Source organism: Anolis sagrei, chromosome 1 (assembly GCF_037176765.1).
Source record: "Anolis sagrei isolate rAnoSag1 chromosome 1, rAnoSag1.mat, whole genome shotgun sequence".
NCBI lineage: Eukaryota > Metazoa > Chordata > Lepidosauria > Squamata > Dactyloidae > Anolis > Anolis sagrei.
This window is the reverse complement of record NC_090021.1, coordinates 140,167,557-140,231,440: the sequence shown is the minus strand read 5'-3', so window position 1 is coordinate 140,231,440 and position 63,884 is coordinate 140,167,557. Positions and strand designations below refer to the sequence as shown.

The window sequence follows — 63,884 nt, the reverse complement described above, 5'->3', positions numbered from 1 at the left end:
GGTTCCAAAGCCAGGATTTTACTTGTTTTCTAAATGCCAGGAGGGAAGAGGCTGACTTCACATCACTAGGAAGGGGGTTCCACCATTGAGAAGGCCCAGTCTCTTGTCCCCACCAGCCACACCTGTGAAGCAGGCAGGACCAAGAGCAGGGCCTCCTCAGAAGATCTTAATGTCCATCCAGGTTTGTAGGGGGAGATGCGTTCGGACAGGTGAGCTGGTCTGGAACCCCACTCCACATGAAGTGGAAGCTGCATTCAGGGCACTTCGGAGAAATAAATTACCAGGAAAATATGGCATACTAATAGAGGTACTTCAAGCTACGGAGACAGAATTTACTCTAGCTCTAATTAAAACCTGTCAACAAATACAGAAAATAAAACAATAGCCAAAATATTATAACTGCTCAGTGTACATTCCAATCCCCAAGAAAGGGGGTACCAGGGATTGCAGTAACATAAGACTGTTGCATTAATTTCCCATGCAAGCGAAGTGATGCCCAGACTTCCACAACAAAGACTTTTGCTACACATGGAATGAGGCAAAGACAAACTCCCTTCGAATAAACTTTGCCAAGAAAACCCTATGATAGGTTTGCCTTAGTCAGAAATCTGTTGGAGGCATACAATAAGCTAGAAGGCAGTAGGAAAAGGGAAGACTGCATTCCAGTTGAACAAACCCAACACGGGAAGTCATGCCCCTGAATTTGCAAGGGCTGTTGATGACTGAGTTGGGTAGCTTCACGTTCATGAGATTGCCATAAATTGAAGCAATCCAATGTTGTTAAAGTTGACAGCATTTAATAACAAAAACATACGGTATCACAAATTCAGGGATTGCTATCCCAATTCAACTTTCATTTATTCCTTGTCATTGTACCCCACAATTTCCGCTACCTTGGCAGCCACCTCTCCACCAGAGTCAACATCGACACCGAAATACAACACCGCCTGAGCTCTGCGAGTGCAGCATTTTTCAGAATGAAGCAGAGAGTGTTTGAGGACAGGGACATCCGTAGAGAGACCAAGGTGCTTGTTTATAAAGCTATTGTCCTCCCAACCCTGCTATATGCCTGCAAGACGTGGACAGTCTACAGACATCACATGCAACTCCTGGAACGATTCCATCAGCGCTGCTGCCAGAAAATCTTGCAAATCTCATGGGAAGGCAAGCGGACAAATATCAGCATGCTGGAAGAAGCAAAGACCATCAGCATTGAAGCAATGGTCCTCTGCCATCAACTCCACTGGACCAGGCACGTTTTCCGGATGCCCGACCACTGTCTCTTAAAGCAGTTGCTCTACTCTGAACTCAAGAACGGAAAACGGAATGTTGGTGGACAGGAAAAGAGATTTAAAGATGGGCTCACAGCCAACCTTAAAAACTCTGGAATAGATACTGAGAACTGGGAAGCCCTGGCCCTTGAGCGCTCCAGCTGGAGGTCAGCTGTGACCAGCAGTACTGCAGAATTTGAAGAGGCACGAATGGAGGGTGAAAGAGAGAAACGTGTCAAGAGAAAGGCGCGTCAAATTAATCCACCTGGAAACCAATGCCCTCACTGCGGAAGAAGATGCAGATCAAGAATAGGGCTCCACAGTCACCTACGGACCCACCACCAGGACACCGAACTCGGAGGACCATCATCCTCGGACTATGAGGGATCGCCTAAGTAAGTAAAAGTAAAGTGTACCCCACATTAAATAAGTTATTGTTACAGCTGAAAAAACAAACCTGAAGTTCTCTACCCAAGATTTAAAATTACAATAGTTATTAATTAATAAGCACTATTTTTTCTTGTTTATGACATCTCAAAATCTGCAGCGTGGGAGGGCACTGAGGTGTGGTTCAGAGGGAGGAAAAAGGCACTGCTGCTCCAAATAAGAATTCTGCCCCACTCCCCATAAATTTTTCTGGACTGTTCCTAGTTTCTAGCGTTTTACCAATCAATATTGTCCAACTGTTTTGTTTTTTCCCTTGAAGAGATCTTTTTATGGAAAGAAGTGTGTTAGAAGAGTTACAATTGAAAAAAGATGTGAGAACTGCCTGTAAAAATTCCATTAATGAGACAAGTTGGCTGCATAATAAAAAGCCTTTTTTGATCGAGCTCTGTCTGTGGGTTTCCCCCAGCCCTTCAGCCTTTTTCTTTCTTTTAACACGTCAAGAGAGTTTTCATTGTTATTTTTTTGCAAACCACACTCCAATACGAACTGCAGAATCTAATCTCATAATTTATATCACGTTTCTAGATGCCATCATGGTTGCAGGGGGTACAAATGATATAAAAAGGAAGGCATTTTGCCCAGTGTGTTGTTTGCTTCCACAGCAGAGCTCTTTAGCCTGGCGAAAGCATTGTTTTTCTGCAATTAGATGTTGAACCGGTTGCCAAAGAGGGTCTGCCAGGATCATTAAAACTGATGAGACTGATGACAGTTCTGTACACAGCAGAGTTTCCCAAGAAAGCCTTTGAGCCTTCGTGTGAAAGTAACATTGTTGGCGGCCGAGCAGGCAATTGCACCAATTATGTTAGTTGTTTATGCAAACACTTTCCTGAAGAAGAGTAGATTGCAAACCATGGTATACGGTTGATAAACTGAAAGACGTGTTGGAAAAGCAGTCTGAACACAGGATCACATTTTGGCAGACAAACTGTAGCTGTGTCTGTATGTATTCTGCAGAACAGGCTGTGGAAATAGCATTTCAGTGTGCCTTTTTGGAAGAGAAATGGCTTTCATTTTCCACGGCCACACTGTGATACCTAAAGAGAGAGTCTGCAAAAACTGCCATGCTCAGCACCTATTAGCATTCTTATATCAGGAAGCTTTGAACTGCCAGATACACCAATGATGCAATTTCTGATATATATGCGCACTAACCGGCAACGCCTCATGAATCCATCTAACAGGACAAAGCAACCTATCCTGATTCATGGCTCCGGATCTGTGCCGCACAGTGACTTGTAGTGGGAGATACTGTAACAACAGTGGGGGAAATGTACACACAACCAGCTTTATGGACATAGGACAACAATGATCATGATGATGAACGATTTGTGTTAAGCCACTGAACTGTGAACAAGGAGGAGATATGGGTCAACCCTAGTCACAGTCAAGCATCAGATTCATAAGCTATGGCCAGTAATGCTTGCTATTTTTTGCTTAAGATGAGAAATTAATGTGGTGTGGCATATATTTTTTTAAAGCACCACTGGAAAATAACTGTTTGAGCCTAATGTACATATTTTACTCCTTTATACATACCTGACAGTTATATCTGCAGATATTTACTGCAGAATGGACAGAGATTACAAAATTGCGAAATGGTTTTGGATTGTTAGAGTGTAATTTCAACTCTACCTCAGGCAGAGAAAAAAGGTCTGGAAAATCTCCGCAGAGGCAGGTTGAAAAGTGAGGTTATTATACCCGACTCTTGGTCTCTTTTTGATCATTCCTATTGAACTCAACCAGTGAAATCTAACTCACAATATTCAGACATTAATGGGTCACATAACTCAACACTGCTAAACTACACACTTTGATCAAATCATACAATGAAATTAATGTAAAACGGTTTGGATGCAGCCCATCCAATTTGCAGCACAAAACTGAAGATCATCATCACACAATAAAATGGGTCACACAACCATCATCCCACAAGATTCCAGTCTGCAGGCATATAAAACATTTGACTGGTGAAGTATTAAAGAAGTTTAAACATAGCACAAATAAGAGGTGCTACCACTTTGTGGAGATTGTTCTGATCTTCCTAGATCTTTTAGCCATACGGCAGAACTGGAGAATATAAATTCAGAACCAATTCCAGTTCTTCCTGGAGCACTCAAAAGATTGGGCACTGCAGTTGTGGCACAAAAACGCACTCAGGGCACATACAGCCCCTCAGCTCCAATCAAGCCATATATCTTTATTGGGCTAAGCGAAAGTGACTGTGACAAATGCAGACTTCACAAGCCTTGCCCCTCTTTGCTTAACATCTCGTCTGATTAAGAGTTCTGTAGCAATGAAAGAAAAATTAGCTGAAAGGCCAATTCATTTCTCTACAAAGAAGGAGAAGGAAGCAAAGTGTCTTCAGCCAGCCCTGATAGCTGCCTTGCATTTTTGCCACATTTTTAAAATTCATTTCAGGAACGACTTGAGAAACTGCAAGTTGTTTCTGGTGTGATTTGGCCGCCTGCAAGGACATTGCCCAGGGGGCGCCTGGATATTTTGATGTTTTATGCTTGTGGGAGGCTTCTCTCATGTCCCCACAATGGGGAGCTGGAGCTGATAGAGGAAGCTCATCCGCGCTTTCACCGGATTCAAATCTGCAACTTGTCAGTCTTCAGTCCTGCCGGTGCAAGAGTTTAACCCATTACACCACCGGGGGCTCCACAAAAATGATACATTCTTGCTATTAGTAGAGAAGTGGTTATTTATGGACCCCCAGATACTTATTGGATTACCCAGCACAACCAATAGCGAGGGATGTTAGGAGTTCTAGTTAAAGGATATTATACATGCATTCTATTCAGGTGCATGTGTAATGGTGAATACCAAAATAGAGAAGGGTATGGTCACTCATCAATAGGATATTGCACAAGTATAGAACTTGGAGGCTTTGAACTGGAAAAAAACATAGAATCTTATTTATTTATTTACAGTATTTATATTCTGTCCTTCTCACCCAGAAGGGGACTTATGGCGGATCACAGTGCACACATACATGTCAAACATTCAATGCCCTTTTTTAGACATACAAGACAGACAGACGGATAGAGGTATTTTGGCATTTTCCAACTTCGGCGCCTAGAGGTTATGCCCGATTGTGGCCACAGAGGGTGCTGTTGCTTCATCCACTATGACACCGAGCTATTTCTTCCTTGTTCTTTGATCACTGGCATTTTTATGGTGTCGTAAAATACCTTCCTACTTTAAGCAGTGCCTAATTTCTCTACTCACAGCTCAACTGTTTTCAAATTGTTTAGGTGGATAGTAAGCTAGGCTTAACAGTCAAGTGCTTAATCCAACGAAGACTTCAAACTTGCCACCTTCCGGTCAGCAGTGATCTATTGCTGCTGGCGATTAACCAGCTGTGCTACAGCTCTTCATAGAGTTAGAAGAAACCACAAGGGCCATTCAGTCCAACCCCCGATGGACCTTTTAACTCCACGATTCTGTGATTCAATGTCCTGACAAGCTTTGATACTTCATTTTGATACATAATTGAATTTACACCATTTGGGTCTTGTTTTCTTTGGGTCTGCACTGTGTATGTTTCCCCTATCAACTCTAAATGCATCCTGGGTCCACACTCTCTCTCTGAATCCCATGACAGTTGGCTCTTCCTCAATAAGAGCAATATCGGCGAACATCACTACAACACACAGGTAAGGAGGCATGCTTTTCAGAATGGAGCTGATTGCTTTGCTCCAGGAATGTCTAATCCTAGTCTGAAATGACTCCCAAATCCCCATTTTGTTGCAACTATAATACTTCACGTTTCTGCTTTCTATTCAGAATGCAAATTGCATGTACCTTGGCACAGACCTAAGGAACGATCCAAGCACCCTGTGCTTAAATTTAATTTATTAATGATGACTAGATTATCAGACCCTTACAAAAAGGTTGTGATGAGATTAGAAAACATAGGGGAAATTACTTATAATTATAGGGGGATTCTCCTTGACAATGCTAGGGCGTCTGCTCCAAGTAGAAACACGGTACATGCCCTGTCTGGAAATTTTAGTGTAGTAATTTGCAGTCAAGGAATTTATCAGGAATTTTGGAGTTTAAATTATGTCTCATTTGGTAGCTTTAGACCAGTCTACAATCCAACCCATCCTTTGCAAAAATGGGAATAGTAATACTGATTTGCTTAACAGAGTGGCAGCAAATATTATGAAATAAAGCATTACAAGGCTTTGTTTCCAAGGAAAGATTAGTCTAGTTTGGGTTTTTGAACTATAAAGTCCATGTCTATTTACTATGACCTATGCGAGCTGCAACCTCTGGGAATAAAAGTCCAAAACATATACAGGCAGTCCCGGAGTGACAAACATCATGCCTCATAGTTAAGAAAGGGGGCGAGACAGCAGGAAGTGAGAGAAATGTACTCCTAGGAAGGAAAATTCACTGTTGAAAGACTTTCATGGGGAAAAAGTCTCTCCATTGAAGGTTTCTCCCCAATCCTTGTTTCCACAACAAGTTATTTTTTTCAAAATCCAATTCTCATAGGGATGGAAAGTGAGGTGAAATCTTCTGAACAGGGACACAGGCAGCAAAACCCTTCCCGATACTATCCAAAACTCACTCACTCTCTCTCTATACCTTATATACTCGAGTATAAACTGACCCAAATATAAGCCGAGGCACCAAATTTTACCACAAAAAATGGGGAAACTTATTGATTCAAATATAAGCTGAGGGTGGGAAATGCAGCAACTACTGGTAAATTAAAAAAAAATAGATACCAATAAAATCACATTAATTGAGGCACCAGTAGGTTAAATGTTTTTGAATATTTACATAAAAACTGTAATTTAAGATAAGACTATCAAACTCTGATTTAAAAAATTAATGTAACTTTCTTCAATGTAAATGTGCTTACGTATCGTTCCAATAATCACCATAGTGTATTTTTACTATACATTTTGGGGGAAATGCTTCGTGTATATGAATAAGGAAAAGTGGGAAAGACTGGCATGGGAAGGAGGTGGGAAAGGCCAGGGCTGATGTTCCTATTAATTTTGGGTCTGCACCCCATAAGCTATCCGTAAGTTTCCACAGGATGTTATTGTGTGCAGCTTTTTGCTTGGTGTTTGCACTGTGTTTCCTAAATGTTAGTATTCGATCTAAGGTGATGCTGAGATATTTAGGCTGAGGGCAATGTTCAAGCTCTAGGCCTTCCTAGGTAACTTTGACTATAAGTGATCGGAAAGGAAACAAGAGCAGATGGTAGAAGCATTCGCCAAGTATCAAGAAATGAAACGGGGACACCACTGACTGAATTTTGCATGGCTGCTTGTGCTTCACAACCACATTCTTCAAGCATCCCAAAGACAGTTAATATAGAGGCCAGACTGGGTATGATATCGAGCTGCTTTTAGCGGGGTCTCCTTGAGAGAGAGAAACCCAAGGACCACGCCTAAAGGGCTCTGGGTCCCTTGGTGAGGCCAGCGAGAGCCAATCCAAAGAGTAAAAATATTATAAATAATAATGCCTCATCCAAGTGGAAGAAGGTTTTCAGAAACCAAGGTTTATTGTGATTCAGCTGTAATCAGATGCATTGCAGGGATCATTCCACCACAAGCATAATTTTACAGAATTTCCAAGCATTTTTATAGTACACAGACAAAGGAAAACAGTTTCAAAAATCCCGCCCGCCCTCTGCCGGCCGGCTTCGCTCTGATTGGCTGGCCGCGGAACAGCTGGGAGGAGGCTTGACGGCACGCCCCGCCTCCTGACCAATCAGCGGGCTCCGCTGCCTCTAGGGGGCCAATCAGCGCCTTCCTAGCGCCTTGGAAGATGGACCAATCGGCAGCCAGGAGGCGGGACGAAGCCTGACAAAGACTGAGGAAAGACTGGGGCATCTGTGTGGCTTTGTTTTTTACACGGCGGGGTGTTAGATAGGAGAACAATGAGTTTCCTGGTCTGATTGGATTTGGGAGGAAGTATGAAAAGGAACTTTTGATGGTATTTGGACCTCAGAGCCTCGTTAAAAAGGGGGATCAACAAATACCAAAAAAAATGATTCAATCAGTCTTTTCTTCCTGAGTTTCAGTTGACCCTTCCCGCCCTTACTGTCTGCTCTGAAAGTTAGTTTGAAGAAGGGATCAACCACACAGCCCATGCAAATGTAAATATGAACCGTTTCGGGAGGACAAAGGATTTCCTCCCTGCCACAGTAATCCTCAGGTCACATTCCTTTTGGGGCAAGGGTCACAGAGGAGAAGCGGGGAGGGGGACCAGAGTACATTTCATACAATATTCCATTACATATATTCCATATATTTTTACATTTCATGAGGCAATCCCACCCCCATCCCCAGCAAAAGTTTATTACAATATTGGATCTTTATTATAACGCAAACTGGAGATCTCATAGTCCTTTGGCAAAGGTGCGTGGAAACTGAGGCTGCTTGCATTTCAAGGCAAGCACCAGAAGGAAGTTCGTGGCCAGGGATGTGGCAAACAGTTCAGTTCATGAAGCAGAGAGTCAATAAGAAAAGGCAGAAGCCCAGTGATGGGCGCTGGGTTGGGTAGTAGCAGAGTCCATAGTCCAGTGCATAAATCAGAGAATTCACAAAGAGGAAACAGGAACCCAGTTATGTGCACTGGGTCAGGAAGCAGCAGAATCCATTGTCCGGCCCTTGGCGAACTAGATCTTCCGCGCTGGGGCCGGGGGCCGGCCTGGCCGCTTCTCCGGGTCCTCCTGTGGGTGCCCACAGCAAGCCCCTGATGGCAGGGCACGAGCAGGAACGAGCGGTAGCAAGGGAATAACAGGCTGCTTTCACCGAGCCAGTAGAGTTTTGGCAATCAGCTGTTTGCTGTCTAATAATAATACTTTAAACAAAACGATTATTCCCCGAGCGCAGGAGTCCAAAATGAGGAAAACGAGACAGCAGTTAGTCTTAGAATTAATAGCAGAAAAATACAAAATTAGAACGGCGCCGATCCGCCATATTACTGTTTTAGTGGTTACTGGGGTCCAAAATGGCAGTTTCAGTATCCGCGAATTGGGCGAACACAGATCCTTGGTCCGGGGGGGGGGGTGCCTGGAGGCACCTCCCCGCAGGCTCACGGCTCTCCGGAGCCTGGAAAAGGGATTTTAATGTTGAATTAGTCTGAGGCAGGAAAGATACAAAAGAAAGATTAAATGTTGCAAGTTTCAAGTGCCTTATTAGGGGAATGATACAATGTAAGGAGAAGGGGAAAGCAAAAGAAAGGCTGCAGGCATTCTTATTATTGAGCTGCCTGCTGGGGCACATTTCATCAGTTTCTTCCGATTGTGACAACCAGGAACTGCGGAACTCTCTGCTGCAGTGCAGGCCAATCGATGGTGCCCCCCCCCCCCCGCCATCAGGTACATCATTGGAAGCAGACAGGAGCCTTCGGTGGCGCAGTGGGTTAAACCCCTGTGCCGACAGGACTGAAGACCGACAGGTCGCAGATTCAAATCCGGGGAGAGGCGGATAAGCTCCCTCTATCAACTCCAGCTCTTCATGTGGGGACATGAGAGAAGCCTCCCACATCAAATCATCCAGGCGTCCCCTGGGCAACGTCCTTGCAGACGGCCAATTCTCTCACACCAGAAGCGACTTGCTCCTGACCCGACCCAAAAAAAAAAAATTGGAAGCAGACAATGGAGAAACTCAATCGAAGTCAACTTGACAGCTCACCCTCATTTAATCCTTGTACCATTTTATACTGTTTTATTATGTTATTGTCGCTATTTTATTGTTTTACCATGTTTTTGTTTAGCATTTTCACTTGATGTTATTGTCTGTTTTTCTATGTATTTTATTTTGTTTTGCCTTATTGTAATTGCTTGGGCTTGGCCCCATGTTAGCCGCCCTGAGTCCCTTCGGGGACATGGTGGCAGGGTACAAATTAAGTTACTATTATTATTATTATTATTATTATTATTATTATTATTATTTGAAACACAACAAGATGAGTCCACAGCAAACAAGATCACTCTGCTGGCTGTTGTATTGGATCACATGTCGGACACTTCCCAAGTGTCTAGGACTGTGTGATGTATCAGCGAATAATGTGTGCAGATCCCAGTAAGGTGGCCTTCTGCAGCTGGCAGAAGGTGATCTTATCAGCCCCGATTGCAGGCCAAGGTCTTTAGGCACTGCACCCAGTGTGCTAATCACCCCTGGGACCACCTTGACTGGCTTGTGCCAGAGTCTTTGCAGTTCGATCTTTAAATCCTCATATCGTATCAGCATTTCCAGTTGTTTCTCTTCAATCCTACTGTCGCCTGGGACTGCAACATTGACGATCCACACTGTTTTTTAACACGATCATGAGGTCAGGAGTATTGTGCTCCAAAACTCTGTCTGAATTCAGAAGTCCCAGAGTAGCTTGACGTGTTCATTTTCTGTAACTTTTTCCGGCTTGTGATCCCACCAGTTCTTTGTCGCAGGCAGATGGTATTTGTGGCACAAGTTCAATTAATCATTTGAGCAACGGTGTTATGCCTCTGCTTGTAGTCTGTCTGCATGATCTTCTTGCAGCAGCTGAGGATGTGATCTACTGTTTCATCTGCTTCCTTGCAGAGTCTACATTTGGGATCTGTGGTTGACTTTTCAATTCTGGCTCTGATGGCATTTGTTCTAATGCAGTAGTTCTCAACTTTCCTAAGGGTGTGACCCCTTAATACAGTTCCTCCTGTTGTGGTGAACCCCAATCATAACATTATTTTCCTTGTTACTTCTTAACTGTAAATTTGCTGCTGTTATGAATCGTAATGTAAATATCTGATATGCAGGATGTATTTTTATTCACTGGACCAAATTTGGCACAAATACCCCATATGCTCAAATTTGAATACTGATGGGGTTGGGGAGAATTGATTTTGTCATTTGGGAGTTGTAGTTGCTGGGATTTATAGTTTACCTACCATCAAAGTGCATTCTGAACTCCACCAACAATGGAATTGAACCAAACTTGGAACACAGAACTTCCATGACCAACAGAAAATATTGGAAGGGTTTGGTGGGCATTGACCTTGAGTTTTGGAGTTGTAGTTCGCCACATCCAGAGAGCATTGTGGGCTCAAACAATGATGGATCTAAACCAAACTTGGCACGAATACTCAATATGCCCAAATGTGAACACTGGTGGAGTTTGAGGAAAATAGACTCAACATTGGAAGTTGTAGTTGCTTGGATTTATAGTTCATTTACAATCACAGAGCATTCTGAACCCCACCAACAACAGAATTGGGCCAAACTTCCCACAGAACTCCCATGACCAACAGAAGATACTGTGTTTTCTGATGATCTTTGGACGCCCCCTTGTGACCCCCACAGGGGTCCCGACCCCCAGGTTGAGAAACACTGTTCTAATGGCTTATTATTATTATTATTATTATTATTATTATTATTATTATTCTTTGGGGAACAGCTGTACCCCAAGGACAGAGAAAAAGAGGCTGCTAAGTAACCCTCTTTAGGCTGTTCTCCTCAAACTGTGGCCCTCTGGCTCTTTGGGCCTGCAACTCCCAGAACTCCTAACCATTGAACAAGCTGGCTAGGGCTTCTAGGAGTGGGAGGCCCAAAGAGTTGGAGGCCTGCCCTGGGTGTGCTGGCTAGTGCTGAAGGGAAACGCAGGCCAGGGAGAGAGACTCTGAGATGCTTCCCACCAACTAGTGGCTTCTGCTGGATGACGTCATGCGAAGCCGGGCCCGGTAGGAACAGAAAGTGGGCGGAACCATTTTTGTTGGGTCAAGGAGGTCCGGTGCGCCGCTGCTCCAAGTCCGCCCGGCTGATTGCTTCTCTCGCGCCACAAAAGAGGAAAGGGGGGGGGGGGGCAGAAAGATGGCAGCAGTTGAAGAGCTCCAGCGCCCACTGCCACCCTTAATGGCGGGTTCCCCTGCGGCGCCCCCATCCAGCGCCTCCTCCTCCTCGCAAGGCCTGAGCGGAGGAGCGGGCCCCGGGCCCAACCCTCTCTCCCGGAAGCTCCGCAAAGTGCTGGAGACGCGCCTGGAGGCCGACAAGGTGAGCAGAAAGGAAGACCCGAAGGCTCCCCTCCTCACAGAAGCCCCCTGGGAGTGTTTCCCTTCTGACATGAAGGCCTCTGGCGTCGCTCTGCAAAGCGGCCAAAGAGAGATGTAACCTGCACTATTATACAGACCTTCTCCAACTGGGGCTCGCCAGCTCTTTGGGCCTCCAACTCCCAAAAGCCCTTGCCAGCTTGTTCAGTAGACAGGAATTCTGGTAGTTGGAGGCCCGAACAGCTGAAAGGTCACTGTCTAAAGAAGTCTGCCTTGTCTGAAATGCTTGGGACACCAAGTGCTACACTATAGGCCCTCCCACACAGCCATCTAACCCAGAATATCCAGGCAGAACACCCACAATATCTGCTTTGAACTGGGTTATCCGAGGGCCCTTCCACACAGCCACAATCCCGGTTTTCTGAGGGCCCATCCACACAGCCATCTAACCCAGAATTTCTGGTCAGATAATCCACAGTATCTGCTTTGAACCGGGTTATCTGAGGGCCCTTCCACATAGCCATATAACCCAGAATATCCGGTCAGATAATCCACAGTATCTGCTTTGAACTAGGCTATCTGAGGGCCCTTCCACACAGCCATCTAACCCAGAATATCCAGGCAGAACATCCACAATATCTGCTTGGAACTGGGTTATTCGAGGGCCCTTCCACATAGCCATCTAACCCAGAATATCCAGTCAGATAATCCACAGTATCTGCTTTGAACTAGGCTATCTGAGGGCTCTTCCACACAGCCATCTAACCCAGAATATCCAGGCAGAACATCCACAATATCTGCTTGGAACTGGGTTATTCGAGGGCCCTTCCACATAGCCATCTAACCCAGAATATCCGGTCAGATAATCCACAGTATCTGCTTTGAACTAGGCTATCTGAGGGCCCTTCCACACAGCCATCTAACACAGAATATCCAGGCAGAACATCCACAATATCTACTTTGAACTGGGTTATCCGAGGGTCCTTCCACACAGCCATATAACCCAGAATATCCGGTCAGATAATCCACGGTATCTGCTTTGAACTGGGTTATCCGAGGGCTCTTCCACACAGCCATCTAACCCAGAATATCCAGGCAGAACACCCACAATATCTGCTTTGAACTGGGTTATCTGAGTCCACACTGCCATATAACTCAGTTCAAAGTAGATAATGTGGGATTTTATACAGCTGTGTGGAAGGGGCACCAGTAACTCAGTTTTTTCTACTGGGTTATGAATGTCATTTACTAATTGGTTCTGTCATAAAAACATGGGGAAAGTCTAGTAAGCTGCCAAAACTTTATTTTTGCGGGAGGGACATCCTGCAGCACATTTTCGCTATAGTTTTTCAATGAATATCTCACAAAATATCAACCAATTCAACATAGTTTGTGGCACAAAAATGAAGTTTCTGAGTATAACGACTACTTTCAAAGTAAGTGCCACACAATTATACAGGAATTAGCTCTTTTAAAGCAGGAACATATTTTTTTCAAATTTTGTTACATAGTGGTATTATTATTATTATTACTACTACTACTACTATGTTTATTTAGACCCCCTTTTTTCTCTCCACAAGAAGACTCAAAGCAGCTTACATTAAAGGCATTACAATACAATTTACAATCTACAAGCATACAAACATTAAAACAGAACTAAAGATGATTTTTGTTCCTGGGTTATAGGTGTAATTTCCTAATTGGTCCTGTCATAAAAATGGGAAAAGTGTATTAAACTGCCAAAACCTTTTTGCAGGACATCCTGCAGTACATTTTCACTATAGTTTTTCAGTGAATTTCTCACAGAGTGTCAACCACTTCAACATAATTTGTGGCACAAAAACAAAGTTTCTGGAGTATAATGATTACTTTCAAAGTAAGTGCTGCACAATTATACAGGAAATAACACTTTAAAACCAGGAACAGATCCCCCCCCCCAAAAAAATTTCATTACATAGTGTTACTGTTATTTATTTGTATCTCATTTTTTCTCTCAAAAGAAACTCAAAGCAGTAAACAGTGCCAAAGCAATACATCATAGTATTTCAAACCTGCCACCTATAAGCACCAAAATAGAATTAAAATGGAGCCATTAAAATAAATAGTTGAGCACCTATTAAAATATATAAAATGCTACACAATACACACACAGCTCAGTCTTTAAAAACTTTCTTAAGACGCCTGCTTAAATAGAATGCATTCTATATTTTGGATTTCGGGAATCCCAGTGTATACATAATGAGATATACAGGCAGTCCTCAAGTTAAAAACATCCTACTTACAAATTTAAGAATGGGAATAAGACAATAAGAAGTGAGATAAATCTACCCCTAGGAAGGGAAATTCACTCTTGAAAGAGTGATCATGGGGGAAAAGGTATCTCCATCAAATTCTTGTTTCCACAACAAGCCAAAATGTTAAAAATCCAATTATCACAGGGACAGAAACTGAGGTAAAATCTTCTGAACGGGGTAGAGACAGCTAAACAAACTTCACAGAGGTGTTAACCCTTCCCTGTGCTATGTAAAGTGTGTGCGTGTGTGTATGACTGGAGTTACACTGAAAAATATACCCATTTCGATTTGCAAATTCAGCTTAAGGACAAACCTACAGAACATACCTTGTTCGTAACAGGGACCTCCAGTATTGGAAATTGGAACCAAGTCCAGACGCAGAATTGGTTCATGCTTCATATACACCTTATACATATAACCTGGAAATAATTTTATAAACCATATTTTAAATAATTATATGCACAAAACAAAGTTTGTTCACATTAAACCATCAGAAATCACAGGTGTTACTATCTCAGCCACTAATGTAGACAGTTTTGGATTTTGGAGTGTTTTGAGTTTCCAGATAAGAGATGGCCAACCAGTATGAGACTATGCTCTCAGTTGATAACTTCACTAGTCCCAGGAACCCCTTCCTGAAAGTCATTGGCTTCTAAATCTGGATGACTGCATTGAAAAGATGGCAATAGGAACCTAGTACTTCTTTTTTACTCAGGAAATAGCTTTTATTGAGGTGGAGGGAGCCAGAGGATTTGTTTAGTCCTTCTTGGCTGCGGCTTTCCTCATGGCAGCCAGGACGTTTCTGAGCTCTTCAAGCTTCCTCTTGGCCCGGATGTGGGTCCCCAACATTTTCTTGATGAATTGTAGGGCCCGCTTGTCCTTGGAGACTTTGAGCAGCTCCATGGCCCGCCTCTCGTAAGGAGCGCAGCCGCACACTTCCCGGATCATGTCCTGGATGAACTTGGTGTTCTTGGTCAGGCGCCTGCGGCAGCGGCATTAACAAGGCTTGGAAACATTCTTGGTCACCTTGTGGCCTTTGCTGGGGCCCACGGCCATTGGGTAGCGGATCGCCATAGCTTCTGTCACCGCGCAATGGAGGCCCGCACCGGAGGAACCTAGTACTTCTAAAGGCGTGTGGTGAGGGGAATTTCCAGGTGCTTGCTTGTCTTGAAAGATGGACTAAGGCCCCTTCTACATTGCCATGTAAAATCCAGATTATCTGCTTTGAACTGGGCCTCCTTCTACAGTGCCATATAATCCAGGTTATCAAGTCGGATAATCCACATTATCTGCTTTGAACTGGATTAAATGAGTCTACACTGCCATATAATCCAGTCCAAAGTAGATAATCTGGATTTTATATGGTAGTGTAGAAGGGGCCTAAATAAATAAAATCTGGTACAGGAGCTATACACATAATGTGGTCTAGACCCATATTATGCAGTTCAGTGCAGTTAAACAGAATTGTATGAGTCTACACTGACGATATAATGGCAATGTAGATCCAACCACAGTCAATAACATTTACCCCAAGGTGTGGTGCAGTTTATACAGTATTAATACCAATATAAAGGCTTCTCAAATGTTTGTTTCCACTTTATTGTGTTTTGTGTGCCTTCAAGTTGCTTCCGATTTATGGCGACCCCAAAGGGATCCTATCACAGAGTTTTCTGGGTCTGAGAAAGTGTGGCTTGCCCAAGGTCACCCAGTGAATTTCTTTGGCTAGTAGGGAATCAGGCCTTGGTCCAGTGTTCAAACCATAGCTCTTTTCTCTCTAAATAGGGACATTGATTTCAGAGAACCGAAACCTACATGTTTGCTAAACTAGGAGTGACTGAGTATATGTTTCTTAATCTGCCCTTAAAATCCATGTTGATTGTGCTTTATATTTGATTGCTGTACATCCAGTGGCAGGCATCTGAGTGCATATACAAGGTCCATTTAAAATAATTACACTGGAGTAATGTCCAGCTGTGATGTGATATCCCTCAGGCATACTATTTCTTGATGTTGCAGTCAGCAAATGATAAATATTCATGATTGAAGCATTATAGAGATGGTGTTAAATTTGTTCATTACTGGTTTAGTAATAAATTAGTCTTTTCCTGGCCTGTTATAAAGTAAAAACATGATTACTGAAAGTAATGAATGGCCTGATTAGTTGAATATGAAAGGATATCGAGACTGTTGGCTTTGTAGCTGCGATGTGCAATGGTTAGTTTTAAAAAGACAAGGTGTATGTCTCATATTCCAAACTAGTTTTTGACAATTCCCAGCACCATTTGCAACATTTTATTCCCACTCTTGGTCTTTTTAATTTGAAAGTAATTAGATTTATTTTTTAAAAACCCAACTCTTTTCTCTTTTTAAAGAGTTATAGTGCATCCGTGAAATGACATTGCTGCGCTATAGCATTATAAATTCTTTTTAAAAGAGAATAAACTGTTTTTGTTTTTTCAAACCAAGCCCTGGCTTAATAAACTTCAGAAATGCTCTAGTGTAGATCAAAAAATATGTATTAGTACATATAGCAGCATCACCAAAGAATGCAAGGAAGGGATGCAAAAGCAACAGCATCTGTCAAAACCCAAGGAGCTTTCTTTACAATCTGAGTATCTTTAGGTAAGTTGGAAGAGCCCATGGATGGAAAAGTACTAGCACAAGGGATACATCTTAAGCTTGGGTTTTTTAAAACGCTGCATGGTGCAAAAGAAAGCATAATGAGTTCTGTGAGGAAGTCTCAAGCCTCTTTCCCTGACCTGTAACATTTATGTCCATAGATTTACACTGGGCAAATTAGAGATTCAGCACATTGATGTTGTTATGGTTTAAAAATATAAGTTCAAACCAAAAACATAATTTTTAGAAGCAGACAATAGAAGTCCACAGTTTAATCCTAGCTCAAATCCTGAGCGCACAGTGCACTGTAAAAATTATAGTCAATCTGCAGTATGATAAATTGGTTTTTCATAATGTGTTCAGCAATTCTATTTTGCAGGTTTTCATTACTGGCTGTCTTGAGCAGTGTAGAAGTACTGGAAGGGCAGGATATAAATTGTATGTATAAAGAAATATTGCAGAGCTATTCCACAGAACTATTTGCTTGTCTCCAGGCAAAAGCCATATAGATCCATAACAAACCCTGCCTCAGATTTAGGTGCTTGAGTCAAAATAGTGCAATTAGGTGGCAAAGCCATATTTTATGTGGAGCCTGGGGTGCCCCTTGAAATTGTTGGAAAGTAATTTGGAGGGCTGCAGGTTCTCAAGTCCTATTTAATGCTGCAAGCTGCAGAGAACATATGGCAAAGTTGGGCTTCGTTTGTGCAGATATAAATATTGTGAGCTGCTTAATCTCCTAGACTGCAAATTGTGTATGATAATACCTGAGTGAATTTAGAGATAAAACATGGGGCAAATTATTATATTCTGTGCTTCTTTTTCCCTGAAACTTTTGGAGAAAATCCTTCATTAAACTTGCTGTCTTAGTGATCTCCTTTAGAAAAACATGTGATGAATTTAATTTAAGGATGCTACTCTTCATTGAACCAGATGTAGAAAATACGACATTGAGAAATACACAAAATGTTCATAAAAATTTTAATAACCTATATAAAAGAAACTAAGACATTTTAAATATATTTTATTTACATACATAAATAGAACACAAAACAATAAACATTTTATAAAGACATAAGTCCACCACCAACATCTGAACAAGTATCATTTCCTTTTCCATAAATGTATGCCAGTCAGCCAGTAAACAAATATCATATTAAAAATTCCTGAACAACAAAATTGTATTGTTTTCCTTTTTTACTGTCTAAAGCATATTTAATAAAAAACCAACCAGTATAAATCAAAATCTGAACTATTAGTTTCCCCCTGAACACCCTCATTTCCATTGATAGTTTATCATTTAAGGCTATGTTCCATGACTCCCATACCATGCTTCCAGCATGAGATTGGTTACTATCTTCCAATTCCTTGCATTGCAAGTCTTGCCACTATGAGTAAAATAATCACCAATTCTTTCTTTTCCATTTCTAAATTCAATTTTGTGACGTCCATTAGTAATGCTAACCTGGCATCCGGGGTGATGTTTAGTCCTATAATGTTACATATTTCCATAAATATGTTGTTCCAAAAGCTCTTCAACAGGGGGCATTCCCACCATAAATGAAATATATGTTTCTTTGTGCATGCCATATCTCCAGCAGAGGTTACTTTGCTTCCTGTCCATCTGGTGTAGTTTAACCGGTGTGGTATACCATCTCCATATGACTTTGTACACATTTTCTTTTAATTTTATTGACAGATTCTTAATCACTCTCCATTTTGGAATCCTTTTTCAATCGAGATCTGTCAGAGGCCCTAGGTTTCCTTTTCATACTTTTTCTAACAGCTTCAGCCCTATTTCTTTGCCTATTAATCCATTGTATATTTTCGAAATTAATCCTTTCCCAGATATTTCTTGGTTTTTAAGTTTACTTTGAAACTGACATCTTTAAATATGATTTTGTCTGTAAATCTGAAGGCTTTTAAAAATCAGTTTTCTGTAAACCGTAAGCATGTTCTCTAATACATATTATCATACATATTTTATAGGAAATGTTGGAAGCACTCAAGGCTCTTTCAGCCTTTTTTGTCGAAAATAGTTTGCGTACCAGAAGAAATTTACGTGGGGATATCGAACATCGTAGTTTAGCCATAAATGAAGAATTTGTCTACATTTTCAAGCAAGTGAAAGAGGTATTTCAATTATTCTTAATGAAGGGTGGAAATCATGACATTCCCCAGATGTTGCTGAACTGCAACTTTCAGCAACCCTAATCAGCACAGCCAGGGTGAAGAATGCTGGGAGTTGTATTTCAGTGACATCTGGAGGCCTCAGGATTTCTACTCTTGTTTTAACTCTCTAGTGTGAAGTTTACCATGATACAAATTGTTCTCAAGTGAAATCCATTCTGTTCTGGCTATGATTTGCTTCTATCTTTATTATATCATGTATTTTATTTTCATGGAAGAAGAGCTTGAAACACCTTGATGCGTATTATCACATTAAAAGGTCCATGCAGGCAATTGATTTGGGTCTTAAAAATGTATAGAAAGGAGAAAGCTGTGTTTCCTTTACTATTTTTTGTATCATAAATGGATACAAGGCAATTTGGAATTATTAGTGGAAAAACTGATGTAATATTTATCACATGCAGATAGTATGCCAGATAGCACAAACTTATCCAGATCCAGGCCCCTTTGTACACTTATCCTCTAGAGCAGTGGTCCTCAACCTGTGGGTCCCCAGATGTTTTGACCTTCAACTCCCAGAAATCATAACAGCTGGTAAACTGGCTGGGATTTCTGGGAGTTGTAGGCCAAAACCTTTGCTCTAGTAAGTAAGTAAGATTCTGGGCTGAAATTCAATATTTTATATTAGAATTCTGTTAAATTTTGCATAGAAAATGTGGTTCAGTGCTGCTGATTTCTAGCTGCAAAGGATTTTAGTCCTAAAATTGCATTGATTTCAACAGAAGAAATTTAGGCTGTGCTTACAAAAGTTAAGATCATTTAAGTCTTTAAAAATGGGACTTAAATCATCTCAACTTTTGCTTCCGGGAGCTCAAACTTGTTGCTAAGTAGTTCTTATTCCACAATTTAAAGTAGGCCAGTGCGTATATCCTAATATAGATTGCTGCTGAAGATGGATTGGCAGCTGAGAAATAGTATAGGCTTGCCTGAGGGCATCCAAAGAAAGATCAGAAAAAGTAAGTGTTTGGCTCACAGCTCATTGCTTACAACAAATTCACTCCATTGTTTGTACAAATGAAACACTTCTCAAATGTACCCTTGAGATAAAAACTTGGACCACTGTAATCCTACATTGTCTCAGGAAGCCATTAATCTATCATGTCCTTGCTATTTATAATTTACAACACATGCTTTTCTTAGCTGCTGTTGTAGGGTCTTTTTTAGATCTCCGTGGACCTGCTCATATACTCCTAAGGCAAACATCTTGATGACAACTCCCTTGCTAGGCTCAGCTGCTCTTATCTGAAGCTATTATCCCATGGCTCCCATTACCGTTACTATTAAAAGTAGTGGTTGTGGCTGATGGGAGTCATTGTCCAATGATATCCACCAGTTGCCCATTTCTACTCTGAGATGAGGAAGAAGATTGGGGCATAGCATGGAAAATTACACTGGACTTCGTTGTGGTTAATATGATCATATTCTAAAATTTAAAAAATAGCCATGTTGACAAAAAAAAACTTGCCCAAAGAACAGTTAGCCACCCTCTCAATCTTTGAAAAAAAATCTCATTGGAAGCAGAAACAGAAAATTTAGAAAAGAGAGTGTGAAGTAAATAGGAAGAACTTTTGCCTGACAGTTTGAGGATCTAGGAAGCCTCAAGGAAAGAAGTGTTGTCAGCTGTCATCCTACTTTTAGTCAGAGCCATCTTCCTTACCAGTTCTTTGTTACCAGCTCAACGCCCCCTCATAAAACTCTGTGCAGAGCTGCAGGTCTGTACTTTTCACTCTAGGTTCCTAAAGCATGATGTGTTTCTGCCACTGTATCGGAATAAGTATAAGTTTGTTGTTTTCATTGCACATCTGTATCCACAGAGTGCACGGGTATGTTATACTTCTTTACCCCCAATTTCTCTTGGTTGGGAAAAAGCCAAACATGGGTCTTAATGGAGAAAAATCATTGGATATTTTTGCAACATTTCTGGAGTAGGAAAACCTCCAGAGATAGTAAACATCAAGGGATGGGGGCCAGGAGAAGGAATCTGGTGTATGTGCTGGTTTTTATTGTAACATACATTTTTTTATTTCCAGGAGCTTGAAGGCATAAATGAAGATGTGCAGTTCATGAATAACTGTTGTCAGGAGATGACTAATCACTTAAAGGTACTGTAGAAAGGTGGTGGACCTTTCTTCCGTTGAAATCAATGCAAATTATAATTTCAATAATATATATGTCAATTCCATAAATTAACTTAAAGAAGATGATTTGTGCAGTTCTTTATTTTGGTTACGGGCACAAGAATTCAATTATACTAAATTACTTCCACTGTAAAGAGATCCTCATTAATTTCTGTGTAGGAAACAGATCTAGAATTTTTTGGGGTCCAGGGTCTGCATCAGCTATTGAAATAAGGAGGGCAGTCCATATATACCAGAGTTTGTGGTCAAGACTGCGCATCTGGACTGGAATAGCTACAGATTAGCCAAGTTCACTTTTTAAAACTTTTTATTTCAGTTTGATGGTACGGATTTTTCACTCTTACCTACATCTTAATCTTACAGTAATGTATATTGTTCCCTTCCTCAATTTTATGTTCACACTTACCCTATTAGGTACATGAAGCTAGAAAATTGTAGTTGGCCCAAGATCATGAATAAAATTTATATCCAAGGAATCGATCATGGGTCCAAATGTATCTCCCGCTATGAAACACCTCAGAGATTAAGGTTGTCTGGGGAGGCCTGCTCTCAGTCCCACCTTCCTTGCAAGCACAATTGGTGGGGATGAGAAACAGGGCCTTCTCAGTGGTGGTCCCTTGGTTATGAAACTCCCTCTCCAACAACATTAGATCAGCACCCTCCCCGCTAGCCTTCAAAAGGAAAGTTAAAACCTGGCTCTGGGATCAGGCTTTCAGAGAATAGTACAGTGCAATAACAGATTTAGAATATGTGCAATAACTATGGAATGGCTTGGACTACGATTATGGATGGTGTGATTTTAATATGGAATGGAATGTTTTAAAATGTAAATATGTATTAATTTAAATTCACATTTAATATTATTGGAATTGTATGTGTTTTAAGGCATTGAATAATTGGCTATATGTAAGCCTCTTTGAGTCCCTTTCGGGGTAGAGAAAGGTGGGGTATAAATAGGGAAGAAAATAAAATAATTTTTTACAGTCCTATCCAGGGCTTTAGTCTGTACACAGTGACAGCGAATATGGACCTGGCTCAAATAACAGGAAAACAGTATATAAATATATTAAATAAATAAACTGAAGTTGCTTTTCCTGCTAGAGAGTGGAAAAATTGGATTGTTTAATTCTGTTTATCTTCTTACTTCGTTTAAATAACTTGTAATTGAAAGATGAAAGCAGTAGAAATGTGTTATAAGCCTTCAGTGGTATTTGGTTTTAATGATTATAATTTTAATTCCAGGCAACCAAAGAGCAAACCCAGGATTTAATAGTGAAGACAACTAAACTTCAAGCAGAGAAGTACGTTTTCTTGTTACTTGACATGTTAAATCAGAATGGTTTTAAGGATGCTGTCTCCTTTTCACTGAATAATAAATATCCCCTTAAGGCTATTTGATATACCACTTTTTCTGCTGCCAAATCTCAGATAAAAGTTACCATGGAAATGGTGAGAAGATGTTACATTACTCTGTCCTGAAAAGTGTTGTTTCTGAACCAGGGCACTGAGTTTTAACAAAACATGTCACATGAGAAGCTAACAGAATTTATTGCACAATCCTAAGGTTCTATTCTTTATTAACTACACTTTGTACTGCCCAGTAGCAAGAACTCTGTAAGTATTTCATAAAACAGAGGTGATGCCATAAAATGAGAGAATAAAGTATACTATAAATCAAACACAAAACAGCCACAGAATAAATTTAAAACCAACCACAAAAGGCTTCAGCAATGTAAGTAGCAGTATTGCCGTAAAAACAAACAGACTAATAAGCTTGCAGAATAAAATGTGCCTAACCGAGCACAGAAAACAACAGTGTTTTTAAACCAAGCAGACTAATAACCTTGGGGAACAAAATATTCCTAAATAATGCACAAAAGAGCTCAGTTTGGCCACTTTGTCTGAGAAGGGCCTTCCACCACTGGGCAGACTCAACAAGAAGGTCTTTCATCTTGTAGTTCCCTTCCTCACATAATTTGAGAGGTTTGTCCATAGCAGGATTTCAAGAAATGATCTTTGTGTTAATGAAGATGCATATAAGTGCGTGGATGCATGGGTTGTAATCTTATATGCATATCCACAAATGTATGTTTGATTCAAATCAGTGGAATTAACTTTTTGGGTGAAAGTTTGTAGATTTGCAGCTTGCATGTATTAAAGAAGTACTATTCTAGGATTTCAAAACATAAATGTTTATGATGAGGATTACAACACTGAATTATTTCACAGTACATGCTGTTTTCTCTTCTTTGTATGTCTCTGTAATAAATATACCTGAACTAAAACTTGTGCATGAGATTTAGTTGCTTCATCTTTTGTATACACTTCATTCAACTTCAGTGTAGCAATAATATTATTGCTGTCCAAGGGTCTTATCATATCACTCCTTTATTCTGCATTATTTCGTTTTTAATCAGCCCTGGATAGACTTGTGAGCACTGACACTATCTCACCTTTCCTGCAGTTGCATTTTAAGAGTGTAATTTGCATGGAGTTTTTGTCTACATCAATTGCATCATTATCAATTGTTATACCCTGTGGTTGGTTTGAATATTGTTCTTAAGTTGTGTCCGTAATAGTGCTACAACAGCAAAATGGTATAATTCTAGGATGTAAGTCCCTCATATTTGATGCCTATACCAAGAATTATTTTTCTGGGTTGCTGTGAGTTTTCCGGGCTGTATGGCCATGTTCCAGAAGCAGTCTCTCCTGACGTTTCACCCACATCTATGGCAGGCATCCTCAGAGGTTGTGAGGTATATTGGAAACTAAGCAAGGGAGGTTTATATATCTGTTTCTCCCAGGGTGGGAGAAACAACTCTTGTCTTTTGGAGGCAAGTATGAATGTTGCAATTTATCACCTTGATCATTTATTTATTTATTTATCTCATACATTTATCTCCCATCCTTCTCATCACTTGAGGGGTATTCAGAGCAGCCTCACAATCAGCAACCATTAGATGCCCAAACAAAGACAATTGTAATAACAATTTACATTTGAAACAAATAGTTGAAATATCAAATATAAAAACATCCAATTAAAATTACTCAAGTTCAAGTCATAATCCAGGTCTGTCCTGGATGCGATTAGCTTTGCAAAGCCTTGCAGCTTCAACCCTGGCTGATTCCTGCCTGGGGAAACCCTTTGTTAGCAGGTGTTAGCTGCCCCTGATTGTTTCTTGTCTGGAATTCCCCTGTTTTCAGAGTGTTGTTCTTTATTTATTGTCCTAATTTTAGAGTTTTTTTAAATACTGGTGGCCAGATTTTGTTCATTTTCATGGTTTTCTCCTTTTTGTTGAAATTGTCGACATGGTTATGTATTTCAATTGCTCCTCTGTGTAGTCTGACATGGTGGTTGTTAGAGTGGTCCAGCATTTCTGTGTTCTCAAATAATATGCTGTGTCCAGGTTGGTTCATCAGGTGCTCTGCTATGAATGACTTCTCAGGCTGAGTTAGTTTGCAGTGCCTTTCATCTTCCTTGATTCGTGTTTGGGTGCTGCATTTGGTAGTCCCCATGTAGACTTGTCCACAGCTGCATGGTATACGGGAGACTCCTGCAGAGGTGAGAGGATCCCTCTTCCCCTTTTCTGAACATAGCATTCATTGGATTTTCTTAGTGAGTCTGTAGATAGTTTGTCTTTTTCTGTTCTCAAAACAGGGCCTGAGTGTAAACACAGTTGTACATAGTGTAAGTAAACTATTACAGTATGACATATTGTGCAGTTTGGAACAGAATGCAAATTTTATAAAATGTGTGAAATAAATTAGACTTTACCATAACATTACAAATCAACCTTTTAATTGCAGCCAAAGATTGGAATTAAAAGCACAAATAGCAGATGCTTTCATAACAGAGTTCCAGCTTTCTCCAGAAGAGATGAACATCCTTCGAGGTGCAAGAGATGGGCCTGTTACAGAGGTAACTATACTGTGAAGATATAGTAGTAGCTTTATAGCCTGGCAGCTTAGGAAGAATTTCCCCCCAATTCTCACTTTTCCTTTATTATGATATAATAATGTTTCCTATAACAAGGCTTCACAAAGTGGGTGGACACACAAAGATTTTTCAACACCTTGTCTGTTATATAACAGTTGCCTGGAAGTCCATGAATAAGAGAGACCCCAAAGATCTCGAGGTGTGAAGGAAGCAGGAACTAGTAAGATGTGAGAACAGATTTCAGTCCTGTGTGAAGATAGAAGGGCTTTTCATGGGACCTAAACTTCAAAATGTAGGCTTGATTTCAAAAATAGAAGTAGTATAAACTCTTGCTTTATAGTTGTTTTGCAAAATGTTATTTGAGTGGTGGTTGCTCAATTCCTATGCTGTTTTGTTACATTGTGCTGCTTCTTCCATTCCTTGCTATTTCCCATAACATGTATAGTCATAGGACTTGTTTTGAGCAAACATTCCAATAAAACCAAACATTCTATTCCGCACACATGGCTCGCCCACTGTCACTGTGGTTGTAATTTTATATTGCTAATGTATTTATATGTTTTGTTTTTTTCTTTTATTAATATGTAACTATGATGTTGTTGCTTGTTGTTTGTATTTTTGTTTTTACTTTGTTGTAATTTGTTGTTTGGGCTTGGCCTCCTGTAAGCCACCCTGAGTCCCCGTTGGGGGAGATGGTGGCGGGGTATAAATAATAATAATAATTATTATTATTATTATTATTATTATTATTATTATTCTGAAAGCTCATGAGCACCAATAGAAACCAATATTTATTTATGCTTTTCTACTTTCCAGTTTGAATTGTTAGCCACTCCACCAAACAATATGGCACAAATTGTGGGCTTCATCCAAGCTCATGGTTTGTTTGAACCAGAACATTGTAGTGACCAGATTCCTAGCTTGAGACTGCAAAAAAAGTCATTTTGACTCATTGCTATTATGTCAGTTCAAAGGTCTCAAATGCATGCAAATTTTTGAGATCTAATGATCTCTTCATTGAGGTAGATATTACAAAATTAGTTTTGCTTTAGGAGCAGAATAGGAGTGAGGAGAATGCTAACTATTTAGAAGTAACATGAGGATAGTTAGAATGCAGGAGATAGAACTGACAGTCCTGTCATTTTTAATGAGGACAGGAGTCTTCTTTGTGAATTCTGTATGTGCAAGGTCATGTTTAAGTTGATGGAAGTAAGTCTAAGAATAGTCATCTCTCTGTTAACACTAATCCTATATCTTTTTATTGAAGAATTTTTTTAAAGTATTGGGAAGAGTCAAGCAAATTCACAATGATGTCAAAATCCTTCTCCGCACAAACCAGCAGAGATCAGGGTGAGTCTTCAGAGAACAGATACAGAGCAACCCCTGAGAAGTATTATACTTCATTGATGGAGTTCAACTATATAATGTATGCTATTTGTAATACAATGTTGTTGTGTGCCTTCATATCATTTCTGACTCATGGCAGTCCTAACACAGGACAAGATATGCAGGGGCGGCTCAACCCATTTCACAAAGTAAGCGTTTGCAGTATAGTTGATTTTGCCCAGGGGCGCTCTTGAGGCGCTCTTGGGGGAAAATAGACCTTGACATATGCGAGTTGTAGTTACTGGGATGTATAGTTCACCTACAATCAAAGAGCATTCTGAACTCCACCAATGATGGAATTGAACCAAATATGGCACACAGAACTCCCACAATGAACAGAAAATATATATCAGTGATTGGTTGGGGGAGGGGGAGGCGCCAAAATACTGTTTGCTTACCGTTGAAAATTACCTAGGGCCGCCTCTAAAGATATGTTTAGAGTGGGTTTACCTTTGCCTTCCTCTGAGACTGAGAGAGAGAGAGAGAGATTTTCCCCAAGGACACCCGAAGGATATCTATGGCTAAGCAGGGATTCAAATCCTGGTCTCCAGGGTCGTTGTCTGATGCTCAAACCACTACACCACATTGGGTTTCAGTAATAATATGTAGAAATGTATATCGATAAAAGTTGTGTAGATGAATGACATATTTAAGATGTTTTTGTTTACACAAAAGACATTTTAAAGTCTTTTAATGTTACAATTTGCAGCCTGGAGATTATGGAACAGATGGCTTTACTTCAAGAGACTTCATATGAGCAACTCTACCGATGGGCACAAGGTATCTTTTAGTCTTTTTGAAATTACTCTTTGTTTCTTAAAAAAACTATATGGTCACACGCTGTTACTTACTTAAATGTGTAACTGTAGTCAGTACTCTTGGGTTGAACATCTTGGTTAAATATAACTCTGAAGCCACTGTAGCTGTGAATTTTAACTTTTCAACCTCCAAGTCTTCAGGATGGATCTACACTGCCATGTAATCCAGATTTTCAAAGCAGATAATCCACATTATCTGGTTTGAACTGGATTATATGAGTCTATGCTGCAATATAGTCCAATCCAAAGCAGATAATCTGGATTTTATATAACAGTGTAGAAGGGACCTCAGATTTACCTCTGAGCAGAAATATCAGTAGTGGCATGGAGAGTCATACTAGTGACTTCTTGTGTTTTCTGCAACTGTGCTGTTACGCATGCATTTCCCTTAGCAAACAAGTGATAAAAGGCAGGCGTGTGTCCTTCAGTGTATAGTGGACACCGGCTTGGATGACAGTGCTTTATGAAAACGAAAATAGTAAAATCGCAATGTTTTCCCTTAAATTTTAACAGTGTAAGATAGAGACAGGAGATTTTAAACGTTTAATGATGAAGGAGTGTTATGTTTGGCCTGAATCCAAATACTAACATGAAAATGAGAATGTTTCTTCTTGTTATTTTGTAGGTGAATGCAGGGCTTTAACCCAAGAATCCTGTGATATTTCTCCAGTTCTAGCGCAAGCAATGGAAGCTTTACAAGACAGGCCTGTTCTGTATAAGTATGTTCCATGTTTTCATGACAGCAAGTGATATAGTTTTGGAATTAATATGATAGAACTTGCCCTGACTAGTACCTAAACTAAAACGTTACAGGTTCATGGCGAGATAAAGTGTCTCAAGAGACCTATGACTTACGTCACTCCACATTTCCATTGCTTCTTCCTGCTAACATTTAGAATGACAACCTATAATATCAGTAGGCTTTGCGTACTTGCTTGCAGTTCACACTCATGGCATCATGCAGCTGTTCCCAGGTAGAAGGAAAAGAGACACAGGATGCTATCTCTTATAACATCAGGTTCTACCCATTTTATCTTTATTTTAGTTTAGTTTAGTTTAATAAGTCGGTCTGCAAGTTGCTAGGCCTCTATTGAGAGCATTAGATAGGGGAAGCCCTGGTCCTTGAAAGCAGACTTCACAGCATCTCATGGCCAGTCCAAAGAACTGTATTACTGGTGTTCATGCCCATTTTCTATCCTTGAAAGTCCTTTCTGCGCTCCATGACTTTGCCCCATCATATCCACAACATGTCAGAAAGTTCCTTAAAAATTACATCAAGTTTGGCAAAGGGGGAAGAGACAAAAGAGTAAAATATTAAAGGCATTTATCAAAGATTCTTATTCTAATAATTTGATAGGCAACATCAGCTTGTGAGCCATATATGGGTCCCCCTGCCTGCTCTTGTCTGTCATAACCAATAGGAAAATATGGATTTATTGTATTGTTTTATTGTTTTAATGCTTGTTGATGTATTGTTTTAATTATTATTTATGTTTAATTGTGGTTTTACTATTGTAATTGTTTGTATTGGCATCGTATCGGTGCCCAATGTAAGGCATTGAATTTTGCCATTATTTATGTGTAATCTGCTTTGAGTCCCCCCAGGGGTGAGAAAGGCGGTATATAAATACTGTAAATAAATAAATAAATAAATAAATAATATTGTCGATCCTCTGAAGATGCCAGCAACAGGTGCAGGTGAAACATCAGGAGAAAATGCTACTCGACCATGGCCATACAGCCTGGAAGCCACACAACACCCTATGGGTTTGTTGCTTTTATGCTTCTCAGAAATGAGAGCCCCCACTTGAACAATTGGACTTAAGACCTATTCAGTATGAGAAACTTCCAAGGAGTGCTTGATATTGGCCACAAGGTGGCAGTAATGAAGTACCCTTGTATAGATCGAACCTGCCATACTGAAATACACTGAAAAATTGTACTTTTATTTGTGGTTTCATGACACACTATCCTTTGAGAGCAATATATGTGGAAGCGCTTTTGAATCATTCTCAGATTCAGTTCTCTGTTTCTTTTTCAATCCTTCACACTAGAAAAAAAATGTGAGTGATAGGCCTCTGTTATATTGCTTCCAGACTAGTCCAAAAATTAAATAACTACTCATTGCAATAGCATACATAATATGGATGGTAATATAGGAACAAGGCCATCTCAAAAGCAGTTGCCAACTATTTTGCCAGAGGCAAATGTATTTTTTTATTAGGATTCAGAAGCAACAAGCACTCAAGTGTTTCACAGTTCAAGAAAGAAACCAACTCTTACAGGAGACTTGAGTCTTTTAGGAACATAAAAATGACTGGAGCAACTGTACACACCAGACTTATCTACTTGATATTAAAATAGACTAATGCATTTTTTCCTTATACCAACTTGCTTCCACATCTACTCTGGGAGCAATATTATAGGGACTAATCATGCTCTTCTGCCAAGTGGGAAAATGTGTTGCTGATGCAAAAAATAGCAAAAACTCGGTCCAGTATAGACCTTGAGTAATTTAATACTTGCTCAATTTGAAAATTTTGTGCCATCTTAATTAATTATTTATTTACTTACTTACTTAATTTATATACTGTTTTTCTCATCCTGAGGGGACTCAAAGTGGTTTCCAACATAATCGTGGCAAAATTCAATGCCGAACATGCTTGCAAAAACCAAAACATAATTTGTAGACAATAACATATATTTTAAATTAAGAACTTTAAATTAAGAGGGTCTTTTGCCCAGGAAGTTTTTTGTGCAGCAGGTTTCCATACCCATAAAATGATATTTCTTTCGATTGTAGATACACTCTTGATGAGTTTGCAACTGCCAGAAGAAGTGCTGTGGTCCGTGGTTTCATAGATGCTCTCACCAGAGGTGGTCCCGGAGGCACCCCCCGACCCATCGAAATGCATTCCCATGATCCTTTAAGGTACAACAGTTGTAAAAGTGCTTTTTTGTTGCTAAGATAATCTATGTATTGGCCTTTCGTTCTTTCTTGTATTTTGCTGCTGATCTTATTTATAATGGTTATTTTTATTGAATTCTGTTGTTTTATTCTGCTCATCTTCTTCACTGCCGTACTAGTAGTTTAAATTAATTTTAAATGCATAAAACAATAAAATTAACATGTCATGGTTCTTGGTTTCAGATATGTAGGAGATATGTTGGCATGGCTGCATCAAGCTACAGCTTCTGAAAAAGAGCACCTGGAAGCCCTGTTAAAGTACATAACTACTGAAGGTATTACTCAGTTATAAGAAATGTGGATGTGATTTCGTTACGTAATGTGATGAGAAGCAATTACCAGTTTGTCTTCAATTTTTTTCTGTATCGGTACTCCTGATATTGGAGTAGTACTGATAGTGATATTGATCTTGTCGAACTCAAATGTGAAAGCTCAAGCATGTTAAATATGGGGGCGTTGATCCTTTAAGACTGTAGACAAGGAGGAAGCGGATGTAAAGTAAGAGTATATGATATTTTTATATGTATTATTTAGATAGTAGACTATGACCCCTTAAAGGAAATATATTATCAGATAAAAGATTATGGAACATTAATAGATAGAAAGTATTGCACTGTATGCAACAAACACTTGCAAATGTATGTTTACTTGAATGAATAAATAAATCATAGTTCTCCTGCAATCCATGAAGTGGTTGAGTTGCTTCCATTGTGTTTGCTTTTGTGACCAGCGTTAACATGTATGCTCAGGTGCTTTGAACAATATCCATTGTGTGTTTACTTGCAGGAGTAGAAGAAAACATGCAAGAAGTGGTTGGACATATCACAGAAGGTGTTTGCCGACCTCTCAAGGTAGAGCATAAACTATTACATGTAGAGAACCTGTGAATTATTATTATCATTATCAACAACATGATAATATTATTAATCATGGTAAATGACCACAATGCTTTCTGATGCTGTCATGATGTTGAACTCTTAAGCATCATTTAATGTTCCTAGTCAGTCGAAAGGCAGGTCAGGGAATAGTTCCGTTCAGGTTTTAATTCTTTATCGCCATAGGTCATCACAATGTAAAAACAAAGGGATAAAGCAAATAGCAAATAACAGAGTTAAATTATAATGTGGAAATTCCAATATACTTTTAATATTCTAAACATACCAAAAAAAATTCAAATATACAAAAAAAGCCAGTGAGCAGTGAGACTAGTGCTATTAACGAAGGTGCAGCTCTTTAGCGATACTAGAATCTTTATTAAAAAGTAAAATTTATGTGTTTTGACAGCCAGACCAGTTATTTTTAAATGCCCACAAAGTATTTTTCTCTAATTTCCTGTAACAAAGAACAAATAAACAAATAGTGAGGGAGGTTGTCAGTGTTATCCAGGCCACAGGAACCATAATGTAAATGGCAAGGAGACTTAGGCTAATTGCGGAGAGCATTAGCTGGAACCTAGTTAAACTCCCTGAAACAAAACTTTTCAATTTAAAAGTATCTTCTGAGCCTATAAGGTGTGTAAATAAATTATACTATGAGGAAATTTAAACTGAGGTGGAATAGGAAATTTTTTTCTTGCATGAACATATAGTTTGAATTTTTTTATTTGATGGAAACTTGTCTTTCTGGGAAAAATAAATTTCCAAAAACCAGATGAATAAAGAAGACATGTGATATTTTGACACTAATATATATTTTTATTAGAAGCTAAGAGCCAGTTGTTCCAGAAAATATAATTTTTCTTAGATGGTTTCTGGTATTCCTTATAGACTTTACCAAAAATTAAAGATAGAGATAAACAGACTGATCTTCATGAGCTAGGCTGTGAGCTCATTTCCAGCTGCAAACTCCATAGCTGGTGCAATGTGGCGCTCCCAAGATAGTTCTTAAAATTCTGTTCTGGTTGCCACCTAGGTCTGCAGGAACTTGAAAACCACAAATCTCAGATCCATAGAGGTGCAGTGTTGTTTTGAACTGAACTGTGTTACATATCTTTTAAAATTCTTTTAGCAAGGGTGTGATTTTTTAAAAATACCATTAATGGTTTAATTCAATTTCAATGCTCACTTTTGGTATATTTTAATTGCTTGTTTTGTTTTTGTTTTTTAAAAGTGAGTTGTTTTGAGACCCATTTTTAGGGGGAGATGGAGAACTAGATACATCATCATCACCACCATCACCACCACCATCATAGATTTAGAACATTTTCTCCATAGGTTGCTGGTCATAGTGGAAGAGTCTTAGAATCTAAAATAGCCATATTTTCTTGTAATTGATTTTTAGATAGATGATGAATTAAATTGAACTTTTAAAAAATACCCTACAAATTAAACACGTGTTTCTTTGTTTCTCATTGTATTTCATCAGGTTAGAATTGAACAGGTGATAGTGGCTGAACCAGGAGCAGTTCTTCTATACAAAATTTCTAATCTTCTTAAATTCTATCACCATACCATCAGGTAAGCAAAATGCAAAACTGAAAATAAAATACCCTTTTCCCCTTGGGATTTCAGTGCGAAGACTGTTAGTTTGAAGAGAAAAAATAATGATCATCTCCCAAAGTGCTATTTTTATTAAGAAAAAACACCCATACTTTTTAAAAAACCTTTTCTTCCCGTTGTTGATAGTTGAATTTAAATATATCTAGGCATTATAGCACAAAGTTCATAAGGTATTTCCAGATTAGCATCTTATTTTGAAAAAATTTCTAGGTCCTCACTTGGGCCCTTACCCAATTTATGAATATGATGCTGATAGGGATCAAAACATGAGTGGAGAATGTGTGGTCCCTCTGATGTTCTTAGACTGCAGCTCCCACTATCTGTCACCAGTGGCTGTGGTGGATTTGCAGTCCAACAACATCTGGAGAAAACGCATTTCCCCTCTCCATTTTTAGGACCTAACTTCAAAACTGTATATTTGATAACAGGAAAAAATATGGTGCACAATAGAAAGGATTTAAATCAGCTGTTTTAAAGTGCTGAATACAAGAAAATAAATATCTCAGGTATTTTCTGTCCCTTGTCTTCATTTTTTTCAGTAATATTGTGGGGAACAGTGCTGCTGTGCTCTTAACAACCATAGAAGAGATGCATCTGTTGAGTAAAAAGATATTCTTCAATAGTTTGGGCCTTCATGCAAGTAAACTGATGGATAAGGTATGTTTTACAAATGAGTGGTTTTCTCTTCTGCTGCCATAGAAAAGTCTTGATATTTGTGTGTCAACTGATATAATAATATAATAAAACTTTATTTATACCCCGCCACCGTCTCCCCAAGGGGACTCGGGGCGGCTTACATGAGGCCAACCAAACCCAGCAGTACAACAATGCAAGTATACAATATAAAAATAAAACAATAAAATTTAAGAAAATAAGATAAAATACAAGAAACAGTATAAATAAATACACCAGAACAATATGAAAGCACAATATTTGAACACAGAAAGTTCAAATATTGATCTTCTGTATTACAAGATGGCATTGGATTATAGCTTAAATACTATGCAATACAGACTCTTTAAAAACAGATTCCTTAGCTCATCAACAGTCTTGAACCAGCAGATCCAAGTTCACTGATCAATCAGTGAGTAATTTATTACAATCATAGACCAGCATAATGCTGACTGTCTTACTTGTGCCACTTTCTCTCACATGTTACCACTGCTAGAAGGCTGTTAGGAATTGTGGGAACTGAAATCCAAAACACCTGGAGGGCCAAATTTTGCCCATGCCTGCTGCTATATACAATACATAAGTGAGGTTTTGAGAAACATGCTCCTTCTATATGTTATTAGGTCCACGCCCTCAATATGTCCAGAGCTTCTGAGCTTGTTTTATTACAGTATTCATTATTGTTTGTTTTGCAGATTGAATTGCCACCTGCAGACCTTGGCCCAAGCTCTGCACTGAACCAAACACTTGCCCTGCTGCGTGAGGTTCTAGCATCTCATGACTCCTGCGTTATTCCTTTGGATACTCGTCAAGCTGACTTTGTACAGGTACATTCATGGCTACACTTTCGTGAATCTATCATTACCAAGCTATAACTCTCTGGCCGAAGAATCAGGTCTATTCATGCCAGAGAGCATTTTTACTCTTTCTCTTACTACCCTGAGAACAAGCCCTATAAGGAACGGCTTAAAGAGCTGGGCATGTTTAGCCTGCAGAAGAGAAAGTTGAGAAAGAGACATGATGAGGGCCATGTATAAATATGTGAGGGGAAGTCATAGGGAGGAGAGAGAAAGCTTGTTTTCTGCTGCTCTGGAAACTAGGACGCAATGGGAAAATGGCTTCAAACTACAGGAAAGGAGATTCCACCTGAACATGAGGAAGAACCTCCTAACCGTGAAAGCTGTTCAGCAGTGGAACTCTCTACCCCGGAGTGTGGTGGATGCTTCTTCTTTGGAAGCTATTAAACAGAGGCTTGGATGGCCATCTGCCAGGGGTGCTTTGAATGTGATTTTCCTGCTTCTTGGCAGGGGGTTGGATGGCCCACAAGGTCTCTTCTATCTCTAGGATTCTATAGTCTATTCCCTTGTTTTTCAGAAAAAAACTACCGTTTATTGTCGAAAGCTTTCATGGCTGGAATCACTGGGTTGTTGTAGGTTTTTTCGGGCTATATGGCCATGTTCTAGAGGCATTCTCTCCTGACGTTTCGCCTGCATCTATGGCAAGCATCCTCAGAGGTAGTGAGGTCTGTTGGAACTAGGAAAATTGGGATTATATATCTGTGGAATGACCAGGGTGGTAAAAGAACTGGAAAAAGCTGGAGTTAGGTGTGAATGTTTCAACTGACCACCTTGACTAGCATTTGATGGCCTGGCAGTTGTTTGGTGTGGCTTGTTGGTGCCTGGGGCAATCTTTTGTTGAGAGGTGATTAGATGTCCCTGATTGTTTTCCCTCTGTTGTTTTGCTGTTGTAATTTTAGAGTTTTTTTTAATACTGGTAGCCAGATTTTGTTCATTTTCATGGTTTCCTCCTTTCTGTTGAAATTGTCCACATGCTTGTGGATTTCAATGGCTTCTCTGTGTAGTCTGACACAGTGATTGTCAGAGTGGTCGAGCATATGCTGTGTCTAGGTTGGTTCATCAGGTGCTCTGCTATTGCTGACTTCTCTGGTTGAAGTAGTCTGCGGAGAAGACCACCCCTAAGTCTGAAACAACTTCAAGGCACACTATGATAGGTTCGTCGTAGGGTCACAGAAGTAAAAAATAACTCAAAGACACATAACTATAACTGTGATAATTAAAGTCTGTGATTCTGTGTTTAAAAGCACAGCCCTGAAAGTAAGACTTTGCAGCCAACAGAATGTGAACATGTCCACATCTTGGATATCCATATTTCTTGGGATGTGTATATTGTATTTAATATGCATCCCAGAGCCCTTCCAAACAGCCATATAACCCAAAATATCATGGCAGATAATCCACAATATCTGCTTTGAACTAGATTTCAGTGTGCCTTCCCAGAATAAGGAAACTCCCAGCAATATGTCCCTAATTGCACTTTATTAGTGATCTAGAACTGTCTGTACGCCCCATTTTTCCCCGAAATTCTATCCTAGTTATATTTCACCTGGTCTTGTCCAGCATTATTTTTAAAATTTTAACTATTACATTTGGCCCAGCCACTGGTTTTTAAATGTTATTGTGTTATTGTCGATGTTTACTGCCTATTTTTTGTTATGAGTTTTATTTTATTGTTTGTATTACTGCTGTTGTTGTTTTTTGCTGATGTATTGTGGGCTCGGCCTCATGTAAGCTGCACCGAGTCCCTTGGGGAGATGGTAGTGGGGTATAAATAAAGTATTATTATTATTATTATTATTATCTGACTCCACACTGCCATATAATCCACTTCAATGTGGATTTTATATAGTTGTGTGGAAGAGGCCCCAGTTGATCAAACCTGTCCTTTTCTCTGAGTACCTTTGGACATGACTTCCAAGCATGACTTCCAGACATGACTTCCAAGTGTCTTTGGCCCGCTTCCACACTGCCCTAGATCCCAGGATCTGATCCAGATTATCTACTTTAAACTGGATAACATAAGTGTCTATTGCCAGATAATTTGAGATAAGATAATCTGGGATGAGATCCTGGGATATAGGGCAGCATGGAAGGGGCCTTCTTTTCTGATGCAACATAGCCTCACAAGTTCCTTTTGCAGCATCCCTTTTCTAACCAAGCATCACTCATCACTGACCTAATACAGAGTAAATTCCTTAAATCATTGACAGCATTATATCCTTCTACACTGCCATATAAAATCCAGATTATCTGTTTTGAACTGGATTATATGGCAGTGTAGACTCATACAATCGAGTTCAAAGCAGAAATGTGGATTATCTGCTTCGATAATCTGGATTATATGGCAGAGGAGAAGGGGCCTCAGTCTCTGCTAAGAGACTTAATACGATTTCCTCAATCTTATCTCCTCTTCTTTGGGAAGTTGGTACAATGAGAAATAGCTGAGACTTGTCATTGGGTACAATAATTCTTTTATGTGTGCTCTTTTATCTCTGCCTCCCCTCTTCCCTTCAGGTCCTCTCCTGTGTGCTGGATCCGCTGCTACAGATGTGCACTGTCTCTGCTAGTAACTTAGGATCTGCTGACATGGCAACCTTCATGGTGAATTCACTTCATATGATGAAGACAACACTAGCTCTGTTTGAATTCACAGATAAACGGCTTGAAATGTTACAGTATCAGGTAAATGTCCAAAGTCAACCTCCTGGTGTTTTCTTTGCCATTAAACATTAACAGGAAATAAAACATAAATGTGTGTATCCTCACAGCTTTATATATAAAGTCAACATGCAGGTGCATACAACCACAAAAAACTTCATTAATGGGGAGTTAAGATAAAAGAAACCCAAGGCAGTGAAGCAGGGAAATGTAAAGCTCAGCCATTCCTGCAGCATGAGCTATTTTTAAATGAACGGCCACACAAAATGCTGTCGTAATCCACCATTTGCTTTTGTGGATCGAATCTCCATCTCTATTTTATGCCATTCCTCTCAGGAGTAGATGCGTTGCACAGTTTTACATATTTTGAATCAGTCCTTTTTTGGAACCAGATATCTAGTGGTTTTCACAACTATGAGCCCTTTCACACAGCCATATAACCCAGAATATCAAGGCAGAATAACCCACAATATCTGCTTTGAATTGGGCTATCTGAGTCCACACTGCTATATATCCTAGTTCAAAGCAGATATTGTGGGATTTTATTCAACTGCTTGGAAGGGGCCTGAGTGGTGCAAATAGACATCCAACTAATCAATGGGATTTTTCGGTGTAATAATTAATATATTATAGAAATAGAGCAGGCAGTCATAGACACTATTTAATATTATTTGTCTGCGGTATTTATATACCACCCTTCTCAACCCCAAAGGGGACTCAGGGTGGTTCACAGTGTTGGCAACAATTCAATGCCATTGATAAAAATTGAACCTCCCCTGATAAAACATTAAACATTATTAAACACAGCACATAAAACGACATCACATATCACACAAAGATATACTCATTGTCCGTAAACAGTCCCGGGTCATTGCACTTTCAACTTTCTTTAACTTTAAATATTCCTATGATAGGAATTTGTAGATGGATGTATAGCAGGGATGTTATTGTAGGTGATTCAATAATGTAGGATTCTACTTGAAATATCCTGCACTGAGAGATATAGCTCTGATGCTGTAGCTACAAGTTGAGCATTCCTTATCTGGAGTTCTGAAATCAAAATACTCCACAATAGTCCACTTGGGTGGCTGAGATAGTGGTGCCTTTGCTTTGTGATGGTTCAGTGCAAACAAATTATGTTTTGTGCACCAAATCATTATTAAGATAAAATTAAAGGTTCCCTCTGACATTAAGTCTAGTCATGTCCAACTCTGGGGGGTGGTGCTCATCTCAGTTTCTAAGCCGGAGAATTGGTGCTGTCCATAGACGTCTCCAAGGTCATGTGGCCAGCATGACTGCATGGAGCGCTGTTACCTTCCCACGAGAGTGGTATCCATTGATCTACTCACATTTGCATGTTTTCAAATTGCTAGGCTGCCAGAAGCTGGGCCTAACAGCAGGAGCTAATCCCCAGATTTGAACTACCGACCTTTCGGTCAGCAAGTTCAGCAGCTCAGTGGTCTAACCTGCTCTGCCACTGGGGGCCCTAAATCATTATTAATCATGTATAAAAATACCTTCAGGTTGTGTGCATATGGTGCATAGGAAACATACATGAACTTATGTTTAGATTTGGTTCTCATCTGCAATAATCTCATTTACATATATGTAATACAGATATCCCAAAATCTGGAAAAAAAATCTAAAATCCTGAACACTTCTGTCCCAAGCAATTTGGATAAAAGACACTTAACCTGTACAATATCTCTCAGTTCTCCCCTCCAAGTTCCTACCTTTGAAGCCCCACAGTCTCCCTGCCACAAGGTAGACATTTTCAGTACACTGAAGAAGAAGACAAGGAGTAAGGATGTGTCTAGTTCTTTCCAAATGTTTTCAAAGTAAGCAGAGCTAGTGGTGAGGAATACTTGGAGATGTTGCTTAACAACATTGGCAGGGCTGCATTATTTCCTCTCTGGCATAAAGGGAGCCTTGAGAAAATACGTGTTCAGGAATCTTAAATACCATTAATCCCCCCCCCCCCCCCCCAAACACACACACACACACTAATCTATTACACTATGTAACATTATTTTTGTTCCTGGGTTATAAATATTTTTTCCTAGTTGGTTCTATCATAAAAACATGGGAAAAGTTTATGACACTGCAGAATATATTTTTTTTTGCGAGTCGTCCTGCAACACTTTTTGTAACAACTTAAGTGTATTCCTTAAATCCATAAACTATTAAAAGTACACAAATCATTGTTAGATAGATTCTTTATTGACAAGGAGGAAAAGCTAACATCATTAGAAACATAGAGGAAGCACTTTTAAAAAACTTAAAGTCTAAAGTCTTCTTTAAGAGTGAAAAAAGTTGAATTTTGTACTATATTTAACATCTTTTTGTTACATTACACTAGTTTTCATAGTCCCAATTTTCTTTCCATAATGAACCGTTACTTTGAATACAATCTCAATAACTAAACATATTGTGTTTATTTCAGATTGAAGCACATCTTGATACCCTTATAAATGAGCAAGCCTCTTATGTTTTAACTAGAGTGGGACTCAGCTACATATATAATGTTGTACAGCAACACAAGCCAGAACAGGTAAGCTGTAATTTTGGAAATCCTGAATCCCACCAATTTCTGTGTTTCTTTGAGTAGATTGCTGTTATTATGTAATTATGCTGTGATCTGATAACATGCTGTTAGAATGCTAAATAAAGTTATAAGTATATGTCTGTATACTGCTGGGGTTCCTTCAGTGTTGCAACGAATAATTTGAAATGATTAAATTTATTGGGATCTGCAGTGTTATGTTTGCCAATTTTATGTTGCCAATTGAATGTTTGCCAATTTTATGGTTTTTGTTTGGAAGCCCTTTTGGGGAGAGAGCGGGTGAGTTAAAAATAAACTATTATCATTATCATTATTATTATACTCTGAAAGGCAAAAACATGTCTTTGAAACTTTAGGATTCCAAGAAACTGCAGCCAAAGCCCCCAGAGTATGCAGAGATAATAGAGCTAATTTTGGAATCCCAATATTCATTTTGCTTTTTAAAATCCATCTGGTTCAAATGTTTTTTCATATATTAATGTTCATACCTAACATTCATAAATAGCATTTGATATATTTATTTATTTACCCCATTTATATATCGCCCTTATCAACCCTGAAGAGAACTCAGGGCAGCCTTACAAAGGCAACAATTCAATGCCTTATATTAATACATGGATAAATAAACAAAAATGTTAAAACCAAACCTATTAAAAACATAGCATTAAAACCTCAATTAAAATTGCATAATCCAAATCATATTCCAGAGCCAATCCAAGTCATTATGTTGATTTGTAGTCTCATATTGCGCTACTCCTGTTATTGACCGAAAGCCTGATCCCAGGGCCATGTTTTCAGTTTTTTCCTGAAAGTCAGGAGGGATGGGGCAGATCTAACTTCACTGGGGAGGGAGTTCTGTAGACGAGAGGCCACCATTGAGAAGGCCCTGTCTCTTGTCCCACCAAGTCGTGCTTGCGAGGGGGGTGGGATCGAGAGCAGGGCCTCCCCCAATGATCTTAACGTCTGAGGTGGGTCATAGAGGAAGATACATTCAGATAGGTACTACAAGCCAGAGACCTTGGCATTATAAAGTTTGCTAATGCCATGCTTTGTACCTGTTTACTTTGTTGCCGTATTGACAAACTTGGTCCGTTAACCAAATCAAACTTGCATTGAAACTGTTCTACAACCCTGGCTTGTATGAGTGCTTTAACCTTAATCTCAAGTTTACATATAAAACTGCTTCGTAATGAAAAACTATTATTTACCAGTGTCCTTTTTATTATTATTTTTACTACATTTATATTCCTCCCTTCTCACTCCGAAAGGGACTCAGAGTGGTTTCACAGATAGGCAGCAATTCGATGGCATAAAAACATGCATAAAGTAAAATAACATACATTGACTATTGGAGGATAAGAGTGGAGAAGAGAAATAAATGTATATAAAGGGTAATTTGTATTTCGTGAGAGTGTAGAACAGACTTAAGTACATGCAATACCCAAGGAAAAAAACACATATTCCTGTGGGATTGTACAGAAGAATGGTTCCATGGACAGGAAATGTAACACGTGGATCTAGTTTTTGTGTTCCTGAGGTGGAGAAAATAATGGTGTTCTAGATCTATGTGAGTCACATGAGAAGCTTCAGCCATTCAAAAGGGAAGGAAGAGAAGGGCATCTTTCAGTCAGGTTATGAGGGGCAGAAAGAACTAGAAGGCGAGAGGATCAGACAAAACATGGCTATGCATCTTTTGGAGAACTTAAGGGGAGCACTGTCGTATTGATCTTGTAAACTATTTTGGGAGGCTCTTTTACCTCATGAGGGGAAGGAAGAAGCTTTAAATAAGTAAGTAAATAAATAATATCTGGTGCATGAGTTAAACACATTGAAAGGACTTAATCAATATAACAAATGCAAAATTCCATGGATTTGCTTTGATATATAGTGTACTTAGATTTTAGCAATCATACACACACACGCACACACATGTACACTTACAATATGTATGTATTTAATTAGTTTTGCTATATTTTTAGGGTCCCCTGGCAAATATTCCAAGTATGGATGCCATGTCCTTAAAAGCTGCAATGGTAAGATATTGACATTTCATCTTTGAACTATGTTATATTTTTAAAAACGCTGTTTGGGGGCAGTAGGGTAATGAAAATGTTGGTGCTGCAGATGGCACCACTGTTTATGTTGCTTCGTAGGGTAAAAAAAGGACATATCCTATTTCCAAAAGATTTATCTAAAATGTAAAAGGGAGAATTGAGACAGAAAGGGAAGGGAAGGGAGGCGAGACAAAAGAGGAAGTAAATACAATGGGCTCTTGGTTTCTGCTGGGGCTTGATTCCAGGACCCTCTGCGGATACCAAAATCTGTGGATATTCAAGTCCCATGAAATACAATGGCATAGTAAAATGATATTTCTTATATAGTAAAATGGTAAAATCAAGGTTCCAGTTGTATATAGTTATTTCAGTTGCATCTGATTAGTTGGTAGTTAGATTTGGGGCATAAAAATGAAAGGGGATTTCATGTCAACCAATTTAGTGACATTGTGGTGATTCTCTTCTTTTTGGCCTACCTCACAATAGTAACAAACATTGAGATGTCCACAAAAGTATGAAAGAGATTAATCATGCTGGAACAGATTGGCAAAGCAATTTTTACAAAATGGTAGAAATTTCATGGCACAGATAATTACCTTGGGTATACGTAATGTTATCTTAGGATCCTTCTATACTGTCATTATACTCCAGGACATGATACCAGATTATTGCTTATCCCAGGTTATATGTCAGTGGAGACTCGTATATTCCAGTTCAAAGTAGATTACCTGAGATTAGATTCTGGGATAAAAGGACAGTGGAGAAGTGGCCTTAGAAATGTAAAAATTGATGCTCACCAAATTCCATTCTGATCAAATCAGCCCTTCTGGTGTGTAATTTGTAATTAGTACTGCTTTAATTGGAGCTAGAGAAATAAAGAACGGATCTTGCATACATAAAGGTTAGAGGTAAGGAGCAGGATTAAGTTTCCTGTACGAAATAATGTGAGCCATAGAATAATTCATGGGAAAGAGCCAAGACTGGTGAAGAGCTACCTGGCTGCAGAGGTGGGAAAAGTGCAAACCACAGGCCTCCTGTGGGCTCCCCCAAGACTATTCTTGAGTCTCTCAGCCCCCCAAACTAGGGATCAATTGAAAAGGCTCTCAGACATGCTAGTCCCAAGATGAAGATCTTCCCAGAACCCCAAAGGGCTTTTAGTAAAACCAAAAAAGAAAAAAGGGAGAGTTGATTTTAAAAAATCAAGGAGGGAAACGTAGGAAGGTGCAAGAAAAAAATAGCTGGGTTCCAGTCCTCTCAGATCTTGCAAGAGGCTGATGTGGTCTTCCTACTCCCTGCCCTAGAGTTGATTTCATATTGCATTTCTCTGTTGACCTCAAAAGATATACTGAGCAGTGCAATCACGGAAGAAGAAGCACCTTTCTCTACCTCCTCTCACTTTTGTTGAAAGTGAGACAGGGACCAGCAGACATACTGTGACCTTATCTCCTCACCTCATCTCCCAAAACTTTTAAAGCACATTGTGGAGAGAATATGCTTCTAGTTTAGTGGTGAGAACCTCGAAAGCTTGAGAGTCTTGTTAGCCTCTCCCTACCAAAAACAAAATCCACTCCCACCAGAAAAAAGCCTCTGAGTCATTTATGCCAAAGAGATGCCTTTGTTTTTAACAATGAGCTAAAATTACTCCCCTTTCACTCCCAGTTTTTTTAAAGGCCTCTCCTAGATCTATATTTCCTCAGGAACAGCCCCCCAAATATACCCTAGAGCAGTAGTTCCCAACTTTATTTTGCCCAGGGACCACTTTGATTTTTCTGTTGTTAGCAGGAGCTCACAAGGTTCAAGAACAATAAACTGTGTTAATCTAAAAATAAACTTTAATCAAAACTTTTAATATATTCGTTAAACATCATATTAATATGAATCAAGAGTATTATTATAATATAGAAAAGAACATTTTAAATAGAAAATTTAATTTGGTTTGCATCAATGTGATTTTTGAACTTGCATCTTCTTTACAAGTTGGGTAATTCTGGGGCTAATATTATTGCCAAGGAGGGGGCCAAGGAAGGAAGGAGGGAGAGAAGGAGGCAAGTTAGAAGTGCTGGAGGGAGAGAGGAGGGAAGGAAGGAGGGGAGGGTGGGACGAAAATAAGGAGGAAGGGCAGGAAGAAAATAAGGGAGGATAAGAAGGAAAGAAAGTATATTATTATTATTATTATTATTATTATTATTATTATTATTATTATTATTTGAAACACAACAAGATGAGTCCACAGCAGACAAGATCACTCTGCTGGCTGTTGTATTGGATCACACGTCGGACGCTTCCCAGGGGTGATCGGCACACTGGGTGCACTGCCTGAAGACCTTGGCGTGCACTTAAACACAATTGGCGCTGACAAAATTACCATCTGCCAGCTGCAGAAGGCCACCTTACTGGGATCTGCACGCATTATTTGCCGATTTATCACACCGTCTAGGACTTGTGTTTGTGTTTAAGTGCAGGCCAAGGTCTTCAGGCATGGCACCCAGTGTGCCGATCACCCCTGGGACCACCTTTACTGGCTTGTGCCAGAGTCTTTGCAGTTTGATCTTTAAATCCTCATATTGTGTCAGCTTTTCCTGTTGTTTCTCTGCAATCTATTATTATTATTATTATTATTATTATTATTATTATTAATAATAATAATTTGAAACACAACAAGATGAGTCCACAGCAGACACTGCTGGCTGTTGAATTGGATCACATGTCAGACACTTCCCAAGTGTCTAGGACTGTGTGATGTATTATTATTATTATTATTATTATTATTATTATTATTATTATTTAAGAAGGAAAGAAGGAGGGAAACAAGCTGCGCCTCACCCAAGCTCCCACGGGCCAGCCTTTTCCATCTCCAGCATTTTGCAAAGGAGACACACCGTGAGTTCAGGCAGAAAGAGGCAGGCTCCAAAGGGCTCCTCCTCCTCCTTTTTTTTTCTTTCTTTCTTCTCTGCTCTTCCTTTCTGCTCTTTCCCCTTCCTGCCTTTCCTAGCAAGGAGCTGCTGTTGGCTTCACTCTAAAAGTCTACCATGGTAAACCAGGATACTCTTTGCTTTGAAAACACAGGTTGCATTGACACTGTGAAATTGAACTATCCCTGGCTCAGTGCAGTGCCATCCTGGGAGTTGTATTTTACAAGGTTTTGGCTTTGCTGACCATATTTTAGTTCTTGCAGACCACTGTTGGTCCGTGGCCCAAAGGTTGGGAACCACTGCCCTCGAGGGTGATTTAAAGGCAATTTTTAAAATTAGTGTTTTTGAATTTTGAATGCTGCCAGCAGAATCACATGTTGGCAAAAAAACCTATAAACTATATATACATTGGGTCTCTGTCTCTCTGTTTCTCTCACAAACATACTACCTAATGTTCTTCTGATATTTAATATAGGTCCAATTTGATCGTTATTTATCAGCACCCGACAGCCTGCTAATGCCACAGATAAATTTTCTCCTGAGCACTGCTGTTAAGTAAGTATTCTCAGAAATTATTGGCCATCATTTTGTCTCTGTGGGTGGACATTTTGCAAAGCGTAGTCACTGGCCCAGATGTGAGAAATGTCTTAGAGTTTTGATCAAAGTCACCACACCCTTGTTGCTAACTTCTAAGAATGCATGCTGTGCCAGGGAATGGCATCTTCAGGGCAGCAAAAGGGTACTTGAGGAGTTTTTACTTTCAGTTAATAAGTCAGGGGCATTCACAGTTAGAAACCCATAAAGGACTTTGGTCCCTTCTACACTGCCATACAAAATCCATATTATCTCCTTTGAACTAGATTTTATGGCAGTGTAGAAGGGACCTTTCTCCATAGGGCTGCCTCTCACATTAGCCAGCCCACCAGTTAGGTTTGGGAGTACAACACAATTCCTGGGACAAAAATGGATCCTTGCCCTGAAGGCTGAGCCCACTGCATGCCTTCCTTCTCATAGTTGATCTTGGAAGTCAGGTTGGAGTATGATTGATTTCCTGACATGAATTAACTGATCAGAACTTGGAGCTCTGTTTCCTTGTTTTGCATTCAAATTTTGAAGTTTCAGAAGCAGAAGTAATCAATTTGTTGACTATAAAGTGGAAGAAAGAATGTTAAATGTTTAGAGAAACTGACAAAAGAGAATCTGAAAATCCACTTTTAGAACTGACTTGTGTGTATGTTGATACTTTTAAAGTTATAGAGATGTATATTTGAGTTTGTTAAGTTGTGTAAGTATGTCTGTGTTTATGTTCTCATAAGTATTGTGACTTTTCTTTTTGTGTGTTTTTAATTGTTAAACATTTGATTAAAAAAAACATTAGGGGGGATTTCCACTAGCAAAGAGGTGGCAATGCTTTGCTGTGGGGAATGACTGTGTGTGAGTAAGAGGAAAGGGCTCAGGGGTCGCATGGCACATTGTGCTGCCCTCCCAGCCCCTGCCTCACAATATCGCTTCTTTATCCTAACACATAGGCTGGTGGTTCTAGGTCTAGTATAATAAGGGAATGACATAGTTGCCCTGTTTGGCCATTGTAATAAATGGCAGGTGGGGTGGGAGCAGCAGGACCTTTTTCTATCCTATTCCTATTTTCTCCAGAGATAGGTCCTCTTTCTTAAATAGATATGTGGGTTTTGAGTTTTCAATGCAGACTTTTCATTTATTGCCATTTGTTTATTTGTTTTAGACAGCAGATAATAAAACTGTCCACAGAACTTGTCTGCAGAGCTTACAGCGAAGTATATGCAGCTGTGATGAATCCTGACAATAAATATAAAGATCCAGAAACACTATTGCACAGATCGCCTCATCAAGTTCAAGCACTTCTCTCCTAATCTTTTCATCAGAAACATTCCTTATGATACTCTCACTGTTTACAATCAGAATACAGTCATGATAGGTAGGCACCGACCATGTGGTTTTTATGCTAATGGCACTCATGCAGTTGGACTACAGATGGGTGCAAAGTTACTTGGCTGAAATCTTGTTGGTTTTAGAGGGATTAAACTGCTTGTTTATGTACAGGATTGAGCATGTTATTTGACAGATGCAAGAGCAAGATTGGGATTTAAAATTGAATTTAACTTATTTATATATTTGAAAAAAACATTGTGATAACATTCAGGCTTGTTGGGAAAGGGGTAAAGCACAGTAACTATTTGTGGTGTTGATGAAAAAAATAAACAGGGTAAACCCAAAACACTTCGTGCTTTTAGTGGCTTAACATGCTTGGCATTGTGCTGACATTCTTTTCCTTGCCAATTTGGGGGAAAAAACCCTTCAGAGTGAGACTTTAGCCTAATATGGTTAAAATCCCAGTAGTTGGATGTATCCCATCTTGCCCATGGTTTCTTGTTGTTGTTATTGTGCAGCCTTTTAGTAGTTTCTGATTTATGGAGGGTGGTCATATCGTATGGCTTTCTGATATCAAAGAGTGTGGTTTACCCAAGTTCATTCTCAATGGGTTTCATGTCTGAGTGAGGATTCAAACCCTGTTCTTCAGAGTTTGAGTAGTCCAGTGCTCAAGCCATGATGCCACATCAGGTTTTCAACAGAAATGGAAATCTGATGTCCTACAGTTGGAAAATCTAAATCATTAGCCAAATACATTTGCAAGTATTGATCTTGCATAGAATAACTATTTCCTCTGGCCTTGTAGGATGGAAGCCCGAATGTGTCCACTATCTCAGGATTTTAAATTATATGGAGGAGCTAGATCATCTCAACAGGACTCCCCAATAGAGCTGTTCAATCTTTCCCAATGTGGAGCAGGAGGAAGATGGAGACACAAAGAAGTTATTATTTTTCTCTCCTAGAACCAATCCAAAACAATACACAAACTTGCCGATGAAGATGAGATTGAGGGGATAGATGTTGCTTGCATTTCCTTCTGTCCTCATTTATGGCATTGGAATTGCAGTGCATGAATGAAATCCAAATAGTTATTGTTTCAAGCTCTGTCCATCATTTCCCTTCATACAATGGAAAGCGAAATGTCTGCAGTGAAATGTCAGTTAAAATGGCATTTAGCATATTTTTCTTTTCTTTTACTTTTCAAAAAATGAAAGTGCACTAAACCTTATGGCTTCTGATGATCCAGAAGCATCAGGTTCTTCAGAGATCAAGGGACTTTGTCCATAGGTCGTTCCAGACTGAATTGAAGCATTTTAAACTATTCTGTACCTTTCAATGGAACTTAGGATCTGCCCTGTGGTATCCGTGTTATTTTATGATTCCTAGTTCACCTCTTTACGGCAGCACCAAGGGAAATGTATCCTATAAGCCTGGGTTTAGGAAACCTCAATCTTTTCCACACATACAGGGATCAGCAGTGAGTCCCATTTTAATCAGTGGCATCTAAATTATGGTTGTCTTGTCTTGTTGACTTCAATGATAGCCAATGTATTCTGAATCTATCACAGAGAAATATGTCATAGATATTTTAATTCATGGCAATTTCCAAGTATTTGCACATGTGATGAATGAATGTTTTCCACATCAGATCAGCGAGTAAATGAAACAATCTTGAGCCTGATAATGTTTGTAAAAAAAAAAAAATCTAAATGCTGCAGTGATGCAGTTACACTTGTAATCGCTAATGTAAATAGCATTGAAAACTTGGTTTCATTTTGAAATTCACTGGACTGTGGTTCTAATAATTGCAAGTAATTTGTCTGTAAATAAATCCTATATATTTTATATAAAACATCTCAATTCAATAAAAGATGTCATCTAAATGTGAATTAGTGGGTGTTACGAGACAAGATGATTAATAACTATGTTAAAGATTTCATGCAACGTATCTATCTATCTATCTATCTATCTATCTATCTACCTATCTATATGAGTGACCACAACAGGAAGAAAAACATGTTTCTGAACCTGAAGCGTTATAGTGTTGATACCTTGTAGGTACTGTAGCTTGGCTGAAAGTGAAGAGGAGCTGAGGAGCCTTCTAACCAAGGTGAAAGAAGAAAGTGCAAAAACTGGGTTGCAGTTAAACATAAAAAAGATTATAGCAACTAGACTGATTGATAACTGGCAATGGAGGCAGTGACAGACTTTGTATTTCTAGGCGCAAAGATTACGATAGACGCAGACTGCAGCCGTGAAATCAGAAGACTTCTTGGGAGGAGAGCAATGTCCAGTCTCGATAAAATATTGATGAGTAGAAACATCACACGAGCAATGAAGATCTGCATAGTTATAGCAAAGGTATTCCCCATAGTAATGAGAGCTGGACCATAACGGAGGTTGAGCGAAGGAAGATAGACGTTTTTGAACTGTGGTGCTGGAGGAAAATTCTGAGAGTGCCTTGGACCACAAGAAGATCAAACCAGTCCATCCTCCAGGAAATAATGCCCGACTGCTCATTGGAGGGAAGGATATTAGAGACAAAGATGAAGTACTTTGACCACATAATGAGAAGACAGGAAAGCTTGGAGAATATAATGATGCCTGGGAAAATGGAAGGAAAAAAAGGAACAGAGGCAGACCAAGGGCAAGATGAGTGGATGTTATCCTTAAAGTGATTGGCTTGATCTTGAAGGAGCTGAGAGTGGTGACAGCTGACAGGGAGTTCTGATGTGGGCTGGTCCATGAGGTCACAAAGAGTTGGCAACAATTCAACGAATAAACAAAAAACCTTATAGGAATTATTAAAATGGTACCCAAATGTACAATTTATTTATTTACTTATTTGTTTGCTTGCTACATTTGTATACCGCTCCTCTCAGCCCCATTCATATACATATGGTTGGTGACTGTCGAAGTCAACAGACTTTTGGTCATGGTTTCCCCATTTTCATTTTCATTTTAGTTTTGTAAAATGATATCTGGTGGGGATCTGAACCCAGAAGGGCTTGGGTTCAGGTCCCCACCAGGATATGCCCCTCTTGGATATTGTCATGACCAGTTGCTTAGTAATTTTTCAGTAAAAAGAAAACTGTAAAAACAGAGACTTAGGAAAATAGAGGAATACAAAATTATAAAAGGACACCATGCTAGATTGTCAATGGCTTTGCTTAGCAAGCAAACTAAAGGTATTGGCACCCCTTTCCCCTCAAAATCACTAGTGCCATACGGACAAAGCCTTCTTTGGCAATCTCCTTTCCATTTGTGGTAGTGTCAGACAGTGAAAGAATGCTTGGCTCATGACATTCCTGCTTCTATTCAACAGGAAAAAGTTGTGAACGTGCTATTTATAGAGCCTGAACAAATAGGCGCTGGACTTTAACAGCCAAAGAAAACAAAATAAGTTGTGAGTTTTCAAGCCCAATCTTTGCTAATTTAGAGTGGGTTGGATCATGACCTGACCTGCCCTCCGCAAAAGGCCTTTGATCCAGCAGGGTTTCCTGCTGATACAACACAAAGGGAGGAGATTTGGGATGCTTTTTTTCTTGCCCCTGCAGTTTCCTGCACTACTTTCCACATTATTTCATCTATTTCGACAACCCGTTGGGGTTAGTGGGGGAAGAGAACCTGTGGAATCACCTTCAATGCCAGGAGGACTTTCACTGTTCGAACCTAGTGTAGAAGGACCATGTCTATTTTTGAAAGATTTTGTTAGGGGGTATTGAAAACGGATTCCATGCACTAGTTTTCCAAAATAAAAATGTCTTGAAATTGGAATAAGCTCATGCACTTTGTCACCTTGATTCATATAACGGGATGATCTTTTATCTTATTATGACAATATTCCTATATCACTCTTCAAGGTGAGACCTCTCCTGGCAGTTCACAAAATAAAATATAAGTTTAAAATAACAAAGTATATTAAACGCCACAGCAATAAACACATTGAAAAAATTAGTATGGTTATTAAAAGCCATCTGGAATAAGCAATTCTTTAAGGCTTATTGAAAAAGAGCAAGGGAGGCCTGCACACAATCCACAAAGATGAGGTCAACACAAACAAGGCTCTGTATTGTCCACACCAAACTCTTAGATCATGAAGCCTCAGCAATCAGTCATAAAGTCTAGGGGGTTGGTTTGTTTATTTAAGGTAGTGGTTCCCAACTTTTTTTTTTTTTTTTACCAAGGATCACATTGACCATGGACCACTCTCCAACATTAGTACCCAAGGGGTTATGAATCAGTTTTTGGTCAACTTTAGATTCAGTTTGGTTATTTGGGGTGCAATAGTCTAGTCTGGACAGATCTAGGGTGGGGAGGGCTGCAGGAAGGTCCTTTCTTTTTTTACAGATAAAGCCAAAGTTACTGAATCAGCCGAAGGTGATAAAAGGCATTTCTGATAACCAGGATTACCTGTCTCCATATACAAGACTTGAGACCAAAAGAAGCTCAAACTGAGCATTTAGACAAAGTGGATTTCTGTCTGATACTGATCCCACATTTCCATGGTTTTCCTAACCACATTATTTCCATCTTACCTATGTTAAGTTCTCAGCCATCCCAAGCTACCACAAAATATCTGTTCAGAGTTTCAACAGCTTCCTATGACAGATGGTCCCTAACCATGATCTGAATTCAAGTTCCTATTTTTTGATTACTACACTTTTAAGTTCTGAAATGATCTTGTTATAATTGTTCTATTCCTATGCTACTATACGTTCTATCCACCTTTCTGACTTGCCTCTCTAAGTTGTTTCCACAGTGGTCCCCTCTCTCCCAAAAATGAGATTAGAAGTATCTCTGTTGTTGCTTATGATGTTTGTTTATTATTGTTTATGATGATGCTGTTTTTATGTTGTTTTAATATTTTATTGTTCTGTTTTTAATTGTATGTCGTCTTGGGCTTGGCCCCATGTAATCCGCCCCAAGTTCCTTGGGGGGGGGGGGATGGAGGTGGGGTAGAAAAATAAACTTTGTTGTTGTTGCTGTTGTTGTTCTTCTTCTTCTTCTTCTTCTTCCTTCTCCTCCTCCTCCCCCCCCCCCTCCTCCGGACTAGCTGTTAAAAGAGAGTGGTTGGACAATACATCAACTTCCAGCCAGTGGATGGTTACCTCTGCCATTTGGGTTCCTCAAGGGGTCAAGGGCAAGGAGTGTGACATGTGTTCTGCCCTTCAGCTAATGCTACTCTGAGACGTTTCTACATTATTTTACCTCCTCTCACAGCAGAAAGCATTTTATTGAGATGGACAAATGAAAAGCAAAGTGAAAGGGCCCTCTGACCAAACTACAAAGTCCAGGACTCCATAGTATGTTCATATGGCAGCTAATATAGAATCATAGCAATACACTTGTGTAGTGTAAAACATCCCCTGCTACACGTTCGAGTTTTAACGTATTAATTGAAATTCATTCCAATGTCCCTTTGTTTGATACTGGTAGTGGAGCCCCCGGTGGTGCAATGGGTTAAACCCTTTTCCTAACAGGACTGCTGACTGAAAGGTCGGTGGTTCGAATCCAGGGAGCGGGATGACCTCCCATCTGTCAGCTCCAGCTTCTCATGTGGGGGCATGAGAGAAGCCTCCCACAGGATGGTAAAACACCCGGGCGTCCCCTGGGCAACGTCCTTGCAGAGGGCCAATTCTCTCACACCAGAAGTGATTTGCAGTTTCTCAAGTTGCTCCTGGCACAAAAAAATACTTGTAGTATCATTTTTGGTCACTAGATGGAGGATTTCCCTAACCACTACATAGGTTTATAGCTAATACACATTGATGCTGATCTGGAGTAACCAGAAGGTCAGGTATATGAACGCATACTGTTGTGGAGTAGCAGCTCTTTTTGCCAGGGAATGGGTGGGCTCATTTGGAGGGAATGTGGGGTTGAACTACGGTAGTGTTCAATGTAGACTTCTTAATAGTATTTGAAGATTTTGTGTATCAAACTACGTTTTATTTTTTCATCTCTGAAACTATGGATTTTCTTTGTAATTAATGAAGGAGCAAATGCAACAAGAAAAATAAAACTCTATTGCTTTTCTTCAGAATACAGTTTTTTCTACAGTTTGGATGTTTTTCCCCCCTCTGTCAAGTGCATTGCAACTGTGGGAACAGCTAGCTTTTGTCCTGTGTGGGCTCTTGCAAAGCCAGTGTTTTTCTGAACTTTGAATACCAGGAGTGGGCATCTAAGCTGCTAAAGAGGCACTGACGTTATTGGAAACAGACTTGGCTCAGCCAGTGCAAAGCTTATCAGCACTGAAGGGGCCCTCTAAAAGTACATTTGTAAATGACTGGCATGTATGGAAGTGAGCAATTTCCTGTAAATCAATGTACTTTGCTTTAGACTTTGTCTTCACAACATGTCTGCCCTTGAAAACAAATGGCATAATAATTATTTTTGACCTCGGGATGCAAAAAAATGATATGTCCCTTTCCTCTCTTCCATCTTGTACTTACAGGAAATTGGTATTCATAATAAACTTCACTTCGATTACATAAATAGTATAAATTAAATACCTGAAAAAGTAATCACAGGACAAAAAGAATTATTTGGATGTTTTATTAGAGAACATTCCTTAATTAATAGCGAAAGGACAAATGCTTTTAAGGTAAGTCAGAAATTAAGGGTTGCATGCCGGCTTTTTGTCCTCCTGTTCCATTCCTGCTCTTGTGGTTCCAATAATCACTTATTCTGTCCATTAGGGAAAGGGAAATCAGCATAGCGCTATAACAAACAAACATCCATCAGCAAAATGAAGTGCAAGAGCCTATTAACTTTCATGACTACGTTCCTGATAGCAGAATAGGACTCTTTTCCCCTGATGATCTCTTCTCAAATAGTTACAGTCCGTACATTCAGGAAGCCACCAGTTATGCTATGAAATTAAAGATTTCTGCAACTTTATCTTTTTTGTTCTTGTTCTGGTCCACTTGGCCTCTTTGATTTGGTGTATAACTGATCCCATCCCAGAGTTTGGGGTGTGTGTAAGGGCTGCAGGATGGGAGGAGCATTTAAACCTACGAACAATATATATATTTTAAATCAAGTTCCTCTAACCTTTTGTCAGTTTATCTCTGACCTCAACAGGCCAGTCCAAAGAGATAAATCTCTCGGTGCTTCTGAACTTGGCCTGGGCTTGGAAATTAGCCAGTTTTTCAGTGTGTCCCTAAAGGAGACAACACCAAGCAACAGAAAAGTCAAAATAAAAGTGCTATATATATAACAGATTTTTTTAAAAATGAAAGTTTGAGTTAGAATTAAACATTTAAGATTTTTAATGTGTTTTGAAACTCTGTATAGACCAGCGGTTCTCATCCTGTGGCTCTCCAGGTATTTTGGCTACAACTCCCAGAAATCCCAGCCAGTTTACCAGCTGTTAGTTGAAGGCCAAAACATCTGGGGACCCACAGATTGAGAAACCACTTATATAGACCATGTAGGAGAAGTGGGTTAAAGCACTGAACTGCTGAACTTGCTAACTGAAAGGTCGGCGGTTTCAATCCAGGGAGCGGGGTGAGCTCCCACTGTTAGCCCCAGCTTCTGCCAAACTAGCAGTTCAAAAACATGCAAATGTGAGCAGATCAATAGGTACTGCTCTGGCGGGAAGGTAACGGTGCTCCATGCAGTCATGCCAGCCACATGACCTTGGAGGCATCTACGGATAATACCATCTGGCTTAGAAATGGAGATGAGCACCACCCCCCAGAGTTGGACACAACTAGACTTAATGCCAAAGGAAACCTTTACTTTATAGACAATGTACAAAAATTAAAATAGGACCCCACAGTATTAAAAGCTCCACTTCTTCCATTTGTAAAAATCTTCCAAACATATTTTGACTTGTTGCCAGAACAGCAAGGATGGGACCACCCTGGCCTCTTTGGGGAAGGACTTCCAAAGTGTGGGAGCAGCCACCAAGAAGGCTCTCTCCCTTGATTCCACAAAATGAGCTTGAGAAGGCAGTGGAACACAAGAGTGGGGCTTCTTCAGATAATCCTAGCACTCTACTGGGCTCATAAAAGGAGATACAGTCTTCTAAATAGTCTAGATCTAAGCTGTTGGTTGATGGGTGAAACCAGCACTTTGAATTGTGCCCAGAAATGACCAGCAGCTAGTGAAGCCAAAGGGCACTCATATGGGGCCAATCCCTGGCACTTTGAGAAAAAATATACCAGGCCCAATATGCTCTGAGAAGCACTGATCTAAAGCACCCAGGGCCCCAGAAGGCCCAAAAACACCTTGAATTGATTGTAAAAGATAAGAGGGTATAACAATATTAGATTTTATTTGGGGAGGATGAATAATATCTCATAGATCCCTGCAGCCAAAGGCTATGGTGGTTTCGGGTTTCTGGCATTGTCATACAAAGATAGGTCTTTTCTGTGTTTGTAAGTACATAAGGAGCATACAGTGAAACCTTCATCCGTCAATCCCAACAAAAAGTATTCTGGCTTCATTTTAATTTTTAATTTTAGTATTTTTTTTTTGACATGCTTCCTGTATCATCTTCCAATAAATTTTGGTCTTTGGGCAAGACCACCATGCATGATAGAAGATCTCTACTTGTATTTCACACTTCCAACATTTATTGTTCATATTTTTATACATTAGTCCACTTTTTTGTGGTGACAGATGCCATCTATAGAACATCTTGAACCAATTTTCTTTCATGTCTGTAGCATATGTATACTTGATTTTTTTGGTCCATAATTGTTCCCATTCTCCTATTAATATTGATCTTCCTATTTTGATTGCCCATTTAACCATGCATTCCTTCACTAATTCAGTCTCTGTACCTATTAATCTACTCACATTTGCATGTTTTTGAACTGCTAGGTTGGCATAAGCTGGGGTTAACAGCAGCTCACCCCGCTCCCTGGATTCGAACCACCGACCTTTTGGTCAGCAAGTACAGCAGCTCAGCAGTTAAACCTGCTGCGCCACAGGGAGCTCTGTTGTCAGTATGCACCCAACAAAACAGAGCCTGCAGTGAACTCATTAAATTATGCCAAATTTTGTTTTGATCGCAAGAAATTGCAGGCAGAGGTGCTTCAGTCTGAAGAAAGGGTTCTTTCATACTACACAGTTATAGCGATATGATTCTACTTTAATTGCCACCAGTCCATGCTATGGAAGCGGGAGAATAGCAGTTTGGGTAGGCTGCCCACATTTATCTCTCTGAGATCGGCCAGTTCCTCATCAAACGGCAAAATCAAGGATCCCATAGGATGGAGCTATTGCAGAACCACATGGCTATAGTTGCAGTGGAAAAGGGCCCCAAGACTATAGCTGAAGGAAGAAAAATCTTCCCTATTTGCTCTGGAAAACGCACACTGATCATATTCATGGGCAGAACTACACAACTATTATGTAGGTTGGGCCAAGAGACCAATGTTTCTTTCCACTTGACAAAGGGTGGGAATTGGCTGAGGCGAAGTGACCAGAGGCTGCTGAACATTCTCAGTTACGCAGCCCTCTCATCCACAGACTCATACTTCCGACCAAATGCCTCCTTTCCTGTCTCCAATCACGCTACGGACAGCAAGGGAAAAAAGAGCATGTTGCTCCTTTTGCAGAAGGCTGCTAAATTCAAACGAGTGCTGACTATTGTATTTGCTCTGTGTTTATTACGGTTGGCTGGCTTGTTTGCCCATCTGCTTACTGATTTTTAACCTGCAAATTATGTTCTCCTTAGGGGGAGCTCACACAGCCCCTAAATAAGCCTCCTTTCCCCTCTCCAAAAAGTAATATGTTTCAATTTTTTTTTAAAAAAAAAAAGGTCTTGTAGTGCTTTGAAGAAAAAAAAAATTGCAACACGAGTCTCCATAGACTACAGCAACGTTTCTCAACCTGGGGGTCGGGACCCCTGGGAGGGGGTCGCAAGGGGATGTGAGAGGGGTCAGCAAAGACCATCAGAAAACACAGTATTCTCTGTTGGTCATAGGGGTACTGTGTGGGACGTTTGGCCCAATTCTATTGTTGGTGGGGTTCAGAATGCTCTTTGATTGTAGGTGAACTATAAATCCCAGCAACTACAACTCCTAAATGTCAAGGTCTATTTCCCACAAATTCCACCAGTGTTCACATTTGGGCATATTGAGTAGCCGTACCAAGTTTGGTCCAGATCTATCATTGAGTCCACTGTGCTCTCTAGATATAGGTGAACTACAACTCTAAAACTCAAGGTCAATACCCACCAAACGCTTCCAGTATTTTCTGTTCATGGGAGTTCTGTGTGCCAAGTTTAGTTCAATTCCATCACTGGTGGAGTTCAGAATGCTCTTTGATTGTAGATGAACCATAAATCCCAGCAACTACAACTCCCAAATGTCAAGGTCTGTTTCCCCCAAACTCCACCAGTGTTCACATTTGGGCATATTGAGTAGCCGTGCCAAGTTTGGTCCAGATCTATCATTGTTTGAGTCCACTGTGCTATCTAGATATAGGTGAACTACAACTCTAAAACTCAAGGTCAATGCCCACCAAACGCTTCCAGTATTTTCTGTTCATCATGGGAGTCCTGTGTGCCAAGTTTAGTTCAATTCCATCGCTGGTGGAGTTCAGAATGCTCTTTGATTGTAGGTGAACTATAAATCCCAGCAACTACAACTCCCAAATGACAAAATCAATCCCCCCTCAATCCCACCAGTATTCAAATTTGGATGTATTGAGTATTTGTATCAAATTTGGTCCAGTGAATGAAAATACATCCTACATATCAGATGTTTACATTATGATTCATAACAGTAGCAAAATTACAGTCATGAAGAAGCAACGAAAATAATTTTATGGTTGGGGGTCAGCACAACATGAGGAGCTGTATTAAGGGGTCGCGGCATTAGGTTGGCTGAGAAACACTGTACTACAGCCTGCTTCAACCCATGTAGTAAAATAAATTGATCAGTGAACACGATGCCATAAGACACCTTTTTATCAGCATGAAGCATTTCATATATCTGAGCTGAGGTTGACCTTCCAACAGTTTTGCACAACTTGGAAAAGGTTGCTTTTTAGACTACAGAAAGTTTTTTGCCCAGGCTCTGGGTTTGAACAACTCCCTCAGTCCCTTTCCATTGGCAAAACTGGTTGGAACTGATAGGAGCTGAAGGCCAACACATACACTACAGGAGGGGCAATGGTTTTCCCACATTCCACATTTAGAAGGACTCCACATTCCTGGAAAGCACCTCTCGGTTCCAAAAGCTGCCATAGGTGCCAATGGTTAAAAAGTCAATTTTCAGGGCTCTCTTTGCCTTACAATCCTGGTGACAAAAGAACACATTTCTTGTTCTCATTCTAAGCAATATCCCCCCTTTTTTCTTCAATTACTAACAGGAGAAAATCATTTACACTTCACAGGTATTTATGTCTTGCCTGCCACCCACTCTGCCATACCCCTATGTCTTTGCTATCTGTTCCAGTGGTTCTCAACCTGGGGTCCCCAGATGTTTTTGGCCTACAACTCCCAGAAATCTCAGCCAGTTTATCAGCTGTTAGGAGTTCTGGGAGTTGTAGGTCAAAAACATCTGGGGACCCCAGGTTGAGAACCACTGTAGACTTTGCAAGTGGCAATACGTAACCATAGGCATAGAATATATGGCTGATTTTGTTTATTGTGTCAGAAGCAAATTGAGAATACAGTTATAATGTATAAGAAAATCACAAAGTGAAAAACTTGAGATTATGCCTAATGTCCTATGACCAGAAGCTGGCCACTTGGAGTGCCTCTGGTGTCACTGTAAGAAGGTCCTCCGTTGTGCATGTAGCAGGGCTCAGACTGCATTATAATACTTGGTCTGTGGTTTGCCCTTCTCCACACTCACATGTCGTGGACTCTGCTTTGTAGCCCCATGTCTTAAGGTTAGCTCTCCACCTCGTGGTGCCAGAGAGCTGTCTGTTCAGAACCTTCGAAGTCTCTCAGTCTTCTATGTGCCCAGGGGGGAGTTTCTCATCCAGTATCAGCCACTGATTAAAGTTCCTGGTTTTTTCCTGCCACTTTTGGACTCTCGCTTGCTGAGGTATTTCTGCTAGTATCCCTGTAGATCTTAGGAAGCTGTTTCATGATTTAAGTAGTTGGCATGCTGACTGATGTCCAAACAGAGAATGGGTCTGAGATGTCAAAGCCTTGGTCTTTTCATTGTAGTACCAACTAAACAGTATAATTTCTCCAGCGGTGTTGGGCATAGACATCCTGTGAAAATGCAGCATGTCTCATTAAGAGCCACATCCATTGTTTTAATGTGGTGAGATGTATTCCACATTGGGCGTGCGTACTACTCAGCAGCAGAGTAACAAAGTGCAAGAGCAGATGTCTTCACTGTATCTGGTTGTGATCCCCAGGTTGTGCCAGTCAGTCTGATCACCAAAGTTAAAAATAGGTATCCTGCTATATACTGATAATGATCATATTAAGAGGCTCTGGGTTAGTTTTCTCAATGAAAATCTTAGAACTCAGATTTTCAGTATCACAGAGAACTAACTTCAGGTCCACCTGAATTTCACCTGTATCACTATAGATCACAGGTGGAGAAGTTGTGGGTGGAGAAGGGGGGTTGTTGTAGGTTTTTTCGGGCTATATGGCCATGGTCTAGAGGCATTCTCTCCTGATGTTTCGCCTGCATCTATGGCAAGCATCCTCAGAGGTAGTGAGGTCTGTTGGAACTAGGAAAAAGGGGTTTATATATCTGTGGAATGACCAGGGTGGGACAAAGGACTCTTGTCTGCTGGAGCTAGGTGTGAATGTTTCAACTGACCACCTTGATTAGCATATAATGGCCTGACAGTGCCTAGAGCAAACTTTTGTTGAGAGGTGATTAGATGTCCTTGTTTGTTTCCTCTCTGTTGTGCTGTTGTAATTTTGCTAATTAATGCCAAGTTGTGGAATGCATGCCCCACAGATACTTGGGGTTATACTGTATTTGCTACATCCAGGGACCAAAGTCATAGTCGAACACTCAAACCACCACACCATGCTGTCTCTCAACCTGATTAGCAGAATAATACATTTCATAACAAAACTTCTCCAGCATTGCCTAGTTTTCCTTGTAGAGTTGAAATTGTGCTTTGCTGGGGAACAGTCACTAGATGGCCCCCAAGATCAATATAATGAAACAAGATATTTCAGATTTCACCTTCTACAGGAGTTCCTGCAGTGTTAGGTATGGTCATTGGAAAGTTTCTGAAAGACAGGTTTAATGGAGCATAGCATTGTGTGTTTCTTTTTATTCAAAAAGGATCCTCAGAGAAGTGTCACACCGTGGATCACGGTGCAAGGCGTACACATGCCTCCTGCCTTGGGTTTTTTTGTCTAGCTTTCTTCATAACTTCTGCGTAGCTTCATTATTGACCAAGGCCTAGTACAAAGTGTATACACAAAGCGAGGGAGGGTTACTCAGTGTGTGATGTATGCTTTAAATATTTACATTTGTCATCAGGGAGATGGCATTCACAGTGTGCAGGACAACCATTCTCTGAAGTCAATCACATTTATCTTCTGTGATACATGTTTGAAAGTATTTAGGGGCTTGGCACATTGTTGTGATGATCTTTTCCTCATTCCTCTACATCGAACAATACTTTTTTGTTGTGGTCTTGCTCTTCCTTTCTCTTCCTTCCATGTTATACATGCATTAAGATTACTTGCCTGGGAGGAAAAGCCAACAAGTTGCATTTGGGAGGTGCCTTCCAAGGATAGTAAGCCTCTCCAATGAATTATCAGTGAGGTCATCCATCTTGACAGTTCTTATTCCACTCTCAGTTAGATTTCCCAATCTGCTGTGTGGCATTTCTAGGACTGAACAGTCTGTGCTAAGGAGGAAAGGGTTTGATAATTCAATTTCACTACATAGATCTGTATTCATCTTCATGAATTAAATGGAGCTGCTTTCTGACTGAATAGGTGTAGGCACATTAACATGTGGATCAGGTTCAGGCTCTTACATTCAATTCTGCTGCCTATAAAGTCTTTTTGTCACTTTCAGCTACACGTATGATTAATTTAATTTGCTTCCTGTGATTTGACGAGTAGCAGAACTAAGCGAACTCATAGAATATCCATTAAAATGAGGAATCAGTGTTAAAAACCCTTCATCATAGCGAGTTAGAGATGTCAGATGTGAAATTATAGTCGTTGTAGGTAGTCTGACACAGCTCTATAAGTAAATCTATAGGACAAAGTGTGTGTGTGTGTGTGTGTGTGCACGTGCGTGTCAACATACACCAAAGTAATTCATAAATACTGGTGAAATTTTGCCCCTCCGGATGTTTTGAACTTGTGTTGCTATTCAGTAGACCGACAAGAAGCAATTACGTGGGTTGAAGCCCCAAGTGTCAAGAGGACCAAAGGTTCCCAAATCCTCCTATAGATTGAATGCAACATAAACAGAAACTTAGCCTATCCTGTTTCACACATACACACACACATTGCACAGGACTGCTTCAGGCAGAGGTAATGGGGGTAATGATCACGTGACCTGTTTACGTACTTCTGATGCAATGACAATTCTACAAATAATTTAGCAATGCAGCAAGAAGCCAACCACATACATAACCCTAGTATAAACAAACCCTCAGGGGACAAATGTATGTTGTATTTAAAGAGGAATTCAGGAGGCAAGAGATCTAAACTTTGATCCTGCCCGTGTTGAGCAACCTGTGTTTGGAAAGCTCCTTTCCCCCTCATCCTCAGCCCTGCTCCTGCCCCGGCACCTCACTTTGTTTTCTGAAATGCAGCTCAAGTTCTTGAATGCCACAAGGTTCTGGTGGGCAGATTTTGATCAAATAATAATAATAATAATAATAATAATAATAATAATATGTTTGGGTTGTTGTGAGTTTTTCTGGGCTGTATGGCCATGTTCCCGAAGCATTCTCTCCTGACGTGTCGCCTGTATCTATGGCAGGCATCCCCAGAGGTTGTGAGGTCTCTTGGAAACTCACAACCTCTGAGGATGCTTGGCATAGATGCAGGTGAAACGTCAGAGAGAATGCTTCTGGAACATGGCCATACAGCCCGGAAAACTCACAGCAACCCAGTGATTCCGGCCATGAAAGCCTTCGCCAAACATTATCATGTTTATTTATATCCCACTTTTTCTTTCCACAATGAGACTCAAAGTGTGTGTGAGGCGCGACTTGAGAAACTGCAAGTCGCTTCTGGTGTGAGAGAATTAGCCATCTGCAAGGACATTGCCCAGGGGATGCCCGGATGTTTTGATGTTTTTTACCATCTTTGTGGGAGGCTTCTCTCATGTCCCCGCATGGGGAGCTGGAGCTGACAGAGGGAGCTCATCCATGCTCTCTCCGGATTCGAACCTGCGACCTGCCGGTCTTCAGTCCTGCCTGCACAAGGGTTTAACCCATTGCACCACTGGGGGCTCCAGACTCAAAGTGGCTGATGCACAAACATGTCGGTGTGCACAAACATGTTACCGAAATCATGCTCCAAACACAGCAGCCACATATTGCAAAGAAATACCAGCAGTTGTATACAGAGATATTCAGCCTCCCATTCTGAAATGTAATATCATTTACAGCTGCCTCACAAGTGAGTTTTTTGCTGTCATGCAAGGGCTCCAAAGTTATCAGTAACTGCATTCAAATGTGCAGCTTAGGACTGAAAGGTGCTTCGACAAATCCCCGGAGCAAAAAGCATCAATGCCAACTAAACTTCCATGCCCAGAGGCAACTCACCTTAAATATTGTGGGACAATAGTGGAAAAGAGCGGCAATACTCATGTGCAGGTTTGGGTTTCATAGAGACAACTGGTTGGCCATTGTGGGAATATCATTCGTCTGGACTAAATAGACCTCTGCTCTAGTTCATAAGGCCTTTTCCCTTGCATTCTTATCACAGTGACAATTCCTCTCTCTCTCTGTAAAAATGAAGTGGACAACACTGTTATTGCTGAGCTCTGAAAATAAGACTAAACATCTACCTTAGCTAGAAACTTCCTGCTTTGTGCAAAGCTTTAGACACAACAATGTCGTGCAAGGTTAAATTAGATTAAGTATGTAGACTTGAATTCTACTACTAATCCCAAGTACAGTTTTTTAATTAATGTGATATACAAAAGACTTAAGCCATCAAACATGTGTGCATGTGCCTTCAAGTTACCGGTCAACTTATGATGACTTCATGGATTTCATAGAATACTTTGAAGTTGTTTTGCCAGCTCTTTCCTCTCAAATATACAAGGGTTATCCAGAAAGTAAGATTATAAGACATGTAGCTCTCATGGGGAATTTTCACTAAGGAAGTTGGTATCACTGCCGTGTAGCGGGAAGCCAGCGGAAGTGAATGAACAGTGCCAGTCATCAGTAGCTCATCAATTGGGGTTGTGGTGAAGGTTAGAGATGAGCATCCTCATTCTGTTTCCCTCCAAATGTGAACTTCGCACTGTAATATGCTACCTAAATGCTAAGGGCATGAACGCCACTGTGATCCATCGTGAAATTGTTTCAGTTTATGGAGAGGATGTAAAGTCAAGACAGCATGTGACAAAATGGGTACAGAATATATTGTGAGACCATGAAGAAATTTCACAGAGCCATCCAAAACAAATGTTGTGGGATGCTGATGGTGGGAGATTGTCTGCTTCATGACAATGCGCGTCCGCACACCGCTCATGCAACACAAGAGTTGTTGACTTCATTTGGTTAGGATGTTTTAAGCCACCCCTCTCACAGCCCCGATCTTGCACCCAGCGACTATAATCTTTTCACTAAATTGAAGGAACACTTGGTGGAAAACACTTTTCTGACGAAAATTAGGTGAAAATCGAAGTGACGAACTGGCTGAAAAAGGTGGAGGGAAACTTCTATTGCACAGGCATTAAAAACCCGTCCCATGGATGACAAAATGTATTGAACTGAACGGTGATTATGTGGAAACCTATGCTACAATCCATGTAAGTTTTATTAAAATATATTAATTCTTTGTATTTAAAAAATCCAGATAACCCTTGTAGAAAACAACTGTATGAATGGTCCTTCCCTTGGCATGAGAGATATTCGTGCTATGTGGAGCCTGGGCTTTCTTAAATCCCATGATTCAAATGCGGAAATGATTGGTGATTCACAATGGAAATGTTTCTGTGACATTCCACATTCTAGTGTCATTTGTAAATATTGCTAACTGCTCAGGATCAAGTTGCCGTTATAGTTGAGCCATATATCCCAGTTGGACTCGCCAGTCCACTTTAGGTCAGCAGACTAGTTCTTTCACATAGCGGTGATACTATGACAATTGCTCATATGAAACATACCTGTTTCCTCTCCACAAAGAAGCACAAACAGGACAAAAACTTTATCAAAGAGATGAGGCATAAGTCTAGTGCCAAAGTAACAACAAACCCATTCACAGGAAGGTGCAATGCCACATATCTATAAAAACAGCACACATTAATTCCCAACATATAACAGACTTCCTCAAATCTGTGAATGTTCAAGTCCAGTTATATACTATGGAAAATATGTTGTTGAAGGCTTTCATGGCCGGAATAACTGGGCTGCTGTGAGTTTTCCGGACTGTATGGCCATGTTCCAGAAGCATTCTTTCCTGACATTTTGCCTAGGGCCAGCTAACACCTCCCAACAAAGGATGCCCCAGGCAGGAAACAGCCAGGCTTTGAAGCTGCAAGGCCATTCAAAGCCTGGTGGCCAATTGCAACATTCACACTTGCCTCAAACAGACAAGAGGTCTTC

The 63,884-nt window shown here is 40.0% G+C and overlaps 1 protein-coding gene and 1 pseudogene across 1 annotated transcript; one reads left to right on the top strand and one right to left on the bottom strand.

The window, feature by feature from the left end:
• The first annotated feature begins 11,527 nt into the window (after positions 1-11,527).
• Positions 11,528-48,073, top strand: COG6 (component of oligomeric golgi complex 6). The gene is made up of 19 exons (XM_067468909.1): positions 11,528-11,719; positions 18,615-18,758; positions 20,846-20,917; positions 22,196-22,254; positions 24,761-24,872; positions 26,158-26,240; positions 26,986-27,056; positions 27,720-27,813; positions 29,898-30,026; positions 30,246-30,337; positions 30,849-30,913; positions 32,427-32,518; positions 33,100-33,217; positions 33,928-34,059; positions 36,604-36,771; positions 39,191-39,298; positions 41,290-41,343; positions 44,752-44,831; positions 46,018-48,073. Exons 1-19 carry the CDS (start codon positions 11,540-11,542, stop codon positions 46,163-46,165), a joined length of 2,001 nt encoding a protein of 666 aa, XP_067325010.1. The 5' UTR covers positions 11,528-11,539; the 3' UTR covers positions 46,166-48,073.
• LOC132762013 (large ribosomal subunit protein eL36-like) lies at positions 14,731-15,102 on the bottom strand (annotated as a pseudogene).
• Positions 48,074-63,884: the final 15,811 nt, after the last annotated feature.

Excerpts from the sequence above, each read along its gene's own strand:
- COG6 (XM_067468909.1), top strand. The coding sequence starts at position 11,540 with ATGGCAGCAGTTGAAGAGCTCCAGCGCCCACTGCCACCCTTAATGGCG. Across the intron at positions 30,027-30,245 it reads CATTCCCATGATCCTTTAAG|ATATGTAGGAGATATGTTGG; the intron begins GTACAACAGTTG and ends TCTTGGTTTCAG. Across the intron at positions 39,299-41,289 it reads AGCAACACAAGCCAGAACAG|GGTCCCCTGGCAAATATTCC; the intron begins GTAAGCTGTAAT and ends CTATATTTTTAG.